Source organism: Harmonia axyridis, chromosome 2, assembly GCF_914767665.1.
Source record: "Harmonia axyridis chromosome 2, icHarAxyr1.1, whole genome shotgun sequence".
In the NCBI taxonomy this organism is placed as follows: domain Eukaryota; kingdom Metazoa; phylum Arthropoda; class Insecta; order Coleoptera; family Coccinellidae; genus Harmonia; species Harmonia axyridis.
The window spans coordinates 43,032,776-43,104,864 of NC_059502.1; positions in this window are offsets into that span (position 1 = coordinate 43,032,776).

The following is a 72,089-nucleotide window of genomic DNA, read 5'->3' on the forward strand; positions in this document are numbered from 1 at the left end:
AAATGCACGACTGACTTCTGTTGTTGATTTGATTTGTTTGTTATTTCCTTCAATGTTTCTCATTCTAACACTTCTCATCGTATTGCACAGGGACGAAAGCTTGACACACGTGTCTATGGAAACCACATTGGTATAAGGGACTGTTCTTATTCCCTTCTTTCTGTATAATGATCAATTATCCAAGTAAGCCATTCCACATTGTTGATTTTCTTGGACTCGGATGACACGCAGGTAGCTATAATCTTTTACGTGGTAAGGTCAATTGCTGCTGTAACCACAAATGCACGACTGACTTCTGTTGTTGATTTCATTCGTTTGTTATTTTCTTCAATGTTTCTCATTCTAACACTTTTCATCGTATTGCACAGGGACGAAAGCTTGACACACGTGTCTATGGAAACCACATTGGTATAAGGGACTGTTCTTACTTCATTCTTTCTGTATAATGATCAATTATCCAAGTAAGCCATTCCACATTGTTGATTTTCTTGGACTCGGATGTTACGCAGGTAGCTATAATCTCCCACGTGGTAAGGTCAATTGCTGCTGTAACCACAAATGCACGACTGACTTCTGTTGTTGATTTCATTTGTTTGTAATTTCATCAATGTTTCTCATTCTAACACTTCTCATCGTATTGCACAGGGACGAAAGCTTGACACACGTGTCTATGTAAACCACATTGGTATAAGGGACTGTTCTTATTCCCTTCTTTCTGTATGATGATCAATTATCCAAGTAAGCCATTCCACATTGTTGATTTTCTTGGACTCGGATGACACGCAGGTAGCTATAATCTTTTACGTGGTTAGGTAAATTGCTGCTGTATCCACAAATGCACGACTGACTTCTGTTGTTGATTTCATTTGTTTGTTATTTCCTTCTATGTTTCTCATTCTAACACTTTTCATCGTATTGCACAGGGACGAAAGCTTGACACGCGTGTCTAAGGAAACCACTTTGGTATAAGGGACTGTTCTTATTCCCTTCGTTTTGTTTAATGAACAATTATCCAAGTAAGCCATTCCACATTGTTGATTTTCTTGGAATCGGATGACACGCGGGTAGCTATAATCTCCCACGTGGTAAGGTCAATTGCTGCTGTAACCACAATTGGACGGCTGACTTCTGTAGTTGATTTCATTTGTTTGTAATTTCCTTCAATGTTTCTCATTCTAACACTTCTCATCGTATTGCACAGGGACGAAAGCTTGACCACACGTGTCTATGTAAACCACATTGGTATAAGGGACTGTTCTTATTCCCTTCTTTCTGTTTGATGATCAATTATCAAAGTAAGCCATTCCACATTGTTGATTTTCTTGGACTCGGATGACACGCAGGTAGCTATAATCTGTAACGTGGTAAGGTCAATTGCTGCTGTAACCACAAATGCACGACTGACTTCTGTTGTTGATTTCATTTGTTTGTTATTTCCTTCAATGTTTCTCATTCTAACACTTTTCATCGTATTGCACAGGGACGAAAGCTTGACACACGTGTCTATGGAAACCACATTGGTATAAGGGACTGTTCTTACTTCATTCTTTCTGTATAATGATCAATTATCCAAGTAAGCCATTCCACATTGTTGATTTTCTTGGAATCGGATGACACGCGGGTAGCTATAATCTCCCACGTGGTAAGGTAAATTGCTGCTGTAACCACAATTGGACGGCTGACTTCTGTTGTTGATTTCATTTGTTTGTAATTTCCTTCAATGTTTCTCATTCTAACACTTCTCATCGTATTGCACAGGGACGAAAGCTTGACACACGTGTCTATGTAAACCACATTGGTATAAGGGACTGTTCTTATTCCCTTCTTTCTGTATGATGATCAATTATCCAAGTAAGCCATTCCACATTGTTGATTTTCTTGGACTCGGATGACACGCAGGTAGCTATAATCTGTAACGTGGTAAGGTCAATTGCTGCTGTAACCACAAATGCACGACTGACTTCTGTTGTTGATTTCATTTGTTTGTTATTTCCTTCAATGTTTCTCATTCTAACACTTTTCATCGTATTGCACAGGGACGAAAGCTTGACACACGTGTCTAAGGAAACCACTTTGGTATAAGGGACTGTTCTTATTCAATTCTTTTTGTTTAATGAACAATTATCCAAGTAAGCCGTTCCACATTGTTGATTTTCTTGGACTTGGATGTCACGCAGGTAGCTATAATCTCCCACGTGGTAAGGTCAATTGCTGCTGTGATCACAAATGCACGACTGACTTCTGTTGTTGATTTGATTTGTTTGTTATTTCCTTCAATGTTTCTCATTCTAACACTTCTCATCGTATTGCACAGGGACGAATGCTTGACACACGTGTCTATGGAAACCACATTGGTATAAGGGACTGTTCTTATTCCCTTCTTTCTGTATAATGATCAATTATCCAAGTAAGCCATTCCACATTGTTGATTTTCTTGGACTCGGATGACACGCAGGTAGCTATAATCTTTTACGTGGTAAGGTCAATTGCTGCTGTAACCACAAATGCACGACTGACTTCTGTTGTTGATTTCATTCGTTTGTTATTTTCTTCAATGTTTCTCATTCTAACACTTTTCATCGTATTGCACAGGGACGAAAGCTTGACACACGTGTCTATGGAAACCACATTGGTATAAGGGACTGTTCTTACTTCATTCTTTCTGTATAATGATCAATTATCCAAGTAAGCCATTCCACATTGTTGATTTTCTTGGACTCGGATGTTACGCAGGTAGCTATAATCTCCCACGTGGTAAGGTCAATTGCTGCTGTAACCACAAATGCACGACTGACTTCTGTTGTTGATTTCATTTGTTTGTAATTTCCTTCAATGTTTCTCATTCTAACACTTCTCATCGTATTGCACAGGGACGAAAGCTTGACACACGTGTCTATGTAAACCACATTGGTATAAGGGACTGTTCTTATTCCCTTCTTTCTGTATGATGATCAATTATCCAAGTAAGCCATTCCACATTGTTGATTTTCTTGGACTCGGATGACACGCAGGTAGCTATAATCTTTTACGTGGTTAGGTAAATTGCTGCTGTATCCACAAATGCACGACTGACTTCTGTTGTTGATTTCATTTGTTTGTTATTTCCTTCTATGTTTCTCATTCTAACACTTTTCATCGTATTGCACAGGGACGAAAGCTTGACACGCGTGTCTAAGGAAACCACTTTGGTATAAGGGACTGTTCTTATTCCCTTCGTTTTGTTTAATGAACAATTATCCAAGTAAGCCATTCCACATTGTTGATTTTCTTGGAATCGGATGACACGCGGGTAGCTATAATCTCCCACGTGGTAAGGTCAATTGCTGCTGTAACCACAATTGGACGGCTGACTTCTGTAGTTGATTTCATTTGTTTGTAATTTCCTTCAATGTTTCTCATTCTAACACTTCTCATCGTATTGCACAGGGACGAAAGCTTGACCACACGTGTCTATGTAAACCACATTGGTATAAGGGACTGTTCTTATTCCCTTCTTTCTGTTTGATGATCAATTATCAAAGTAAGCCATTCCACATTGTTGATTTTCTTGGACTCGGATGACACGCAGGTAGCTATAATCTGTAACGTGGTAAGGTCAATTGCTGCTGTAACCACAAATGCACGACTGACTTCTGTTGTTGATTTCATTTGTTTGTTATTTCCTTCAATGTTTCTCATTCTAACACTTTTCATCGTATTGCACAGGGACGACAGCTTGACACACGTGTCTATGGAAACCACATTGGTATAAGGGTTTGTTCTTACTTCATTCTTTCTGTATAATGATCAATTATCCAAGTAAGCCATTCCACATTGTTGATTTTCTTGGACTCGGATGTCACGCAGCTAGCTATAATCTCCCACGTGGTAAGGTCAATTGCTGCTGTAATCACAAATGCACGACTGACTTCTGTTGTTGATTTCATTTGTTTGTTATTTCCTTCAATGTTTCTCATTCTAACACTTCTCATCGTATTGCACAGGGACGAAAGCTTGACACACGTGTCTATGGAAACCACATTGGTATAAGGGACTGTTCTTATTCCCTTCTTTCTGTATAATGATCAATTATCCAAGTAAGCCATTCCACATTGTTGATTTTCTTGGACTCGGATGACACGCAGGTAGCTATAATCTTTTACGTGGTAAGGTCAATTGCTGCTGTAAACACAAATGCACGACTGACTTCTGTTGTTGATTTCATTCGTTTGTTATTTTCTTCAATGTTTCTCATTCTAACACTTTTCATCGTATTGCACAGGGACGAAAGCTTGACACACGTGTCTATGGAAACCACATTGGTATAAGGGACTGTTCTTACTTCATGTACATGTTATTCGTCGCAGACCCCTCAAATAAAAACTTTCGTGATCTTCGTGAACAGATCAATAGAAAAAGAGGTATTTCATTACCAAGAAAGATCTTTTAATTTTTTACAATTTTTCGAAGTCCGGGGTAAGGAAAATTCGGGAAAATTCAAACTCTCTATAAAAATCGTTATATCTCCTAAACTATTCGTCGCAGACTCCTCAAATAAAAACTTTCGTGATCTACATGACCAGATCAAAAGAAAAAGAGGTATATTATTACCAAGAAGGAATTTTTAATTTTTTACAATTTTTTAAGGTCCGGGGTAAGGAAAATTCGAGAAAATTTTTCGACTCAAATATTGTCAGGCGAGAGTGGGATTCGAATAACCATGAACTGCCAATACCAACTCTGCTTACCGATTTTCCGTAGTCCCCATAGTTTAGGAGAAATTTGAATTCGAAATTTTTGGAAAAAACCGTAAAAATTCAATCTCTCTACAAAAATCGTTATATCTCCTAAACTATTCGTCGCAAACACCTCAAATAAAAACTTTCGTGATCTACGTGACCAGATCAATAGAAAAAGAGGTATATTATTACCAAGAAGGAACTTTTAATTTTTTACAATTTTTTAAGGTCCGGGGTAAGGAAAATTCGAGAAAATTCTTCGACTCAAATATTGTCATTCGTGAGTGGAATTCGAATAATCATGAACTGCCAATACCAACTCTGCTTACCTATTTTCCGTAGTCCCCATAGTTAAGGAGAAATTTGAAGTCGAAATTTTTGGAAAAAACCGTAAAAATTCAATCTCTCTATAAAAATCGTTATATCTCCTAAACTATTCGTCGCAGACCCCTCATATAAAAACTTTCGTGATCTACGTGAACAGATCAATAGAAAAAGAGGTATATTATCACCAAGAAGGAACTTTTAATTTTTTACAATTTTTTAAGGTCCGGGGTAAGGAAAATTCGAGAAAATTCAATCTCTCTACAAAAATCGTTATATCTCCTAAACTATTCGTCGCAGACCCCTCATATAAAAACTTTCGTGATCTACGTGAACAGATCAATAGAAAAAGAGGTATATTATCACCAAGAAGGAACTTTTAATTTTTTACAATTTTTCAAGGTCCGGGGTAAGGAAAATTCGAGAAAATTCAATCTCTCTATAAAAATCGTTATATCTCCTAAACTATTCGTCGCAGACTCCTCAAATAAAAACTTTCGTGATCTACATGACCAGATCAATAGAAAAAGAGGTATATTATTACCAAGAAGGAACTTTTAATTTTTTACAATTTTTTAAGGTCCGGGGTAAGGAAAATTCGAGAAAATTCGAGAAAATTTTTCGACTCAAATATTGTCAGGCGAGAGTGGGATTCGAATAACCATGAACTGCCTATACCAACTCTGCTTACCGATTTTCCGTAGTCCCCATAGTTTAGGAGAAATTTGAATTCGAAATTTTTGGAAAAAACCGTAAAAATTCAATCTCTCTACAAAAAACGTTATATCTCCTAAACTATTCGTCGCAAACCCCTCAAATAAAAACTTTCGTGATCTACGTGACCAGATCAATAGAAAAAGAGGTATATTATTACCAAGAAGGAACTTTTAATTTTTTTCAATTTTTTAAGGTCCGGGGTAAGGAAAATTCGAGAAAATTCTTCGACTCAAATATTGTCATTCGTGAGTGGAATTCGAATAATCATGAACTGCCAATACCAACTCTGCTTACCTATTTTCCGTAGTCCCCATAGTTTAGGAGAAATTTGAAGTCGAAATTTTTGGAAAAAACCGTAAAAATTCAATCTCTCTATAAAAATCGTTATATCTCCTAAACTATTCGTCGCAGACCCCTCATATAAAAACTTTCGTGATCTACGTGAACAGATCAATAGAAAAAGAGGTATATTATCACCAAGAAGGAACTTTTAATTTTTTACAATATTTTAAGGTCCGGGGTAAGGAAAATTCGAGAAAATTCGAGAAAATTTTTCGACTCAAATATTGTCAGGCGAGAGTGGGATTCGAATAACCATGAACTGCCAATACCAACTCTGCTTACCGATTTTCCGTAGTCCCCATAGTTTAGGAGAAATTTGAAGTCGAAATTTTTGGAAAAAACCGTAAAAATTCAATCTCTCTATAAAAATCGTTATATCTCCTAAACTATTCGTCGCAGACACCTCATATAAAAACTTTCGTGATCTACGTGAACAGATCAATAGAAAAAGAGGTATATTATCACCAAGAAGGAACTTTTAATTTTTTACAATTTTTTAAGGTCCGGGGTAAGGAAAATTCGAGAAAATTCAATCTCTCTACAAAAATCGTTATATCTCCTAAACTATTCGTCGCAGACCCCTCAAATAAAAACTTTCGTGATCTTCGTGAACTACGTGAACAGATCAATAGAAAAAGAGTTATATTATCACCAAGAAGAAACTTTTAATTTTTCACAATTTTTTAAGGTCCGGGGTGAGGAAAATTCGAGAAAATTCAATCTCTCTACAAAAATCGTTATATCTCCTAAACTATTCGTCGCAGACCCCTCAAATAAAAACTTTCGTGATCTACGTGAACAGATCAATAGAAAAAGAGGTATTTTATTACCAAGAAAGATCTTTTGATTTTTTACAATTTTTCAAGGTCCGGGGTAAGGAAAATTCGAGAAAATTCAATCTCTCTATAAAAATCGTTATATCTCCTAAACTATTCGTCGCAGACTGCTCAAATAAAAACTTTCGTGATCTACATGACCAGATCAATAGAAAAAGAGGTATATTATTACCAAGAAGGAACTTTCAATTTTTTACAATTTTTTAAGGTCCGGGGTAAGAAAAATTCGAGAAAATTCGAGAAAATTTTTCGACTCAAATATTGTCAGGCGAGAGTGGGATTCGAATAACCATGAACTGCCAATACCAACTCTGCTCACCGATTTTCCGTAGTCCCCATAGTTTAGGAGAAATTTGAAGTCGAAATTTTTGGAAAAAACCGTAAAAATTCAATCTCTCTATAAAAATCGTTACATCTCCTAAACTATTCGTTGCAGACCCCTCATATAAAAACTTTCGTGATCTACGTGAACACATCAATAGAAAAAGAGGTATATTATCACCAAGAAGGAACTTTTAATTTTTTACAATTTTTTATGGTCCGGGGTAAGGAAAATTCGAGAAAATTCAATCTCTATACAAAAATCGTTATATCTCCTAAACTATTCGTCGCAGACCCCTCAAATAAAAACTTTCGTGATCTTCGTGAACTACGTGAACAGATCAATAGAAAAAGAGGTATATTATCACCAAGAAGGAACTTTTAATTTTTTACAATTTTTTAAGGTCCGGGGTAAGGAAAATTCGAGAAAACTCAATCTCTCAACAAAAATCGTTATATCTCCTAAACTATTCGTCGCAGACCCCTCAAATAAAAACTTTCGTGATCTACGTGAACAGATCAATAGAAAAAGAGGTATTTTATTACCAAGAAAGATCTTTTGATTTTTTACAATTTTTTAAGGTCCGGGGTAAGGAAAATTCGAGAAAATTCAATCTCTCTATAAAAATCGTTATATCTCCTAAACTATTCGTCGCGGACTGCTCAAATAAAAACCTTCGTGATCTACATGACCAGATCAATAGAAAAAGAGGTATATTATTACCAAGAAGGAACTTTTAATTTTTTACCATTTTTTAAGGTCCGGGGTAAGGAAAATTCGAGAAAATTCAATCTCTCTACAAAAATCGTTATATCTCCTAAACTATTCGTCGCAGACCCCTCAAATAAAAACTTTCGTGATCTTCGTGAACTACGTGAACAGATCAATAGAAAAAGAGGTATATTATCACCAAGAAGGAACTTTTAATTTTTTACAATTTTTTAAGGTCCGGGGTAAGGAAAATTCGAGAAAATTCAATCTCTCTACAAAAATCGTTATATCTCCTAAACTATTCGTCGCAGACCCCTCATATAAAAACTTTCGTGATCTACGTGAACAGATCAATAGAAAAAGAGGTATATTATCACCAAGAAGGAACTTTTAATTTTTTACAATTTTTCAAGGTCCGGGGTAAGGAAAATTCGAGAAAATTCAATCTCTCTATAAAAATCGTTATATCTCCTAAACTATTCGTCGCAGACTCCTCAAATAAAAACTTTCGTGATCTACATGACCAGATCAATAGAAAAAGAGGTATATTATTACCAAGAAGGAACTTTTAATTTTTTACAATTTTTTAAGGTCCGGGGTAAGGAAAATTCGAGAAAATTCGAGAAAATTTTTCGACTCAAATATTGTCAGGCGAGAGTGGGATTCGAATAACCATGAACTGCCTATACCAACTCTGCTTACCGATTTTCCGTAGTCCCCATAGTTTAGGAGAAATTTGAATTCGAAATTTTTGGAAAAAACCGTAAAAATTCAATCTCTCTACAAAAAACGTTATATCTCCTAAACTATTCGTCGCAAACCCCTCAAATAAAAACTTTCGTGATCTACGTGACCAGATCAATAGAAAAAGAGGTATATTATTACCAAGAAGGAACTTTTAATTTTTTTCAATTTTTTAAGGTCCGGGGTAAGGAAAATTCGAGAAAATTCTTCGACTCAAATATTGTCATTCGTGAGTGGAATTCGAATAATCATGAACTGCCAATACCAACTCTGCTTACCTATTTTCCGTAGTCCCCATAGTTTTGGAGAAATTTGAAGTCGAAATTTTTGGAAAAAACCGTAAAAATTCAATCTCTCTATAAAAATCGTTATATCTCCTAAACTATTCGTCGCAGACCCCTCATATAAAAACTTTCGTGATCTACGTGAACAGATCAATAGAAAAAGAGGTATATTATCACCAAGAAGGAACTTTTGATTTTTTACAATATTTTAAGGTCCGGGGTAAGGAAAATTCGAGAAAATTCGAGAAAATTTTTCGACTCAAATATTGTCAGGCGAGAGTGGGATTCGAATAACCATGAACTGCCAATACCAACTCTGCTTACCGATTTTCCGTAGTCCCCATAGTTTAGGAGAAATTTGAAGTCGAAATTTTTGGAAAAAACCGTAAAAATTCAATCTCTCTATAAAAATCGTTATATCTCCTAAACTATTCGTCGCAGACACCTCATATAAAAACTTTCGTGATCTACGTGAACAGATCAATAGAAAAAGAGGTATATTATCACCAAGAAGGAACTTTTAATTTTTTACAATTTTTTAAGGTCCGGGGTAAGGAAAATTCGAGAAAATTCAATCTCTCTACAAAAATCGTTATATCTCCTAAACTATTCGTCGCAGACCCCTCAAATAAAAACTTTCGTGATCTTCGTGAACTACGTGAACAGATCAATAGAAAAAGAGTTATATTATCACCAAGAAGAAACTTTTAATTTTTCACAATTTTTTAAGGTCCGGGGTGAGGAAAATTCGAGAAAATTCAATCTCTCTACAAAAATCGTTATATCTCCTAAACTATTCGTCGCAGACCCCTCAAATAAAAACTTTCGTGATCTACGTGAACAGATCAATAGAAAAAGAGGTATTTTATTACCAAGAAAGATCTTTTGATTTTTTACAATTTTTCAAGGTCCGGGGTAAGGAAAATTCGAGAAAATTCAATCTCTCTATAAAAATCGTTATATCTCCTAAACTATTCGTCGCAGACTGCTCAAATAAAAACTTTCGTGATCTACATGACCAGATCAATAGAAAAAGAGGTATATTATTACCAAGAAGGAACTTTCAATTTTTTACAATTTTTTAAGGTCCGGGGTAAGAAAAATTCGAGAAAATTCGAGAAAATTTTTCGACTCAAATATTGTCAGGCGAGAGTGGGATTCGAATAACCATGAACTGCCAATACCAACTCTGCTCACCGATTTTCCGTAGTCCCCATAGTTTAGGAGAAATTTGAAGTCGAAATTTTTGGAAAAAACCGTAAAAATTCAATCTCTCTATAAAAATCGTTACATCTCCTAAACTATTCGATGCAGACCCCTCATATAAAAACTTTCGTGATCTACGTGAACACATCAATAGAAAAAGAGGTATATTATCACCAAGAAGGAACTTTTAATTTTTTACAATTTTTTATGGTCCGGGGTAAGGAAAATTCGAGAAAATTCAATCTCTATACAAAAATCGTTATATCTCCTAAACTATTCGTCGCAGACCCCTCAAATAAAAACTTTCGTGATCTTCGTGAACTACGTGAACAGATCAATAGAAAAAGAGGTATATTATCACCAAGAAGGAACTTTTAATTTTTTACAATTTTTTAAGGTCCGGGGTAAGGAAAATTCGAGAAAACTCAATCTCTCAACAAAAATCGTTATATCTCCTAAACTATTCGTCGCAGACCCCTCAAATAAAAACTTTCGTGATCTACGTGAACAGATCAATAGAAAAAGAGGTATTTTATTACCAAGAAAGATCTTTTGATTTTTTACAATTTTTTAAGGTCCGGGGTAAGGAAAATTCGAGAAAATTCAATCTCTCTATAAAAATCGTTATATCTCCTAAACTATTCGTCGCGGACTGCTCAAATAAAAACTTTCGTGATCTACATGACCAGATCAATAGAAAAAGAGGTATATTATTACCAAGAAGGAACTTTTAATTTTTTACCATTTTTTAAGGTCCGGGGTAAGGAAAATTCGAGAAAATTCAATCTCTCTACAAAAATCGTTATATCTCCTAAACTATTCGTCGCAGACCCCTCAAATAAAAACTTTCGTGATCTTCGTGAACTACGTGAACAGATCAATAGAAAAAGAGGTATATTATCACCAAGAAGGAACTTTTAATTTTTTACAATTTTTTGAGGTCCGGGGTAAGGAAAATTCGAGAAAATTCAATCTCTCTATAAAAATCGTTATATCTCCTAAACTATTCGTCGCAGACCCCTCAAATAAAAACTTTCGTGATCTACGTGAACAGATCAATAGAAAAAGAGGTATTTTATTACCAAGAAAGATCTTTTGATTTTTTACAATTTTTCAAGGTCCGGGGTAAGGAAAATTCGAGAAAATTCAATCTCTCTATAAAAATCGTTATATCTCCTAAACTATTCGTCGCAGATTGCTCAAATGAAAACTTTCGTGATCTACATGACCAGATCAATAGAAAAAGAGGTATATTATTACCAAGAAGGAACTTTCAATTTTTTACAATTTTTTAAGGTCCGGGGTAAAAAAAATTCGAGAAAATTCGAGAAAAATTTTCGACTCAAATATTGTCAGGCGAGAGTGGGATTCGAATAACCATGAACTGCCAATACCAACTCTGCTCACCGATTTTCCGTAGTCCCCATAGTTTAGGAGAAATTTGAAGTCGAAATTTTCGGAAAAAACCGTAAAAATTCAATCTCTCTATAAAAATCGTTATATCTCCTAAACTATTCGTCGCAGACCCCTCAAATAAAAACTTTCGTGATCTACGTGAACAGATCAATAGAAAAAGAGGTATTTTATTACCAAGAAAGATCTTTTGATTTTTTACAATTTTTCAAGGTCCGGGGTAAGGAAAATTCGAGAAAATTCAATCTCTCTACAAAAATCGTTATATCTCCTAAACTATTCGTCGCAGACCCCTCAAATAAAAACTTTCGTGATCTTCGTGAACTACGTGAACAGATCAATAGAAAAAGAGGTATATTATCACCAAGAAGGAACTTTTAATTTTTCACAATTTTTTAAGGTCCGGGGTAAGGAAAATTCGAGGAAATTCAATCTCTCTACAAAAATCGTTATATCTCCTAAACTATTCGTCGCAGACCCCTCAAATAAAAACTTTCGTGATCTACGTGAACAGATCAATAGAAAAAGAGGTATATTATTACCAAGAAGGAACTTTCAATTTTTTACAATTTTTTAAGGTCCGGGGTAAAAAAAATTCGAGAAAATTCGAGAAAAATTTTCGACTCAAATATTGTCAGGCGAGAGTGGGATTCGAATAACCATGAACTGCCAATACCAACTCTGCTCACCGATTTTCCGTAGTCCCCATAGTTTAGGAGAAATTTGAAGTCGAAATTTTTGGAAAAAACCGTAAAAATTCAATCTCTCTATGAAAATCGTTATATCTCCTAAACTATTCGTCGCAGACACCTCATATAAAAACTTTCGTGATCTACATGAACAGATCAATAGAAAAAGAGGTATGTTATCACCAAGAAGGAACTTTTAATTTTTTACAATTTTTCAAGGTCCGGGGTAAGGAAAATTCGAGAAAATTCAATCTCTCTACAAAAATCGTTATATCTCCTAAACTATTCGTCGCAGACCCCTCAAATAAAAACTTTCGTGATCTTCGTGAACTACGTGAACAGATCAATAGAAAAAGAGGTATATTATCACCAAGAAGGAACTTTTAATTTTTCACAATTTTTTAAGGTCCGGGGTAAGGAAAATTCGAGAAAATTCAATCTCTCTACAAAAATCGTTATATCTCCTAAACTATTCGTCGCAGACCCCTCAAATAAAAACTTTCGTGATCTACGTGAACAGATCAATAGAAAAAGAGGTATTTTATTACCAAGAAAGATCTTTTGATTTTTTACAATTTTTCAAGGTCCGGGGTAAGGAAAATTCGAGAAAATTCAATCTCTCTATAAAAATCGTTATATCTCCTAAACTATTCGTCGCAGACTGCTCAAATAAAAACTTTCGTGATCTACATGACCAGATCAATAGAAAAAGAGGTATATTATTACCAAGAAGGAACTTTCAATTTTTTACAATTTTTTAAGGTCCGGGGTAAGAAAAATTCGAGAAAATTCGAGAAAATTTTTCGACTCAAATATTGTCAGGCGAGAGTGGGATTCGAATAATAATAATTGGTATTTATTTCAAAGACATGTTACATCATTTTCAAGAAACAGTAACACAATAACCATGAACTGCCAATACCAACTCTGCTCACCGATTTTCCGTAGTCCCCATAGTTTAGGAGAAATTTGAAGTCGAAATTTTCGGAAAAAACCGTAAAAATTCAATCTCTCTATAAAAATCGTTACATCTCCTAAACTATTCGTCGCAGACCCCTCGTATAAAAACTTTCGTGATCTACGTGAACACATCAATACAAAAAGAGGTATATTATCACCAAGAAGGAACTTTTAATTTTTTACAATTTATGTTTAATTTATGTTGTTACTTATGTTAATAATATTTCTGAAAAGATTGCTAAATACTTGAAAACAAAATTCAATTACACAATATCCTTCAAAACAAGTAACAACTTAGAGATGTTCATTAAAAACAATAAAGACAAAACAGATAAAGAAACTAAATCTGGTGTCTACAAGTTAACCTGTAATGATTGCCCTATGGTTTATATTGGACAAACAGGAAGATCGTTCAATAAAAGGATAAAGGAACACCAAAAGAGTTATACATCTGATAGTTCGTTTTCAACCTACGCGAATCACTTAAAAGAATGGGACCATACCTTCAATAATAACTTTAAAATTCTTCATTTAGAAAACAAGAGCTTAAGACTAACACTCTTAGAATCCCTGGAAATAAACAGGTATAATACCCAAAATATTCTGTTGAACGAACAAACGGATGTAAACTCATCCCCTTTATTGAATTTCTTCCGATAGTTTGGAAATCCCAGGCTGTAAATGGTCCAATATAACTTTGTAATTTATACCCTTTCGAATATTTTTGTGTCAATTTTGTTCCTATATAAGATTCCGAAAACCTTTGTACTCTTATCAGTTCAGAAATGTAGCCTGATGAAGCCACAGTGTGGCGAAACAATTGTTGCTAACAATTAAATAACATAGTGGAAATTACTTCGTTTTATTTTATTTATAATGAATTTCCACCAAGTAAGGACCGAATCCATTAAATGTGGAATGGCTCACTTGGATAATTGATCATAATACAGAAAGAAGGGAATAAGAACAGTCCCTTATACCAATGTGGTTTCCTTAGACACGCGTGTCAAGCTTTCGTCCCTGTGCAATACGACGAAAAGTGTAAGAATGAGAAACATTGAAGGAAATAACAAACAAATGAAATCAACATTAGAAGTCAGTCGTGCATTTGTGGTTACAGCAGCAATTGACCTTACCACGTGGGAGATTATAGCTACCTGCGTGACATCCGAGTCCAAGAAAATCAACAATGTGGAATGGCTTACTTGGATAATTGATCATTATACAGAAAGAAGGGAATAAGAACAGTCCCTTATACCAATGTGGTTTCCATAGACACGTGTGTCAAGCTTTCGTCCCTGTGCAATACGATGAGAAGTGTTAAAATGAGAAACATTGAAGGAAATAACAAACAAATCAAATCAACAACAGAAGTCAGTCGTGCATTTGTGATTACAGCAGCAATTGACCTTACCACGTAAAAGATAATAGCTACCTGCGTGTCATCCGAGTCCAAGAAAATCAACAATGTGGAATGGCTCACTTGGATAATTGATCATTATACAGAAAGAAGGGAATAAGAACAGTCCCTTATACCAATGTGGTTTCCTTAGACACGCGTGTCAAGCTTTCGTCCCTGTGCAATACGATGAAAAGTGTAAGAATGAGAAACATAGAAGGAAATAACAAACAAATGAAATCAACAACAGAAGTCAGTCGTGCATTTGTGGTTACAGCAGCAATTGACCTTACCACGTAAAAGATAATAGCTACCTGCGTGTCATCCGAGTCCAAGAAAATCAACAATGTGGAATGGCTTACTTGGATAATTGATCATTATACAGAAAGAAGGGAATAAGAACAGTCCCTTATACCGATGTGGTTTCCATAGACACGTGTGTCAAGCTTTCGTCCCTGTGCAATACGATGAGAAGTGTTAGAATGAGAAACATTGAAGGAAATAACAAACAAATCAAATCAACAACAGAAGTCAGTCGTGCATTTGTGATTACAGCAGCAATTGACCTTACCACGTGGGAGATTATAGCTACCTGCGTGACATCCGAGTCCAAGAAAATCAACAATGTGGAATGGCTTACTTGGATAATTGATCATTATACAGAAAGAATGAAGTAAGAACAGTCCATTATACCAATGTGGTTTCCATAGACACGTCTGTCAAGCTTTCGTCCCTGTGCATTACGATGAAAAGTGTTAGAATGAGAAACATTGAAGAAAATAACAAACGAATGAAATCAACAACAGAAGTCAGTCGTGCATTTGTGGTTACAGCAGCAATTGACCTTACCACGTGGGAGATTATAGCTACCTGCGTGACATCCGAGTCCAAGAAAATCAACAATGTGGAACGGCTTACTTGGATAATTGATCATCATACAGAAAGAAGGGAATAAGAACAGTCCCTTATACCGATGTGGTTTCCATAGACACGTGTGTCAAGCTTTCGTCCCTGTGCAATACGATGAAAAGTGTTAGAATGAGAAACATTGAAGGAAAAACAAACAAATGAAATCAACATTAGAAGTCAGTCGTGCATTTGTGGTTAAAGCAGCAATTGACCTTACCACGTGGGAGATTATAGCTACCTGCGTGACATCCGAGTCCAAGAAAATCAACAATGTGGAATGGCTTACTTGGATAATTGATCATTATACAGAAAGAATGAAGTAAGAACAGTTCCTTATACCAAAGTGGTTTCCTTAGACACGTGTGTCAAGCTTTCGTCCCTGTGCAATACGATGAAAAGTGTTAGAATGAGAAACATCGAAGAAAATAAACGAATGAAATCAACAACAGAAGTCAGTCGTGCATTTGTGGTTACAGCAGCAATTGACCTTACCACGTGGGAGATTATAGCTACCTGCGTGACATCCGAGTCCAAGAAAATCAACAATGTGGAATGGCTTACTTGGATAATTGATCATTATACAGAAAGAATGAAGTAAGAACAGTCCCTTATACCAATGTGGTTTCCATAGACACGTGTGTCAAGCTTTCGTCCCTGTGCATTACGATGAAAAGTGTTAGAATGAGAAACATTGAAGAAAATAACAAACGAATGAAATCAACAACAGAAGTCAGTCGTGCATTTGTGGTTACAGCAGCAATTGACCTTACCACGTGGGAGATTATAGCTACCTGCGTGACATCCGAGTCCAAGAAAATCAACAATGTGGAACGGCTTACTTGGATAATTGTTCATTAAACAAAAAGAATTGAATAAGAACAGTCCCTTATACCAAAGTCGTGTCCTTAGAAACGTGTGTCAAGCTTTCGTCCCTGTGCAATACGATGAAAAGTGTTAGAATGAGAAACATTGAAGGAAATAACAAACAAATGAAATCAACAACAGAAGTCAGTCGTGCATTTGTGGTTACAGCAGCAATTGACCTCACCACGTTACAGATTATAGCTACCTGCGTGTCATCCGAGTCCAAGAAAATCAACAATGTGGAATGGCTTACTTGGATAATTGATCATCATACAGAAAGAAGGGAATAAGAACAGTCCCTTATACCGATGTGGTTTCCATAGACACGTGTGTCAAGCTTTCGTCCCTGTGCAATACGATGAAAAGTGTTAGAATGAGAAACATCGAAGGAAATAACAAACAAATGAAATCAACATTAGAAGTCAGTCGTGCATTTGTGGTTAAAGCAGCAATTGACCTTACCACGTGGGAGATTATAGCTACCTGCGTGACATCCGAGTCCAAGAAAATCAACAATGTGGAATGGCTTACTTGGATAATTGATCATTATACAGAAAGAATGAAGTAAGAACAGTTCCTTATACCAAAGTGGTTTCCTTAGACACGTGTGTCAAGCTTTCGTCCCTGTGCAATACGATGAAAAGTGTTAGAATGAGAAACATTGAAGAAAATAACAAACGAATGAAATCAACAACAGAAGTCAGTCGTGCATTTGTGGTTACAGCAGCAATTGACCTTACCACGTGGGAGATTATAGCTACCTGCGTGACATCCGAGTCCAAGAAAATCAACAATGTGGAATGGCTTATTTGGATAATTGTTCATTAAACAAAAAGAAGGGAATAAGAACAGTCCCTTATACCAAAGTGGTTTCCTTAGACACGCGTGTCAAGCTTTCGTCTCTGTGCAATACGATGAAAAGTGTTAGAATGAGAAACATTGAAGAAAATAACAAACGAATGAAATCAACAACAGAAGTCAGTCGTGCATTTGTGGTTACAGCAGCGATTGACCTTACCACGTGGGAGATTACAGCTACCTGCGTGACATCCGAGTCCAAGAAAATGAACAATGTGGAACGGCTTACTTGGATAATTGTTCATTAAACAAAAAGAAGGGAATAAGTACAGTCCCTTATACCAAAGTGGTTTCCTCAGACACGTGTGTCAAGCTTTCGTCCCTGTGCAATACGATGAAAAATGTTAGAATGAAAAACATAAGGGGAAATAAGCAACAAATGAAATCAACAACAGATGTCAGTCGTGCATTTGTGGTTACAGCAGCAATTGACCTTACCACGTAAAAGATAATAGCTACCTGCGTGTCATCCGAGTCCAAGAAAATCAACAATGTGGAATGGCTCACTTGGATAATTGATCATTATACAGAAAGAAGGGAATAAGAACAGTCCCTTATACCAATGTGGTTTCCTTAGACACGCGTGTCAAGCTTTCGTTACTGTGCAATACGATGAGAAGTGTTAAAATGAGAAACATTGAAGGAAATAACAAACAAATCAAATCAACAACAGAAGTCAGTCGTGCATTTGTGATTACAGCAGCAATTGACCTTACCACGTAAAAGATAATAGCTACCTGCGTGTCATCCGAGTCCAAGAAAATCAACAATGTGGAATGGCTCACTTGGATAATTGATCATTATACAGAAAGAAGGGAATAAGAACAGTCCCTTATACCAATGTGGTTTCCTTAGACACGCGTGTCAAGCTTTCGTCCCTGTGCAATACGATGAAAAGTGTAAGAATGAGAAACATAGAAGGAAATAACAAACAAATGAAATCAACAACAGAAGTCAGTCGTGCATTTGTGGTTACAGCAGCAATTGACCTTACCACGTAAAAGATAATAGCTACCTGCGTGTCATCCGAGTCCAAGAAAATCAACAATGTGGAATGGCTCACTTGGATAATTGATCATTATACAGAAAGAAGGGAATAAGAACAGTCCCTTATACCAATGTGGTTTCCTTAGACACGCGTGTCAAGCTTTCGTCCCTGTGCAATACGATGAAAAGTGTAAGAATGAGAAACATAGAAGGAAATAACAAACAAATGAAATCAACAACAGAAGTCAGTCGTGCATTTGTGGTTACAGCACCATTGACCTTACCACGTAAAAGATAATAGCTACCTGCGTGTCATCCGAGTCCAAGAAAATCAACAATGTGGAATGGCTCACTTGGATAATTGATCATTATACAGAAAGAAGGGAATAAGAACAGTCCCTTATACCAATGTGGTTTCCTTAGACACGCGTGTCAAGCTTTCGTCCCTGTGCAATACGATGAGAAGTGTTAGAATGAGAAACATTGAAGGAAATAACAAACAAATCAAATCAACAACAGAAGTCAGTCGTGCATTTGTGATTACAGCAGCAATTGACCTTACCACGTGGGAGATTATAGCTACCTGCGTGACATCCGAGTCCAAGAAAATCAACAATGTGGAATGGCTTACTTGGATAATTGATCATTATACAGAAAGAATGAAGTAAGAACAGTCCATTATACCAATGTGGTTTCCATAGACACGTCTGTCAAGCTTTCGTCCCTGTGCATTACGATGAAAAGTGTTAGAATGAGAAACATTGAAGAAAATAACAAACGAATGAAATCAACAACAGAAGTCAGTCGTGCATTTGTGGTTACAGCAGCAATTGACCTTACCACGTGGGAGATTATAGCTACCTGCGTGACATCCGAGTCCAAGAAAATCAACAATGTGGAACGGCTTACTTGGATAATTGATCATCATACAGAAAGAAGGGAATAAGAACAGTCCCTTATACCGATGTGGTTTCCATAGACACGTGTGTCAAGCTTTCGTCCCTGTGCAATACGATGAAAAGTGTTAGAATGAGAAACATTGAATGAAAAACAAACAAATGAAATCAACATTAGAAGTCAGTCGTGCATTTGTGGTTAAAGCAGCAATTGACCTTACCACGTGGGAGATTATAGCTAACTGCGTGACATCCGAGTCCAAGAAAATCAACAATGTGGAATGGCTTACTTGGATAATTGATCATTATACAGAAAGAATGAAGTAAGAACAGTTCCTTATACCAAAGTGGTTTCCTTAGACACGTGTGTCAAGCTTTCGTCCCTGTGCAATACGATGAAAAGTGTTAGAATGAGAAACATCGAAGAAAATAACAAACGAATGAAATCAACAACAGAAGTCAGTCGTGCATTTGTGGTTACAGCAGCAATTGACCTTACCACGTGGGAGATTATAGCTACCTGCGTGACATCCGAGTCCAAGAAAATCAACAATGTGGAATGGCTTACTTGGATAATTGTTCATTAAACAAAAAGAATTGAATAAGAACAGTCCCTTATACCAAAGTCGTATCCTTAGACACGTGTGTCAAGTTTTCGTCCCTGTGCAATACGATGAAAAGTGTTAGAATGAGAAACATTGAAGGAAATAACAAACAAATGAAATCAACAACAGAAGTCAGTCGTGCATTTGTGGTTACAGCAGCAATTGACCTAACCACGTTACAGATTATAGCTACCTGCGTGTCATCCGAGTCCAAGAAAATCAACAATGTGGAATGGCTTACTTGGATAATTGATCATCATACAGAAAGAAGGGAATAAGAACAGTCCCTTATACCGATGTGGTTTCCATAGACACGTGTGTCAAGCTTTCGTCTCTGTGCAATACGATGAAAAGTGTTAGAATGAGAAACATTGAAGGAAATAACAAACAAATGAAATCAACATTAGAAGTCAGTCGTGCATTTGTGGTTAAAGCAGCAATTGACCTTACCACGTGGGAGATTATAGCTACCTGCGTGACATCCGAGTCCAAGAAAATCAACAATGTGGAATGGCTTACTTGGATAATTGATCATTATACAGAAAGAAGGGAATAAGAACAGTCCCTTATACCAATGTGGTTTCCTTAGACACGCGTGTCAAGCTTTCGTCCCTGTGCAATACGATGAGAAGTGTTAGAATGAGAAACATTGAAGGAAATAACAAACAAATCAAATCAACAACAGAAGTCAGTCGTGCATTTGTGATTACAGCAGCAATTGACCTTACCACGTAAAAGATAATGGCTACCTGCGTGTCATCCGAGTCCAAGAAAATCAACAATGTGGAATGGCTCACTTGGATAATTGATCATTATACAGAAAGAAGGGAATAAGAACAGTCCCTTATACCAATGTGGTTTCCTTAGACACGCGTGTCAAGCTTTCGTTCCTGTGCAATACGATGAAAAGTGTTAGAATGAGAAACATAGAAGGAAATAACAAACAAATGAAATCAACAACAGAAGTCAGTCGTGCATTTGTGGTTACAGCAGCAATTGACCTTACCACGTGGGAGATTATAGCTACCTGCGTGACATCCGAGTCCAAGAAAATCAACAATGTGGAATGGCTTACTTGGATAATTGTTCATTAAACAAAACGAAGGGAATAAGAACAGTCCCTTATACCAAAGTGGTTTCCTTAGACACGCGTGTCAAGCTTTCGTCCCTGTGCAATACGATGAATAGTGTAAGAATGAGAAACATACAGGGAAATAACAAACAAATGAAATCAACTACAGAAGTCAGTCGTGCATTTGTGGTAACAGCAGCAATTGACCTTACCACGTGGGAGATTAAAGCTACCTGCGTGACATTCGAGTCCAAGAAAATCAACAATGTGGAATGGCTTACTTGGATAATTGTTGATTGAGCAAAACGAAGGGAATGAGAACAGTCCCTTATACCAATGTGGTTTCCATAGACACGTGTGTCAAGCTTTCGTCCCTGTGCAATACGATGAGAAGTGTTAGAATGAGAAACATTGAAGGAAATAACAAACAAATCAAATCAACAACAGAAGTCAGTCGTGCATTTGTGATTACAGCAGCAATTGACCTTACCACGTGGGAGATTATAGCTACCTGCGTGACATCCGAGTCCAAGAAAATCAACAATGTGGAATGGCTTACTTGGATAATTGATCATTATACAGAAAGAATGAAGTAAGAACAGTCCCTTATACCAATGTGGTTTCCATAGACACGTGTGTCAAGCTTTCGTCCCTGTGAATTACGATGAAAAGTGTTAGAATGAGAAACATTGAAGAAAATAACAAACGAATGAAATCAACAACAGAAGTCAGTCGTGCATTTGTGGTTACAGCAGCAATTGACCTTACCACGTGGGAGATTATAGCTACCTGCGTGACATCCGTGTCCAAGAAAATCAACAATGTGGAACGGCTTACTTGGATAATTGTTCATTAAACAAAAAGAATTGAATAAGAACAGTCCCTTATACCAAAGTCGTATCCTTAGACACGTGTGTCAAGCTTTCGTCCCTGTGCAATACGATGAAAAGTGTTAGAATGAGAAATATTGAAGGAAATAACAAACAAATGAAATCAACAACAGAAGTCAGTCGTGCATTTGTGGTTACAGCAGCAATTGACCTCACCACGTTACAGATTATAGCTACCTGCGTGTCATCCGAGTCCAAGAAAATCAACAATGTGGAATGGCTTACTTGGATAATTGATCATCATACAGAAAGAAGGGAATAAGAACAGTCCCTTATACCGATGTGGTTTCCATAGACACGTGTGTCAAGCTTTCGTCCCTGTGCAATACGATGAAAAGTGTTAGAATGAGAAACATTGAAGGAAATAACAAACAAATGAAATCAACATTAGAAGTCAGTCGTGCATTTGTGGTTAAAGCAGCAATTGACCTTACCACGTGGGAGATTATAGCTACCTGCGTGACATCCGAGTCCAAGAAAATCAACAATGTGGAATGGCTTACTTGGATAATTGATCATTATACAGAAAGAATGAAGTAAGAACAGTTCCTTATACCAAAGTGGTTTCCTTAGACACGTGTGTCAAGCTTTCGTCCCTGTGCAATACGATGAAAAGTGTTAGAATGAGAAACATTGAAGAAAATAACAAACGAATGAAATCAACAACAGAAGTCAGTCGTGCATTTGTGGTTACAGCAGCAATTGACCTTACCACGTGGGAGATTATAGCTACCTGCGTGACATCCGAGTCCAAGAAAATCAACAATGTGGAATGGCTTATTTGGATAATTGTTCATTAAACAAAAAGAAGGGAATAAGAACAGTCCCTTATACCAAAGTGGTTTCCTTAGACACGCGTGTCAAGCTTTCGTCTCTGTGCAATACGATGAAAAGTGTAAGAATGAGAAACATTGAAGAGAATAACAAACGAATGAAATCAACAACAGAAGTCAGTCGTGCATTTGTGGTTACAGCAGCGATTGACCTTACCACGTGGGAGATTACAGCTACCTGCGTGATATCCGAGTCCAAGAAAATGAACAATGTGGAACGGCTTACTTGGATAATTGTTCATTAAACAAAAAGAAGGGAATAAGTACAGTCCCTTATACCAAAGTGGTTTCCTCAGACACGTGTGTCAAGCTTTCGTCCCTGTGCAATACGATGAGAAATGTTAGAATGAGAAACATAAGGGGAAATAACAAACAAATGAAATCAACAACAGAAGTCAGTCGTGCATTTGTGGTTACAGCAGCAATTGACCTTACCACGTAAAAGATAATAGCTACCTGCGTGTCATCCGAGTCCAAGAAAATCAACAATGTGGAATGGCTCACTTGGATAATTGATCATTATACAGAAAGAAGGGAATAAGAACAGTCCCTTATACCAAAGTGGTTTCCTTAAACACGCGTGTCAAGCTTTCGTCTCTGTGCAATACGATGAAAAGTGTTAGAATGAGAAACATTGAAGAAAATAACAAACGAATGAAATCAACAACAGAAGTCAGTCGTGCATTTGTGGTTACAGCAGCAATTGACCTTACCACGTGGGAGATTAAAGCTACCTGCGTGACATTCGAGTCCAAGAAAATCAACAATGTGGAATGGCTTACTTGGAGAATTGTTGATTGAACAAAACGAAGGGAATGAGAACAGTCCCTTATACCAAAGTGGTTTCCTTAGACACGCGTGTCAAGCTTTCGTCCCTGTGCAATACGATGAAAAGTGTAAGAATGAGAAACATAGAAGGAAATAACAAACAAATGAAATCAACAACAGAAGTCAGTCGTGCATTTGTGGTTACAGCAGCAATTGACCTTACCACGTAAAAGATAATAGCTACCTGCGTGTCATCCGAGTCCAAGAAAATCAACAATGTGGAATGGCTTACTTGGATAATTGATCATTATACAGAAAGAAGGGAATAAGAACAGTCCCTTATACCAATGTGGTTTCCATAGACACGTGTTTCAAGCTCTCGTCCCTGTGCAATACGATGAGAAGTGTTAGAATGAGAAACATTGAAGGAAATAACAAACAAATCAAATCAACAACAGAAGTCAGTCGTGCATTTGTGATTACAGCAGCAATTGACCTTACCACGTGGGAGATTATAGCTACCTGCGTGACATCCGAGTCCAAGAAAATCAACAATGTGGAATGGCTCACTTGGATAATTGATCATTATACAGAAAGAATGAAGTAAGAACAGTCCCTTATACCAATGTGGTTTCCATAGACACGTGTGTCAAGCTTTCGTCCCTGTGCAATACGATGAAAAGTGTTAGAATGAGAAACATTGAAGGAAATAACAAACAAATGAAATCAACAACAGAAGTCAGTCGTGCATTTGTGGTTACAGCAGCAATTGACCTTACCACGTAAAAGATAATAGCTACCTGCGTGTCATCCGAGTCCAAGAAAATCAACAATGTGGAATGGCTTACTTGGATAATTGATCATTATACAGAAAGAAGGGAATAAGAACAGTCCCTTATACCAATGTGGTTTCCATAGACACGTGTGTCAAGCTTTCGTCCGTGTGCATTACGATGAAAAGTGTTAGAATGAGAAACATTGAAGAAAATAACAAACGAATGAAATCAACAACAGAAGTCAGTCGTGCATTTGTGGTTACAGCAGCAATTGACCTTACCACGTGGGAGATTATAGCTACCTGCGTGACATCCGAGTCCAAGAAAATCAACAATGTGGAACGGCTTACTTGGATAATTGTTCATTAAACAAAAAGAATTGAATAAGAACAGTCCCTTATACCAAAGTCGTATCCTTAGACACGTGTGTCAAGCTTTCGTCCCTGTGCAATACGATGAAAAGTGTTAGAATGAGAAACATTGAAGAAAATAACAAACGAATGAAATCAACAACAGAAGTCAGTCGTGCATTTGTGATTACAGCAGCAATTGACCTTACCACGTAAAAGATAATAGCTACCTGCGTGTCATCCGAGTCCAAGAAAATCTACAATGTGGAATGGCTCACTTGGATAATTGATCATTATACAGAAAGAAGGGAATAAGAACAGTCCCTTATACCAAAGTGGTTTCCTTAGACATGCGTGTCAAGCTTTCGTCTCTGTGCAATACGATGAAAAGTGTTAGAATGAGAAACATTGAAGAAAATAACAAACGAATGAAATCAACAACAGAAGTCAGTCGTGCATTTGTGGTTACAGCAGCAATTGACCTTACCACGTGGGAGATTAGAGCTACCTGCGTGACATTCGAGTCCAAGAAAATCAACAATGTGGAATGGCTTACTTGGAGAATTGTTGATTGAACAAAACGAAGGGAATGAGAGAAGACCACGAAAGTTTTTATTTGAGGGGTCTGCCACGAATAGTTTAGGAGATATAACGATTTTTGTAGAGAGATTGAATTTTCTCGAATTTTCCTTACCCCGGACCTTGAAAAATTGTAAAAAATTAAAAGTTCCTTCTTGGTAATAATATACCTCTTTTTCTATTGATCTGGTCACGTAGATCACGAAAGTTTTTATTTGAGGGGTATGCGACGAATAGTTTAGGAGATATAACGATTTTTGTAGAGAGATTGAATTTTTACGGTTTTTTCCAAAAATTTCGAATTCAAATTCCTCCTGAACTATGGGGACTACGGAAAATCGGTGAGCAGAGTTGGTATTGGCAGTTCATGGTTATTCGAATCCCACTCTCGCCTGACAATATATGAGTCGAAAAATTTTCTCGAATTTTCTCGAATTTTTCTTACCCTGGACCTTAAAAAATTGTAAAAAATTGAAAGTTCCTTCTTGGTAATAATATACCTCTTTTTCTATTGATCTGGTCATGTAGATCACGAAAGTTTTTATTTGAGCAGTCCGCGACGAATAGTTTAGGAGATATAACGATTTTTATAGAGAGATTGAATTTTCTCGAATTTTCCTTACCCCGGACCTTGAAAAATTGTAAAAAATCAAAAGATCTTTCTTGGTAATAAAATACCTCTTTTTCTATTGATCTGTTCACGTAGATCACGAAAGTTTTTATATGAGGTGTCTGCGACGAATAGTTTAGGAGATATAACGATTTTCATAGAGAGATTGAATTTTCTCGAATTTTCCTTACCCCCGACTTTAAAAAATTGTAAAAAATTAAAAGTTCCTTCTTGGTGATAATATACCTCTTTTTGTATTGATGTGTTCACGTAGATCACGAAAGTTTTTATACGAGGGGTCTGCGACGAATAGTTTAGGAGATGTAACGATTTTTATAGAGAGATTGAATTTTTACGGTTTTTTCCGAAAATTTCGACTTCAAATTTCTCCTAAACTATGGGGACTACGGAAAATCGGTGAGCAGAGTTGGTATTGGCAGTTCATGGTTATTGTGTTACTGTTTCTTGAAAATGATGTAACATGTCTTTGAAATAAATACCAATTATTATTATTCGAATCCCACTCTCGCCTGACAATATTTGAGTCGAAAAATTTTCTCGAATTTTCTCGAATTTTTCTTACCCCGGACCTTAAAAAATTGTAAAAAATTGAAAGTTCCTTCTTGGTAATAATATACCTCTTTTTCTATTGATCTGGTCATGTAGATCACGAAAGTTTTTATTTGAGCAGTCTGCGACGAATAGTTTAGGAGATATAACGATTTTTATAGAGAGATTGAATTTTCTCGAATTTTCCTTACCCCGGACCTTGAAAAATTGTAAAAAATCAAAAGATCTTTCTTGGTAATAAAATACCTCTTTTTCTATTGATCTGTTCACGTAGATCACGAAAGTTTTTATTTGAGGGGTCTGCGACGAATAGTTTAGGAGATATAACGATTTTTGTAGAGAGATTGAATTTTCTCGAATTTTCCTTACCCCGGACCTTAAAAAATTGTGAAAAATTAAAAGTTCCTTCTTGGTGATAATATACCTCTTTTTCTATTGATCTGTTCACGTAGTTCACGAAGATCACGAAAGTTTTTATTTGAGGGGTCTGCGACGAATAGTTTAGGAGATATAACGATTTTTGTAGAGAGATTGAATTTTCTCGAATTTTCCTTACCCCGGACCTTAAAAAATTGTAAAAAATTAAAAGTTCCTTCTTGGTGATAATATACCTCTTTTTCTATTGATCTGTTCACGTAGATCACGAAAGTTTTTATATGAGGTGTCTGCGACGAATAGTTTAGGAGATATAACGATTTTTATAGAGAGATTGAATTTTTACGGTTTTTTCCAAAAATTTCGACTTCAAATTTCTCCTAAACTATGGGGACTACGGAAAATCGGTGAGCAGAGTTGGTATTGGCAGTTCATGGTTATTCGAATCCCACTCTCGCCTGACAATATTTGAGTCGAAAATTTTTCTCGAATTTTCTCGAATTTTTTTTACCCCGGACCTTAAAAAATTGTAAAAAATTGAAAGTTCCTTCTTGGTAATAATATACCTCTTTTTCTATTGATCTGTTCACGTAGATCACGAAAGTTTTTATTTGAGGGGTCTGCGACGAATAGTTTAGGAGATATAACGATTTTTGTAGAGAGATTGAATTTTCTCGAATTTTCCTTACCCCGGACCTTAAAAAATTGTGAAAAATTAAAAGTTCCTTCTTGGTGATAATATACCTCTTTTTCTATTGATCTGTTCACGTAGTTCACGAAGATCACGAAAGTTTTTATTTGAGGGGTCTGCGACGAATAGTTTAGGAGATATAACGATTTTTGTAGAGAGATTGAATTTTCTCGAATTTTCCTTACCCCGGACCTTGAAAAATTGTAAAAAATCAAAAGATCTTTCTTGGTAATAAAATACCTCTTTTTCTATTGATCTGTTCACGTAGATCACGAAAGTTTTTATTTGAGGGGTCTGCGACGAATAGTTTAGGAGATATAACGATTTTTATAGAGAGATTGAATTTTTACGGTTTTTTCCGAAAATTTCGACTTCAAATTTCTCCTAAACTATGGGGACTACGGAAAATCGGTGAGCAGAGTTGGTATTGGCAGTTCATGGTTATTCGAATCCCACTCTCGCCTGACAATATTTGAGTCGAAAAATTTTCTCGAATTTTCTCGAATTTTTTTTACCCCGGACCTTAAAAAATTGTAAAAAATTGAAAGTTCCTTCTTGGTAATAATATACCTCTTTTTCTATTGATCTGGTCATGTAGATCACGAAAGTTTTCATTTGAGCAATCTGCGACGAATAGTTTAGGAGATATAACGATTTTTATAGAGAGATTGAATTTTCTCGAATTTTCCTTACCCCGGACCTTGAAAAATTGTAAAAAATCAAAAGATCTTTCTTGGTAATAAAATACCTCTTTTTCTATTGATCTGTTCACGTAGATCACGAAAGTTTTTATTTGAGGGGTCTGCGACGAATAGTTTAGGAGATATAACGATTTTTATAGAGAGATTGAATTTTCTCGAATTTTCCTTACCCCGGACCTCAAAAAATTGTAAAAAATTAAAAGTTCCTTCTTGGTGATAATATACCTCTTTTTCTATTGATCTGTTCACGTAGTTCACGAAGATCACGAAAGTTTTTATTTGAGGGGTCTGCGACGAATAGTTTAGGAGATATAACGATTTTTGTAGAGAGATTGAATTTTCTCGAATTTTCCTTACCCCGGACCTTAAAAAATGGTAAAAAATTAAAAGTTCCTTCTTGGTAATAATATACCTCTTTTTCTATTGATCTGGTCATGTAGATCACGAAAGTTTTTATTTGAGCAGTCCGCGACGAATAGTTTAGGAGATATAACGATTTTTATAGAGAGATTGAATTTTCTCGAATTTTCCTTACCCCGGACCTTAAAAAATTGTAAAAAATCAAAAGATCTTTCTTGGTAATAAAATACCTCTTTTTCTATTGATCTGTTCACGTAGATCACGAAAGTTTTTATTTGAGGGGTCTGCGACGAATAGTTTAGGAGATATAACGATTTTTGTTGAGAGATTGAGTTTTCTCGAATTTTCCTTACCCCGGACCTTAAAAAATTGTAAAAAATTAAAAGTTCCTTCTTGGTGATAATATACCTCTTTTTCTATTGATCTGTTCACGTAGTTCACGAAGATCACGAAAGTTTTTATTTGAGGGGTCTGCGACGAATAGTTTAGGAGATATAACGATTTTTGTATAGAGATTGAATTTTCTCGAATTTTCCTTACCCCGGACCATAAAAAATTGTAAAAAATTAAAAGTTCCTTCTTGGTGATAATATACCTCTTTTTCTATTGATGTGTTCACGTAGATCACGAAAGTTTTTATATGAGGGGTCTGCAACGAATAGTTTAGGAGATGTAACGATTTTTATAGAGAGATTGAATTTTTACGGTTTTTTCCAAAAATTTCGACTTCAAATTTCTCCTAAACTATGGGGACTACGGAAAATCGGTGAGCAGAGTTGGTATTGGCAGTTCATGGTTATTCGAATCCCACTCTCGCCTGACAATATTTGAGTCGAAAAATTTTCTCGAATTTTCTCGAATTTTTCTTACCCCGGACCTTAAAAAATTGTAAAAAATTGAAAGTTCCTTCTTGGTAATAATATACCTCTTTTTCTATTGATCTGGTCATGTAGATCACGAAAGTTTTTATTTGAGCAGTCTGCGACGAATAGTTTAGGAGATATAACGATTTTTATAGAGAGATTGAATTTTCTCGAATTTTCCTTACCCCGGACCTTGAAAAATTGTAAAAAATCAAAAGATCTTTCTTGGTAATAAAATACCTCTTTTTCTATTGATCTGTTCACGTAGATCACGAAAGTTTTTATTTGAGGGGTCTGCGACGAATAGTTTAGGAGATATAACGATTTTTGTAGAGAGATTGAATTTTCTCGAATTTTCCTCACCCCGGACCTTAAAAAATTGTGAAAAATTAAAAGTTTCTTCTTGGTGATAATATACCTCTTTTTCTATTGATCTGTTCACGTAGTTCACGAAGATCACGAAAGTTTTTATTTGAGGGGTCTGCGACGAATAGTTTAGGAGATATAACGATTTTTGTAGAGAGATTGAATTTTCTCGAATTTTCCTTACCCCGGACCTTAAAAAATTGTAAAAAATTAAAAGTTCCTTCTTGGTGATAATATACCTCTTTTTCTATTGATCTGTTCACGTAGATCACGAAAGTTTTTATATGAGGTGTCTGCGACGAATAGTTTAGGAGATATAACGATTTTTATAGAGAGATTGAATTTTTACGGTTTTTTCCAAAAATTTCGACTTCAAATTTCTCCTAAACTATGGGGACTACGGAAAATCGGTAAGCAGAGTTGGTATTGGCAGTTCATGGTTATTCGAATCCCACTCTCGCCTGACAATATTTGAGTCGAAAAATTTTCTCGAATTTTCTCGAATTTTCCTTACCCCGGACCTTAAAAAATTGTAAAAAATTAAAAGTTCCTTCTTGGTAATAATATACCTCTTTTTCTATTGATCTGTTCACGTAGATCACGAAAGTTTTTATATGAGGGGTCTGCGACGAATAGTTTAGGAGATATAACGATTTTTATAGAGAGATTGAATTTTTACGGTTTTTTCCAAAAATTTCGACTTCAAATTTCTCCTAAACTATGGGGACTACGGAAAATAGGTAAGCAGAGTTGGTATTGGCAGTTCATGATTATTCGAATTCCACTCACGAATGACAATATTTGAGTCGAAGAATTTTCTCGAATTTTCCTTACCCCGGACCTTAAAAAATTGAAAAAAATTAAAAGTTCCTTCTTGGTAATAATATACCTCTTTTTCTATTGATCTGGTCACGTAGATCACGAAAGTTTTTATTTGAGGGGTTTGCGACGAATAGTTTAGGAGATATAACGTTTTTTGTAGAGAGATTGAATTTTTACGGTTTTTTCCAAAAATTTCGAATTCAAATTTCTCCTAAACTATGGGGACTACGGAAAATCGGTAAGCAGAGTTGGTATAGGCAGTTCATGGTTATTCGAATCCCACTCTCGCCTGACAATATTTGAGTCGAAAAATTTTCTCGAATTTTCTCGAATTTTCCTTACCCCGGACCTTAAAAAATTATCCAATTATCCAAGTAAGCCATTCCACATTGTTGATTTTCTTGGACTCGGATGTCACGCAGGTAGCTATAATCTCCCACGTGGTAAGGTCAATTGCTGCTGTAACCACAAATGCACGACTGACTTCTAATGTTGATTTCATTTGTTTGTTATTTCCTTCGATGTTTCTCATTCTAACACTTTTCATCGTATTGCACAGGGACGAAAGCTTGACACACGTGTCTATGGAAACCACATCGGTATAAGGGACTGTTCTTATTCCCTTCTATCTGTATGATGATCAATTATCCAAGTAAGCCATTCCACATTGTTGATTTTCTTGGACTCGGATGACACGCAGGTAGCTATAATCTGTAACGTGGTGAGGTCAATTGCTGCTGTAACCACAAATGCACGACTGACTTCTGTTGTTGATTTCATTTGTTTGTTATTTCCTTCAATGTTTCTCATTCTAACACTTTTCATCGTATTGCACAGGGACGAAAGCTTGACACACGTTTCTAAGGACACGACTTTGGTATAAGGGACTGTTCTTATTCAATTCTTTTTGTTTAATGAACAATTATCCAAGTAAGCCGTTCCACATTGTTGATTTTCTTGGACTCGGATGTCACGCAGGTAGCTATAATCTCCCACGTGGTAAGGTCAATTGCTGCTGTAACCACAAATGCACGACTGACTTCTGTTGTTGATTTCATTCGTTTGTTATTTTCTTCAATGTTTCTCATTCTGACATCTGTTGTTGATTTCATTTGTTTGTTATTTCCCCTTATGTTTCTCATTCTAACATTTTTCATCGTATTGCACAGGGACGAAAGCTTGACACACGTGTCTGAGGAAACCACTTTGGTATAAGGGACTGTACTTATTCCCTTCTTTTTGTTTAATGAACAATTATCCAAGTAAGCCGTTCCACATTGTTCATTTTCTTGGACTCGGATGTCACGCAGGTAGCTGTAATCTCCCACGTGGTAAGGTCAATCGCTGCTGTAACCACAAATGCACGACTGACTTCTGTTGTTGATTTCATTCGTTTGTTATTTTCTTCAATGTTTCTCATTCTAACACTTTTCATCGTATTGCACAGAGACGAAAGCTTGACACGCGTGTCTAAGGAAACCACTTTGGTATAAGGGACTGTTCTTATTCCCTTCTTTTTGTTTAATGAACAATTATCCAAATAAGCCATTCCACATTGTTGATTTTCTTGGACTCGGATGTCACGCAGGTAGCTATAATCTCCCACGTGGTAAGGTCAATTGCTGCTTTAACCACAAATGCACGACTGACTTCTAATGTTGATTTCATTTGTTTGTTATTTCCTTCGATGTTTCTCATTCTAACACTTTTCATCGTATTGCACAGGGACGAAAGCTTGACACACGTGTCTATGGAAACCACATCGGTATAAGGGACTGTTCTTATTCCCTTCTTTCTGTATGATGATCAATTATCCAAGTAAGCCATTCCACATTGTTGATTTTCTTGGACTCGGATGACACGCAGGTAGCTATAATCTGTAACGTGGTGAGGTCAATTGCTGCTGTAACCACAAATGCACGACTGACTTCTGTTGTTGATTTCATTTGTTTGTTATTTCCTTCAATGTTTCTCATTCTAACACTTTTCATCGTATTGCACAGGGACGAAAGCTTGACACACGTTTCTAAGGACACGACTTTGGTATAAGGGACTGTTCTTATTCAATTCTTTTTGTTTAATGAACAATTATCCAAGTAAGCCGTTCCACATTGTTGATTTTCTTGGACTCGGATGTCACGCAGGTAGCTATAATCTCCCACGTGGTAAGGTCAATTGCTGCTGTAACCACAAATGCACGACTGACTTCTGTTGTTGATTTCATTCGTTTGTTATTTTCTTCAATGTTTCTCATTCTGACATCTGTTGTTGATTTCATTTGTTTGTTATTTCCCCTTATGTTTCTCATTCTAACATTTTTCATCGTATTGCACAGGGACGAAAGCTTGACACACGTGTCTGAGGAAACCACTTTGGTATAAGGGACTGTACTTATTCCCTTCTTTTTGTTTAATGAACAATTATCCAAGTAAGCCGTTCCACATTGTTCATTTTCTTGGACTCGGATGTCACGCAGGTAGCTGTAATCTCCCACGTGGTAAGGTCAATCGCTGCTGTAACCACAAATGCACGACTGACTTCTGTTGTTGATTTCATTCGTTTGTTATTTTCTTCAATGTTTCTCATTCTAACACTTTTCATCGTATTGCACAGAAACGAAAGCTTGACACGCGTGTCTAAGGAAACCACTTTGGTATAAGGGACTGTTCTTATTCCCTTCTTTTTGTTTAATGAACAATTATCCAAATAAGCCATTCCACATTGTTGATTTTCTTGGACTCGGATGTCACGCAGGTAGCTATAATCTCCCACGTGGTAAGGTCAATTGCTGCTGTAACCACAAATGCACGACTGACTTCTGTTGTTGATTTCATTCGTTTGTTATTTTCTTCAATGTTTCTCATTCTAACACTTTTCATCGTATTGCACAGGGACGAAAGCTTGACACACGTGTCTAAGGAAACCACTTTGGTATAAGGAACTGTTCTTACTTCATTCTTTCTGTATAATGATCAATTATCCAAGTAAGCCATTCCACATTGTTGATTTTCTTGGACTCGGATGTCACGCAGGTAGCTATAATCTCCCACGTGGTAAGGTCAATTGCTGCTTTAACCACAAATGCACGACTGACTTCTAATGTTGATTTCATTTGTTTGTTATTTCCTTCAATGTTTCTCATTCTAACACTTTTCATCGTATTGCACAGGGACGAAAGCTTGACACACGTGTCTATGGAAACCACATCGGTATAAGGGACTGTTCTTATTCCCTTCTTTCTGTATGATGATCAATTATCCAAGTAAGCCATTCCACATTGTTGATTTTCTTGGACTCGGATGACACGCAGGTAGCTATAATCTGTAACGTGGTGAGGTCAATTGCTGCTGTAACCACAAATGCACGACTGACTTCTGTTGTTGATTTCATTTGTTTGTTATTTCCTTCAATGTTTCTCATTCTAACACTTTTCATCGTATTGCACAGGGACGAAAGCTTGACACACGTTTCTAAGGACACGACTTTGGTATAAGGGACTGTTCTTATTCAATTCTTTTTGTTTAATGAACAATTATCCAAGTAAGCCGTTCCACATTGTTGATTTTCTTGGACTCGGATGTCACGCAGGTAGCTATAATCTCCCACGTGGTAAGGTCAATTGCTGCTGTAACCACAAATGCACGACTGACTTCTGTTGTTGATTTCATTCGTTTATTATTTTCTTCAATGTTTCTCATTCTAACACTTTTCATCGTATTGCACAGGGACGAAAGCTTGACACACGTGTCTAAGGAAACCACTTTGGTATAAGGAACTGTCCTTACTTCATTCTTTCTGTATAATGATCAATTATCCAAGTAAGCCATTCCACATTGTTGATTTTCTTGGACTCGGATGTCACGCAGGTAGCTATAATCTCCCACGTGGTAAGGTCAATTGCTGCTTTAACCACAAATGCACGACTGACTTCTAATGTTGATTTCATTTGTTTGTTATTTCCTTCAATGTTTCTCATTCTAACACTTTTCATCGTATTGCACAGGGACGAAAGCTTGACACACGTGTCTATGGAAACCACATCGGTATAAGGGACTGTTCTTATTCCCTTCTTTCTGTATGATGATCAATTATCCAAGTAAGCCATTCCACATTGTTGATTTTCTTGGACTCGGATGACACGCAGGTAGCTATAATCTGTAACGTGATGAGGTCAATTGCTGCTGTAACCACAAATGCACGACTGACTTCTGTTGTTGATTTCATTTGTTTGTTATTTCCTTCAATGTTTCTCATTCTAACACTTTTCATCGTATTGCACAGGGACGAAAGCTTGACACACGTGTCTAAGGATACGACTTTGGTATAAGGGACTGTTCTTATTCAATTCTTTTTGTTTAATGAACAATTATCCAAGTAAGCCGTTCCACATTGTTGATTTTCTTGGACTCGGATGTCACGCAGGTAGCTATAATCTCCCACGTGGTAAGGTCAATTGCTGCTGTAACCACAAATGCACGACGGACTTCTGTTGTTGATTTCATTCGTTTGTTATTTTCTTCAATGTTTCTCATTCTAACACTTTTCATCGTAATGCACAGGGACGAAAGCTTGACACACGTGTCTATGGAAACCACATTGGTATAAGGGACTGTTCTTACTTCATTCTTTCTGTATAATGATCAATTATCCAAGTAAGCCATTCCACATTGTTGATTTTCTTGGACTCGGATGTCACGCAGGTAGCTATAATCTCCCACGTGGTAAGGTCAATTGCTGCTGTAATCACAAATGCACGACTGACTTCTGTTGTTGATTTGATTTGTTTGTTATTTCCTTCAATGTTTCTCATTCTAATACTTCTCATCGTATTGCACAGGGACGAAAGCTTGACACACGTGTCTATGGAAACCACATTGGTATAAGGGACTGTTCTCATTCCCTTCTTTCTGTATAATGATCAATTATCCAAGTGAGCCATTCCACATTGTTGATTTTCTTGGACTCGGATGACACGCAGGTAGCTATCATCTTTTACGTGGTAAGGTCAATTGCTGCTGTAACCACAAATGCACGACTGACATCTGTTGTTGATTTCATTTGTTTGTTATTTCCTTCAATGTTTCTCATTCTAACACTTCTCATCGTATTGCACAGGGACGAAATTGTACATTCATAATGATCAATTATCCAAGTAAGCCATTCCACATTGTTGATTTTCTTGGACTCGGATGTCACGCAGGTAGCTATAATCTCCCACGTGGTAAGGTCAATTGCTGCTTTAACCACAAATGCACGACTGACTTCTAATGTTGATTTCATTTGTTTGTTTTTCCTTCAATGTTTCTCATTCTAACACTTTTCATCGTATTGCACAGGGACGAAAGCTTGACACACGTGTCTATGGAAACCACATCGGTATAAGGGACTGTTCTTATTCCCTTCTTTCTGTATGATGATCAATTATCCAAGTAAGCCGTTCCACATTGTTGATTTTCTTGGACTCGGATGTCACGCAGGTAGCTATAATCTCCCACGTGGTAAGGTCAATTGCTGCTGTAACCACAAATGCACGACTGACTTCTGTTGTTGATTTCATTCGTTTGTTATTTTCTTCAATGTTTCTCATTCTAACACTTTTCATCGTAATGCACAGGGACGAAAGCTTGACAGACGTGTCTATGGAAACCACATTGGTATAATGGACTGTTCTTACTTCATTCTTTCTGTATAATGATCAATTATCCAGGTAAGCCATTCCACATTGTTGATTTTCTTGGACTCGGATGTCACGCAGGTAGCTATAATCTCCCACGTGGTAAGGTCAATTGCTGCTGTAATCACAAATGCACGACTGACTTCTGTTGTTGATTTGATTTGTTTGTTATTTCCTTCAATGTTTCTCATTCTAACACTTCTCATCGTATTGCACAGGGACGAAAGCTTGACACACGTGTCTATGGAAACCACATTGGTATAAGGGACTGTTCTTATTCCCTTCTTTCTGTATAATGATCAATTATCCAAGTAAGCCATTCCACATTGTTGATTTTCTTGGACTCGGATGACACGCAGGTAGCTATTATCTTTTACGTGGTAAGGTCAATTGCTGCTGTAACCACAAATGCACGACTGACTTCTGTTGTTGATTTCATTTGTTTGTTATTTCCTTCTATGTTTCTCATTCTTACACTTTTCATCGTATTGCACAGGGACGAAAGCTTGACACGCGTGTCTAAGGAAACCACATTGGTATAAGGGACTGTTCTTATTCCCTTCTTTCTGTATAATGATCAATTATCCAAGTAAGCCATTCCACATTGTTGATTTTCTTGGACTCGGATGACACGCAGGTAGCTATTATCTTTTACGTGGTAAGGTCAATTGCTGCTGTAATCACAAATGCACGACTGACTTCTGTTGTTGATTTGATTTGTTTGTTATTTCCTTCAATGTTTCTCATTTTAACACTTCTCATCGTATTGCACAGGGACGAAAGCTTGACACACGTGTCTATGGAAACCACATTGGTATAAGGGACTGTTCTTATTCCCTTCTTTCTGTATAATGATCAATTATCCAAGTAAGCCATTCCACATTGTTGATTTTCTTGGACTCGGATGTCACGCAGGTAGCTATAATCTCCCACGTGGTAAGGTCAATTGCTGCTGTAACCACAAATGCACGACTGACTTCTAATGTTGATTTCATTTGTTTGTTATTTCCTTCAATGTTTCTCATTCTTACACTTTTCGTCGTATTGCACAGGGACGAAAGCTCGACACGCGTGTCTAAGGAAACCACATTGGTATAAGGGACTGTTCTTATTCCCTTCTTTCTGTATAATGATCAATTATCCAAGTGAGCCATTCCACATTGTTGATTTTCTTGGACTCGGATGACACGCAGGTAGCTATTATCTTTCACGTGGTAAGGTCAATTGCTGCTGTAACCACAAATGCACGACTGACATCTGTTGTTGATTTCATTTGTTTGTTATTTCCCCTTATGGTTCTCATTCTAACATTTTTCATCGTATTGCACAGGGACGAAAGCTTGACACACGTGTCTGAGGAAACCACTTTGGTATAAGGGACTGTTCTTATTCCCTTCTATCTGTATGATGATCAATTATCCAAGTAAGCCATTCCACATTGTTGATTTTCTTGGACTCGGATGACACGCAGGTAGCTATAATCTGTAACGTGGTGAGGTCAATTGCTGCTGTAACCACAAATGCACGACTGACTTCTGTTGTTGATTTCATTTGTTTGTTATTTCCTTCAATGTTTCTCATTCTAACACTTTTCATCGTATTGCACAGGGACGAAAGCTTGACACACGTTTCTAAGGACACGACTTTGGTATAAGGGACTGTTCTTATTCAATTCTTTTTGTTTAATGAACAATTATCCAAGTAAGCCGTTCCACATTGTTGATTTTCTTGGACTCGGATGTCACGCAGGTAGCTATAATCTCCCACGTGGTAAGGTCAATTGCTGCTGTAACCACAAATGCACGACTGACTTCTGTTGTTGATTTCATTCGTTTGTTATTTTCTTCAATGTTTCTCATTCTGACATCTGTTGTTGATTTCATTTGTTTGTTATTTCCCCTTATGTTTCTCATTCTAACATTTTTCATCGTATTGCACAGGGACGAAAGCTTGACACACGTGTCTGAGGAAACCACTTTGGTATAAGGGACTGTACTTATTCCCTTCTTTTTGTTTAATGAACAATTATCCAAGTAAGCCGTTCCACATTGTTCATTTTCTTGGACTCGGATGTCACGCAGGTAGCTGTAATCTCCCACGTGGTAAGGTCAATCGCTGCTGTAACCACAAATGCACGACTGACTTCTGTTGTTGATTTCATTCGTTTGTTATTTTCTTCAATGTTTCTCATTCTAACACTTTTCATCGTATTGCACAGAGACGAAAGCTTGACACGCGTGTCTAAGGAAACCACTTTGGTATAAGGGACTGTTCTTATTCCCTTCTTTTTGTTTAATGAACAATTATCCAAATAAGCCATTCCACATGGTTGATTTTCTTGGACTCGGATGTCACGCAGGTAGCTATAATCTCCCACGTGGTAAGGTCAATTGCTGCTTTAACCACAAATGCACGACTGACTTCTAATGTTGATTTCATTTGTTTGTTATTTCCTTCGATGTTTCTCATTCTAACACTTTTCATCGTATTGCACAGGGACGAAAGCTTGACACACGTGTCTATGGAAACCACATCGGTATAAGGGACTGTTCTTATTCCCTTCTTTCTGTATGATGATCAATTATCCAAGTAAGCCATTCCACATTGTTGATTTTCTTGGACTCGGATGACACGCAGGTAGCTATAATCTGTAACGTGGTGAGGTCAATTGCTGCTGTAACCACAAATGCACGACTGACTTCTGTTGTTGATTTCATTTGTTTGTTATTTCCTTCAATGTTTCTCATTCTAACACTTTTCATCGTATTGCACAGGGACGAAAGCTTGACACACGTTTCTAAGGACACGACTTTGGTATAAGGGACTGTTCTTATTCAATTCTTTTTGTTTAATGAACAATTATCCAAGTAAGCCGTTCCACATTGTTGATTTTCTTGGACTCGGATGTCACGCAGGTAGCTATAATCTCCCACGTGGTAAGGTCAATTGCTGCTGTAACCACAAATGCACGACTGACTTCTGTTGTTGATTTCATTCGTTTGTTATTTTCTTCAATGTTTCTCATTCTGACATCTGTTGTTGATTTCATTTGTTTGTTATTTCCCCTTATGTTTCTCATTCTAACATTTTTCATCGTATTGCACAGGGACGAAAGCTTGACACACGTGTCTGAGGAAACCACTTTGGTATAAGGGACTGTACTTATTCCCTTCTTTTTGTTTAATGAACAATTATCCAAGTAAGCCGTTCCACATTGTTCATTTTCTTGGACTCGGATGTCACGCAGGTAGCTGTAATCTCCCACGTGGTAAGGTCAATCGCTGCTGTAACCACAAATGCACGACTGACTTCTGTTGTTGATTTCATTCGTTTGTTATTTTCTTCAATGTTTCTCATTCTAACACTTTTCATCGTATTGCACAGAAACGAAAGCTTGACACGCGTGTCTAAGGAAACCACTTTGGTATAAGGGACTGTTCTTATTCCCTTCTTTTTGTTTAATGAACAATTATCCAAATAAGCCATTCCACATTGTTGATTTTCTTGGACTCGGATGTCACGCAGGTAGCTATAATCTCCCACGTGGTAAGGTCAATTGCTGCTGTAACCACAAATGCACGACTGACTTCTGTTGTTGATTTCATTCGTTTGTTATTTTCTTCAATGTTTCTCATTCTAACACTTTTCATCGTATTGCACAAGGACGAAAGCTTGACACACGTGTCTAAGGAAACCACTTTGGTATAAGGAACTGTTCTTACTTCATTCTTTCTGTATAATGATCAATTATCCAAGTAAGCCATTCCACATTGTTGATTTTCTTGGACTCGGATGTCACGCAGGTAGCTATAATCTCCCACGTGGTAAGGTCAATTGCTGCTTTAACCACAAATGCACGACTGACTTCTAATGTTGATTTCATTTGTTTGTTATTTCCTTCGATGTTTCTCATTCTAACACTTTTCATCGTATTGCACAGGGACGAAAGCTTGACACACGTGTCTATGGAAACCACATCGGTATAAGGGACTGTTCTTATTCCCTTCTTTCTGTATGATGATCAATTATCCAAGTAAGCCATTCCACATTGTTGATTTTCTTGGACTCGGATGACACGCAGGTAGCTATAATCTGTAACGTGGTGAGGTCAATTGCTGCTGTAACCACAAATGCACGACTGACTTCTGTTGTTGATTTCATTTGTTTGTTATTTCCTTCAATGTTTCTCATTCTAACACTTTTCATCGTATTGCACAGGGACGAAAGCTTGACACACGTTTCTAAGGACACGACTTTGGTATAAGGGACTGTTCTTATTCAATTCTTTTTGTTTAATGAACAATTATCCAAGTAAGCCGTTCCACATTGTTGATTTTCTTGGACTCGGATGTCACGCAGGTAGCTATAATCTCCCACGTGGTAAGGTCAATTGCTGCTGTAACCACAAATGCACGACTGACTTCTGTTGTTGATTTCATTCGTTTGTTATTTTCTTCAATGTTTCTCATTCTAACACTTTTCATCGTAATGCACAGGGACGAAAGCTTGACACACGTGTCTATGGAAACCACATTGGTATAAGGGACTGTTCTTACTTCATTCTTTCTGTATAATGATCAATTATCCAAGTAAGCCATTCCACATTGTTGATTTTCTTGGACTCGGATGTCACGCAGGTAGCTATAATCTCCCACGTGGTAAGGTCAATTGCTGCTGTAACCACAAATGCACGACTGACTTCTGTTGTTGATTTCATTCGTTTGTTATTTTCTTCAATGTTTCTCATTCTAACACTTTTCATCGTATTGCACAGGGACGAAAGCTTGACACACGTGTCTAAGGAAACCACTTTGGTATAAGGAACTGTTCTTACTTCATTCTTTCTGTATAATGATCAATTATCCAAGTGAGCCATTCCACATTGTTGATTTTCTTGGACTCGGATGTCACGCAGGTAGCTATAATCTCCCACGTGGTAAGGTCAATTGCTGCTTTAACCACAAATGCACGACTGACTTCTAATGTTGATTTCATTTGTTTGTTATTTCCTTCAATGTTTCTCATTCTAACACTTTTCATCGTATTGCACAGGGACGAAAGCTTGACACACGTGTCTATGGAAACCACATCGGTATAAGGGACTGTTCTTATTCCCTTCTTTCTGTATGATGATCAATTATCCAAGTAAGCCATTCCACATTGTTGATTTTCTTGGACTCGGATGACACGCAGGTAGCTATAATCTGTAACGTGGTGAGGTCAATTGCTGCTGTAACCACAAATGCACGACTGACTTCTGTTGTTGATTTCATTTGTTTGTTATTTCCTTCAATGTTTCTCATTCTAACACTTTTCATCGTATTGCACAGGGACGAAAGCTTGACACACGTGTCTAAGGATACGACTTTGGTATAAGGGACTGTTCTCATTCAATTCTTTTTGTTTAATGCACAATTATCCAAGTAAGCCGTTCCACATTGTTGATTTTCTTGGACTCGGATGTCACGCAGGTAGCTATAATCTCCCACGTGGTAAGGTCAATTGCTGCTGTAACCACAAATGCACGACTGACTTCTGTTGTTGATTTCATTCGTTTGTTATTTTCTTCAATGTTTCTCATTCTAACACTTTTCATCGTAATGCACAGGGACGAAAGCTTGACACACGTGTCTATGGAAACCACATTGGTATAAGGGACTGTTCTTACTTCATTCTTTCTGTATAATGATCAATTATCCAAGTAAGCCATTCCACATTGTTGATTTTCTTGGACTCGGATGTCACGCAGGTAGCTATAATCTCCCACGTGGTAAGGTCAATTGCTGCTGTAATCACAAATGCACGACTGACTTCTGTTGTTGATTTGATTTGTTTGTTATTTCCTTCAATGTTTCTCATTCTAACACTTCTCATCGTATTGCACAGGGACGAAAGCTTGACACACGTGTCTATGGAAACCACATTGGTATAAGGGACTGTTCTCATTCCCTTCGTTTTGCTCAATCAACAATTATCCAAGTAAGCCATTCCACATTGTTGATTTTCTTGGACTCGAATGTCACGCAGGTAGCTTTAATCTCCCACGTGGTAAGGTCAATTGCTGCTGTTACCACAAATGCACGACTGACTTCTGTAGTTGATTTCATTTGTTTGTTATTTCCCTGTATGTTTCTCATTCTTACACTTTTCATCGTATTGCACAGGGACGAAAGCTTGACACGCGTGTCTAAGGAAACCACTTTGGTATAAGGGACTGTTCTTATTCCCTTCGTTTTGTTTAATGAACAATTATCCAAGTAAGCCATTCCACATTGTTGATTTTCTTGGACTCGGATGTCACGCAGGTAGCTATAATCTCCCACGTGGTAAGGTCAATTGCTGCTGTAACCACAAATGCACGACTGACTTCTGTTGTTGATTTCATTTGTTTGTTATTTCCTTCTATGTTTCTCATTCTAACACTTTTCATCGTATTGCACAGGAACGAAAGCTTGACACGCGTGTCTAAGGAAACCACATTGGTATAAGGGACTGTTCTTATTCCCTTCTTTCTGTATAATGATCAATTATCCAAGTGAGCCATTCCACATTGTTGATTTTCTTGGACTCGGATGACACGCAGGTAGCCATTATCTTTTACGTGGTAAGGTCAATTGCTGCTGTAATCACAAATGCACGACTGACTTCTGTTGTTGATTTGATTTGTTTGTTATTTCCTTCAATGTTTCTCATTCTAACACTTCTCATCGTATTGCACAGGGACGAAAGCTTGACACGCGTGTCTAAGGAAACCACATTGGTATAAGGGACTGTTCTTATTCCCTTCTTTCTGTATAATGATCAATTATCCAAGTAAGCCATTCCACATTGTTGATTTTCTTGGACTCGGATGACACGCAGGTAGCTATTATCTTTTACGTGGTAAGGTCAATTGCTGCTGTAACCACAAATGCACGACTGACATCTGTTGTTGATTTCATTTGTTTGTTATTTCCCCTTATGTTTCTCATTCTAACATTTTTCATCGTATTGCACAGGGACGAAAGCTTGACACACGTGTCTGAGGAAACCACTTTGGTATAAGGGACTGTACTTATTCCCTTCTTTTTGTTTAATGAACAATTATCCAAGTAAGCCGTTCCACATTGTTCATTTTCTTGGACTCGGATGTCACGCAGGTAGCTGTAATCTCCCACGTGGTAAGGTCAATCGCTGCTGTAACCACAAATGCACGACTGACTTCTGTTGTTGATTTCATTCGTTTGTTATTTTCTTCAATGTTTCTCATTCTAACACTTTTCATCGTATTGCACAGAGACGAAAGCTTGACACGCGTGTCTAAGGAAACCACTTTGGTATAAGGGACTGTTCTTATTCCCTTCTTTTTGTTTAATGAACAATTATCCAAATAAGCCATTCCACATTGTTGATTTTCTTGGACTCGGATGTCACGCAGGTAGCTATAATCTCCCACGTGGTAAGGTCAATTGCTGCTGTAACCACAAATGCACGACTGACTTCTGTTGTTGATTTCATTCGTTTGTTATTTTCTTCAATGTTTCTCATTCTTACACTTTTCGTCGTATTGCACAGGGACGAAAGCTTGACACGCGTGTCTAAGGAAACCACATTGGTATAAGGGACTGTTCTTATTCCCTTCTTTCTGTATAATGATCAATTATCCAAGTGAGCCATTCCACATTGTTGATTTTCTTGGACTCGGATGACACGCAGGTAGCTATTATCTTTTACGTGGTAAGGTCAATTGCTGCTGTAACCACAAATGCACGACTGACATCTGTTGTTGATTTCATTTGTTTGTTATTTCCCCTTATGTTTCTCATTCTAACATTTTTCATCGTATTGCACAGGGACGAAAGCTTGACACACGTGTCTGAGGAAACCACTTTGGTATAAGGGACTGTACTTATTCCCTTCTTTTTGTTTAATGAACAATTATCCAAGTAAGCCGTTCCACATTGTTCATTTTCTTGGACTCGGATGTCACGCAGGTAGCTGTAATCTCCCACGTGGTAAGGTCAATCGCTGCTGTAACCACAAATGCACGACTGACTTCTGTTGTTGATTTCATTCGTTTGTTATTTTCTTCAATGTTTCTCATTCTAACACTTTTCATCGTATTGCACAGAGACGAAAGCTTGACACGCGTGTCTAAGGAAACCACTTTGGTATAAGGGACTGTTCTTATTCCCTTCTTTTTGTTTAATGAACAATTATCCAAATAAGCCATTCCACATTGTTGATTTTCTTGGACTCGGATGTCACGCAGGTAGCTATAATCTCCCACGTGGTAAGGTCAATTGCTGCTGTAACCACAAATGCACGACTGACTTCTGTTGTTGATTTCATTCGTTTGTTATTTTCTTCAATGTTTCTCATTCTAACACTTTTCATCGTATTGCACAGAGACGAAAGCTTGACACGCGTGTCTAAGGAAACCACTTTGGTATAAGGGACTGTTCTTATTCCCTTCTTTCTGTATAATGATCAATTATCCAAGTGAGCCATTCCACATTGTTGATTTTCTTGGACTCGGATGACACGCAGGTAGCTATTATCTTTTACGTGGTAAGGTCAATTGCTGCTGTAACCACAAATGCACGACTGACTTCTGTTGTTGATTTCATTTGTTTGTTATTTCACCTTATGTTTCTCATTCTAACATTTTTCATCGTATTGGACAGGGACGAAAGCTTGACACACGTGTCTGAGGAAACCACTTTGGTATAAGGGACTGTACTTATTCCCTTCTTTTTGTTTAATGAACAATTATCCAAGTAAGCCGTTCCACATTGTTCATTTTCTTGGACTCGGATGTCACGCAGGTAGCTGTAATCTCCCACGTGGTAAGGTCAATCGCTGCTGTAACCACAAATGCACGACTGTCTTCTGTTGTTGATTTCATTCGTTTGTTATTCTCTTCAATGTTTCTCATTCTAACACTTTTCATCGTATTGCACAGAGACGAAAGCTTGACACGCGTCTCTAAGGAAACCACTTTGGTATAAGGGACTGTTCTTATTCCCTTCTTTTTGTTTAATGAACAATTATCCAAATAAGCCATTCCACATTGTTGATTTTCTTGGACTCGGATGTCACGCAGGTAGCTATAATCTCCCACGTGGTAAGGTCAATTGCTGCTGTAACCACAAATGCACGACTGACTTCTGTTGTTGATTTCATTCGTTTGTTATTTTCTTCAATGTTTCTCATTCTAACACTTTTCATCGTATTGCACAGGGACGAAAGCTTGACACACGTGTCTAAGGAAACCACTTTGGTATAAGGAACTGTTCTTACTTCATTCTTTCTGTATAATGATCAATTATCCAAGTAAGCCATTCCACATTGTTGATTTTCTTGGACTCGGATGTCACGCAGGTAGCTATAATCTCCCACGTGGTAAGGTCAATTGCTGCTTTAACCACAAATGCACGACTGACTTCTAATGTTGATTTCATTTGTTTGTTATTTCCTTCAATGTTTCTCATTCTAACACTTTTCATCGTATTGCACAGGGACGAAAGCTTGACACACGTGTCTATGGAAACCACATCGATATAAGGGACTGTTCTTATTCCCTTCTTTCTGTATGATGATCAATTATCCAAGTAAGCCATTCCACATTGTTGATTTTTTTGGACTGGGATGACACGCAGGTAGCTATAATCTGTAACGTGGTGAGGTCAATTGCTGCTGTAACCACAAATGCACGACTGACTTCTGTTGTTGATTTCATTTGTTTGTTATTTCCTTCAATGTTTCTCATTCTAACACTTTTCATCGTATTGCACAGGGACGAAAGCTTGACACACGTGTCTAAGGATACGACTTTGGTATAAGGGACTGTTCTTATTCAATTCTTTTTGTTTAATGAACAATTATCCAAGTAAGCCGTTCCACATTGTTGATTTTCTTGGACTCGGATGTCACGCAGGTAGCTATAATCTCCCACGTGGTAAGGTCAATTGCTGCTGTAACCACAAATGCACGACTGACTTCTGTTGTTGATTTCATTCGTTTGTTATTTTCTTCAATGTTTCTCATTCTAACACTTTTCATCGTAATGCACAGGGACGAAAGCTTGACACACGTGTCTATGGAAACCACATTGGTATAAGGGACTGTTCTTACTTCATTCTTTCTGTATAATGATCAATTATCCAAGTAAGCCATTCCACATTGTTGATTTTCTTGGACTCGGATGTCACGCAGGTAGCTATAATCTCCCACGTGGTAAGGTCAATTGCTGCTGTAATCACAAATGCACGACTGACTTCTGTTGTTGATTTGATTTGTTTGTTATTTCCTTCAATGTTTCTCATTCTAACACTTCTCATCGTATTGCACAGGGACGAAAGCTTGACACACGTGTCTATGGAAACCACATTGGTATAAGGGACTGTTCTTATTCCCTTCTTTCTGTATAATGATCAATTATCCAAGTAAGCCATTCCACATTGTTGATTTTCTTGGACTCGGATGACACGCAGGTAGCTATTATCTTTTACGTGGTAAGGTCAATTGCTGCTGTAACCACAAATGCACGACTGACTTCTGTTGTTGATTTCATTTGTTTGTTATTTCCTTCTATGTTTCTCATTCTTACACTTTTCATCGTATTGCACAGGGACGAAAGCTTGACACGCGTGTCTAAGGAAACCACATTGGTATAAGGGACTGTTCTTATTCCCTTCTTTCTGTATAATGATCAATTATCCAAGTGAGCCATTCCACATTGTTGATTTTCTTGGACTCGGATGACACGCAGGTAGCTATTATCTTTTACGTGGTAAGGTCAAATGCTGCTGTAATCACAAATGCACGACTGACTTCTGTTGTTGATTTGATTTGTTTGTTATTTCCTTCAATGTTTCTCATTCTAACACTTCTCATCGTATTGCACAGGGACGAAAGCTTGACACACGTGTCTATGGAAACCACATTGGTATAAGGGACTGTTCTTATTCCCTTCTTTCTGTATAATGATCAATTATCCAAGTAAGCCATTCCACATTGTTGATTTTCTTGGACTCGGATGTCACGCAGGTAGCTATAATCTCCCACGTGGTAAGGTCAATTGCTGCTGTAACCACAAATGCACGACTGACTTCTAATGTTGATTTCATTTGTTTGTTATTTCCTTCAATGTTTCTCATTCTTACACTTTTCGTCGTATTGCACAGGGACGAAAGCTTGACACGCGTGTCTAAGGAAACCACATTGGTATAAGGGACTGTTCTTATTCCCTTCTTTCTGTATAATGATCAATTATCCAAGTGAGCCATTCCACATTGTTGATTTTCTTGGACTCGGATGACACGCAGGTAGCTATTATCTTTTACGTGGTAAGGTCAATTGCTGCTGTAACCACAAATGCACGACTGACTTCTGTTGTTGATTTCATTTGTTTGTTATTTCCCCTTATGTTTCTCATTCTAACATTTTTCATCGTATTGGACAGGGACGAAAGCTTGACACACGTGTCTGAGGAAACCACTTTGGTATAAGGGACTGTACTTATTCCCTTCTTTTTGTTTAATGAACAATTATCCAAGTAAGCCGTTCCACATTGTTCATTTTCTTGGACTCGGATGTCACGCAGGTAGCTGTAATCTCCCACGTGGTAAGGTCAATCGCTGCTGTAACCACAAATGCACGACTGACTTCTGTTGTTGATTTCATTCGTTTGTTATTCTCTTCAATGTTTCTCATTCTAACACTTTTCATCGTATTGCACAGAGACGAAAGCTTGACACGCGTGTCTAAGGAAACCACTTTGGTATAAGGAACTGTTCTTACTTCATTCTTTCTGTATAATGATCAATTATCCAAGTAAGCCATTCCACATTGTTGATTTTCTTGGACTCGGATGTCACGCAGGTAGCTATAATCTCCCACGTGGTAAGGTCAATTGCTGCTTTAACCACAAATGCACGACTGACTTCTAATGTTGATTTCATTTGTTTGTTATTTCCTTCAATGTTTCTCATTCTAACACTTTTCATCGTATTGCACAGGGACGAAAGCTTGACACACGTGTCTATGGAAACCACATCGGTATAAGGGACTGTTCTTATTCCCTTCTTTCTGTATGATGATCAATTATCCAAGTAAGCCATTCCACATTGTTGATTTTCTTGGACTCGGATGACACGCAGGTAGCTATAATCTGTAACGTGGTGAGGTCAATTGCTGCTGTAACCACAAATGCACGACTGACTTCTGTTGTTGATTTCATTTGTTTGTTATTTCCTTCAATGTTTCTCATTCTAACACTTTTCATCCTATTGCACAGGGACGAAAGCTTGACACACGTGTCTAAGGATACGACTTTGGTATAAGGGACTGTTCTTATTCAATTCTTTTTGTTTAATGAACAATTATCCAAGTAAGCCGTTCCACATTGTTGATTTTCTTGGACTCGGATGTCATGCAGGTAGCTATAATCTCCCACGTGGTAAGGTCAATTGCTGCTGTAACCACAAATGCACGACTGACTTCTGTTGTTGATTTCATTCGTTTGTTATTTTCTTCAATGTTTCTCATTCTAACACTTTTCATCGTAATGCACAGGGACGAAAGCTTGACACACGTGTCTATGGAAACCACATTGGTATAAGGGACTGTTCTTACTTCATTCTTTCTGTATAATGATCAATTATCCAAGTGAGCCATTCCACATTGTTGATTTTCTTGGACTCGGATGACACGCAGGTAGCTATTATCTTTTACGTGGTAAGGTCAATTGCTGCTGTAATCACAAATGCACGACTGACTTCTGTTGTTGATTTGATTTGTTTGTTATTTCCTTCAATGTTTCTCATTCTAACACTTCTCATCGTATTGCACAGGGACGAAAGCTTGACACACGTGTCTATGGAAACCACATTGGTATAAGGGACTGTTCTTATTCCCTTCTTTCTGTATAATGATCAATTATCCAAGTAAGCCATTCCACATTGTTGATTTTCTTGGACTCGGATGACACGCAGGTAGCTATTATCTTTTACGTGGTAAGGTCAATTGCTGCTGTAACCACAAATGCACGACTGACTTCTGTTGTTGATTTCATTTGTTTGTTATTTCCTTCTATGTTTCTCATTCTTACACTTTTCATCGTATTGCACAGGGACGAAAGCTTGACACGCGTGTCTAAGGAAACCACATTGGTATAAGGGACTGTTCTTATTCCCTTCTTTCTGTATAATGATCAATTATCCAAGTGAGCCATTCCACATTGTTGATTTTCTTGGACTCGGATGACACGCAGGTAGCTATTATCTTTTTCGTGGTAAGGTCAATTGCTGCTGTAATCACAAATGCACGACTGACTTCTGTTGTTGATTTGATTTGTTTGTTATTTCCTTCAATGTTTCTCATTCTAACACTTCTCATCGTATTGCACAGGGACGAAAGCTTGACACACGTGTCTATGGAAACCACATTGGTATAAGGGACTGTTCTTATTCCCTTCTTTCTGTATAATGATCAATTATCCAAGTAAGCCATTCCACATTGTTGATTTTCTTGGACTCGGATATCACGCAGGTAGCTATAATCTCCCACGTGGTAAGGTCAATTGCTGCTGTAACCACAAATGCACGACTGACTTCTAATGTTGATTTCATTTGTTTGTTATTTCCTTCAATGTTTCTCATTCTTACACTTTTCGTCGTATTGCACAGGGACGAAAGCTTGACACGCGTGTCTAAGGAAACCACATTGGTATAAGGGACTGTTCTTATTCCCTTCTTTCTGTATAATGATCAATTATTCAAGTGAGCCATTCCACATTGTTGATTTTCTTGGACTCGGATGACACGCAGGTAGCTATTATCTTTTACGTGGTAAGGTCAATTGCTGCTGTAACCACAAATGCACGACTGACTTCTGTTGTTGATTTCATTTGTTTGTTATTTCCCCTTATGTTTCTCATTCTAACATTTTTCATCGTATTGGACAGGGACGAAAGCTTGACACACGTGTCTGAGGAAACCACTTTGGTATAAGGGACTGTACTTATTCCCTTCTTTCTGTATGATGATCAATTATCCAAGTAAGCCATTCCACATTGTTGATTTTCTTGGACTCGGATGACACGCAGGTAGCTATAATCTGTAACGTGGTGAGGTCAATTGGTGCTGTAACCACAAATGCACGACTGACTTCTGTTGTTGATTTCATTTGTTTGTTATTTCCTTCAATGTTTCTCATTCTAACACTTTTCATCGTATTGCACAGGGACGAAAGCTTGACACACGTGTCTAAGGATACGACTTTGGTATAAGGGACTGTTCTTATTCAATTCTTTTTGTTTAATGAACAATTATCCAAGTAAGCCATTCCACATTGTTGATTTTCTTGGACTCGGATGTCACGCAGGTAGCTATAATCTCCCACGTGGTAAGGTCAATTGCTGCTGTAACCACAAATGCACGACTGACTTCTGTTGTTGATTTCATTCGTTTGTTATTTTCTTCGATGTTTCTCATTCTAACACTTTTCATCGTATTGCACAGGGACGAAAGCTTGACACACGTGTCTAAGGAAACCACTTTGGTATAAGGAACTGTTCTTACTTCATTCTTTCTGTATAATGATCAATTATCCAGGTAAGCCATTCCACATTGTTGATTTTCTTGGACTCGGATGTCACGCAGGTTGCTATAATCTCCCACGTGGTAAGGTCAATTGCTGCTTTAACCACAAATGCACGACTGACTTCTAATGTTGATTTCATTTGTTTGTTATTTCCTTCAATGTTTCTCATTCTAACACTTTTCATCGTATTGCACAGGGACGAAAGCTTGACACACGTGTCTATGGAAACCACATTGGTATAAGGGACTGTTCTTATTCCCTTCTTTCTGTATGATGATCAATTATCCAAGTAAGCCGTTCCACATTGTTGATTTTCTTGGACTCGGATGTCACGCAGGTAGCTATAATCTCCCACGTGGTAAGGTCAATTGCTGCTGTAACCACAAATGCACGACTGACTTCTGTTGTTGATTTCATTCGTTTGTTATTTTCTTCAATGTTTCTCATTCTAACACTTTTCATCGTAATGCACAGGGACGAAAGCTTGACACACGTGTCTATGGAAACCACATTGGTATAAGGGACTGTTCTTACTTCATTCTTTCTGTATAATGATCAATTATCCAAGTGAGCCATTCCACATTGTTGATTTTCTTGGACTCGGATGACACGCAGGTAGCTATTATCTTTTACGTGGTAAGGTCAATTGCTGCTGTAATCACAAATGCACGACTGACTTCTGTTGTTGATTTGATTTGTTTGTTATTTCCTTCAATGTTTCTCATTCTAACACTTCTCATCGTATTGCACAGGGACGAAAGCTTGACACACGTGTCTAAGGATACGACTTTGGTATAAGGGACTGTTCTTATTCAATTCTTTTTGTTTAATGAACAATTATCCAAGTAAGCCGTTCCACATTGTTGATTTTCTTGGACTCGGATGTCACGCAGGTAGCTATAATCTCCCACGTGGTAAGGTCAATTGCTGCTGTAACCACAAATGCACGACTGACTTCTGTTGTTGATTTCATTCGTTTGTTATTTTCTTCGATGTTTCTCATTCTAACACTTTTCATCGTATTGCACAGGGACGAAAGCTTGACACACGTGTCTAAGGAAACCACTTTGGTATAAGGAACTGTTCTTACTTCATTCTTTCTGTATAATGATCAATTATCCAGGTAAGCCATTCCACATTGTTGATTTTCTTGGACTCGGATGTCACGCAGGTTGCTATAATCTCCCACGTGGTAAGGTCAATTGCTGCTTTAACCACAAATGCACGACTGACTTCTAATGTTGATTTCATTTGTTTGTTATTTCCTTCAATGTTTCTCATTCTAACACTTTTCATCGTATTGCACAGGGACGAAAGCTTGACACACGTGTCTATGGAAACCACATCGGTATAAGGGACTGTTCTTATTCCCTTCTTTCTGTATGATGATCAATTATCCAAGTAAGCCGTTCCACATTGTTGATTTTCTTGGACTCGGATGTCACGCAGGTAGCTATAATCTCCCACGTGGTAAGGTCAATTGCTGCTGTAACCACAAATGCACGACTGACTTCTGTTGTTGATTTCATTCGTTTGTTATTTTCTTCAATGTTTCTCATTCTAACACTTTTCATCGTATTGCACAGGGACGAAAGCTTGACACACGTGTCTATGGAAACCACATTGGTATAAGGGACTGTTCTTACTTCATTCTTTCTGTATAATGATCAATTATCCAAGTGAGCCATTCCACATTGTTGATTTTCTTGGACTCGGATGACACGCAGGTAGCTATTATCTTTTACGTGGTAAGGTCAATTGCTGCTGTAATCACAAATGCACGACTGACTTCTGTTGTTGATTTGATTTGTTTGTTATTTCCTTCAATGTTTCTCATTCTAACACTTCTCATCGTATTGCACAGGGACGAAAGCTTGACACACGTGTCTAAGGATACGACTTTGGTATAAGGGACTGTTCTTATTCAATTCTTTTTGTTTAATGAACAATTATCCAAGTAAGCCATTCCACATTGTTGATTTTCTTGGACTCGGATGTCACGCAGGTAGCTATAATCTCCCACGTGGTAAGGTCAATTGCTGCTGTAACCACAAATGCACGACTGACTTCTGTTGTTGATTTCATTCGTTTGTTATTTTCTTCGATGTTTCTCATTCTAACACTTTTCATCGTATTGCACAGGGACGAAAGCTTGACACACGTGTCTAAGGAAACCACTTTGGTATAAGGAACTGTTCTTACTTCATTCTTTCTGTATAATGATCAATTATCCAGGTAAGCCATTCCACATTGTTGATTTTCTTGGACTCGGATGTCACGCAGGTTGCTATAATCTCCCACGTGGTAAGGTCAATTGCTGCTTTAACCACAAATGCACGACTGACTTCTAATGTTGATTTCATTTGTTTGTTATTTCCTTCAATGTTTCTCATTCTAACACTTTTCATCGTATTGCACAGGGACGAAAGCTTGACACACGTGTCTATGGAAACCACATCGGTATAAGGGACTGTTCTTATTCCCTTCTTTCTGTATGATGATCAATTATCCAAGTAAGCCGTTCCACATTGTTGATTTTCTTGGACTCGGATGTCACGCAGGTAGCTATAATCTCCCACGTGGTAAGGTCAATTGCTGCTGTAACCACAAATGCACGACTGACTTCTGTTGTTGATTTCATTCGTTTGTTATTTTCTTCAATGTTTCTCATTCTAACACTTTTCATCGTAATGCACAGGGACGAAAGCTTGACACACGTGTCTATGGAAACCACATTGGTATAAGGGACTGTTCTTACTTCATTCTTTCTGTATAATGATCAATTATCCAAGTGAGCCATTCCACATTGTTGATTTTCTTGGACTCGGATGACACGCAGGTAGCTATTATCTTTTACGTGGTAAGGTCAATTGCTGCTGTAATCACAAATGCACGACTGACTTCTGTTGTTGATTTGATTTGTTTGTTATTTCCTTCAATGTTTCTCATTCTAACACTTCTCATCGTATTGCACAGGGACGAAAGCTTGACACACGTGTCTATGGAAACCACATTGGTATAAGGGACTGTTCTTATTCCCTTCTTTCTGTATAATGATCAATTATCCAAGTAAGCCATTCCACATTGTTGATTTTCTTGGACTCGGATGACACGCAGGTAGCTATTATCTTTTACGTGGTAAGGTCAATTGCTGCTGTAACCACAAATGCACGACTGACTTCTGTTGTTGATTTCATTTGTTTGTTATTTCCTTCTATGTTTCTCATTCTTACACTTTTCATCGTATTGCACAGGGACGAAAGCTTGACACGCGTGTCTAAGGAAACCACATTGGTATAAGGGACTGTTCTTATTCCCTTCTTTCTGTATAATGATCAATTATCCAAGTGAGCCATTCCACATTGTTGATTTTCTTGGACTCGGATGACACGCAGGTAGCTATTATCTTTTTCGTGGTAAGGTCAATTGCTGCTGTAATCACAAATGCACGACTGACTTCTGTTGTTGATTTGATTTGTTTGTTATTTCCTTCAATGTTTCTCATTCTAACACTTCTCATCGTATTGCACAGGGACGAAAGCTTGACACACGTGTCTATGGAAACCACATTGGTATAAGGGACTGTTCTTATTCCCTTCTTTCTGTATAATGATCAATTATCCAAGTAAGCCATTCCACATTGTTGATTTTCTTGGACTCGGATATCACGCAGGTAGCTATAATCTCCCACGTGGTAAGGTCAATTGCTGCTGTAACCACAAATGCACGACTGACTTCTAATGTTGATTTCATTTGTTTGTTATTTCCTTCAATGTTTCTCATTCTTACACTTTTCGTCGTATTGCACAGGGACGAAAGCTTGACACGCGTGTCTAAGGAAACCACATTGGTATAAGGGACTGTTCTTATTCCCTTCTTTCTGTATAATGATCAATTATTCAAGTGAGCCATTCCACATTGTTGATTTTCTTGGACTCGGATGACACGCAGGTAGCTATTATCTTTTACGTGGTAAGGTCAATTGCTGCTGTAACCACAAATGCACGACTGACTTCTGTTGTTGATTTCATTTGTTTGTTATTTCCCCTTATGTTTCTCATTCTAACATTTTTCATCGTATTGGACAGGGACGAAAGCTTGACACACGTGTCTGAGGAAACCACTTTGGTATAAGGGACTGTACTTATTCCCTTCTTTCTGTATGATGATCAATTATCCAAGTAAGCCATTCCACATTGTTGATTTTCTTGGACTCGGATGACACGCAGGTAGCTATAATCTGTAACGTGGTGAGGTCAATTGGTGCTGTAACCACAAATGCACGACTGACTTCTGTTGTTGATTTCATTTGTTTGTTATTTCCTTCAATGTTTCTCATTCTAACACTTTTCATCGTATTGCACAGGGACGAAAGCTTGACACACGTGTCTAAGGATACGACTTTGGTATAAGGGACTGTTCTTATTCAATTCTTTTTGTTTAATGAACAATTATCCAAGTAAGCCATTCCACATTGTTGATTTTCTTGGACTCGGATGTCACGCAGGTAGCTATAATCTCCCACGTGGTAAGGTCAATTGCTGCTGTAACCACAAATGCACGACTGACTTCTGTTGTTGATTTCATTCGTTTGTTATTTTCTTCGATGTTTCTCATTCTAACACTTTTCATCGTATTGCACAGGGACGAAAGCTTGACACACGTGTCTAAGGAAACCACTTTGGTATAAGGAACTGTTCTTACTTCATTCTTTCTGTATAATGATCAATTATCCAGGTAAGCCATTCCACATTGTTGATTTTCTTGGACTCGGATGTCACGCAGGTTGCTATAATCTCCCACGTGGTAAGGTCAATTGCTGCTTTAACCACAAATGCACGACTGACTTCTAATGTTGATTTCATTTGTTTGTTATTTCCTTCAATGTTTCTCATTCTAACACTTTTCATCGTATTGCACAGGGACGAAAGCTTGACACACGTGTCTATGGAAACCACATCGGTATAAGGGACTGTTCTTATTCCCTTCTTTCTGTATGATGATCAATTATCCAAGTAAGCCGTTCCACATTGTTGATTTTCTTGGACTCGGATGTCACGCAGGTAGCTATAATCTCCCACGTGGTAAGGTCAATTGCTGCTGTAACCACAAATGCACGACTGACTTCTGTTGTTGATTTCATTCGTTTGTTATTTTCTTCAATGTTTCTCATTCTAACACTTTTCATCGTAATGCACAGGGACGAAAGCTTGACACACGTGTCTAAGGAAACCACTTTGGTATAAGGGACTGTTCTTATTTTTTTTTTTGTTTAATCAACACTTATCCAAGTAGGCCATTCCACATTGTTGATTTTCTTGGACTCGGATGTCACGCAGGTAGCTGTAATCTCCCACGTGGTAAGGTCAATCGCTGCTGTAACCACAAATGCACGACTGACTTTTAATGTTGATTTCATTTGTTTGTTATTTCCTTCAATGTTTCTCATTCTAACACTTCTCATGTTATTGCACAGGGACGAAAGCTTGACACACGTGTCTAAGGAAACCACTTTGGTATAAGGGACTGTTCTTATTTTTTTTTTTGTTTAATCAACACTTATCCAAGTAGGCCATTCCACATTGTTGATTTTCTTGGACTCGGATGTCACGCAGGTAGCTGTAATCTCCCACGTGGTAAGGTCAATCGCTGCTGTAACCACAAATGCACGACTGACTTCTGTTGTTGATTTCATTCGTTTGTTATTCTCTTCAATGTTTCTCATTCTAACACTTTTCATCGTATTGCACAGAGACGAAAGCTTGACACGCGTGTCTAAGGAAACCACGTTGGTATAAGGGACTGTTCTTATTCCCTTCTTTTTGTTTAATGAACAATTATCCAAATAAGCCATTCCACATTGTTGATTTTCTTGGACTCGGATGTCACGCAGGTAGCTATAATCTCCCACGTGGTAAGGTCAATTGCTGCTGTAACCACAAATGCACGACTGACTTCTGTTGTTGATTTCATTCGTTTGTTATTTTCTTCAATGTTTCTCATTCTAACACTTTTCATCGTATTGCACAGGGACGAAAGCTTGACACACGTGTCTAAGGAAACCACTTTGGTATAAGGAACTGTTCTTACTTCATTCTTTCTGTATAATGATCAATTATCCAAGTAAGCCATTCCACATTGTTGATTTTCTTGGACTCGGATGTCACGCAGGTAGCTATAATCTCCCACGTGGTAAGGTCAATTGCTGCTTTAACCACAAATGCACGACTGACTTCTAATGTTGATTTCATTTGTTTGTTATTTCCTTTAATGTTTCTCATTCTAACACTTTTCATCGTATTGCACAGGGACGAAAGCTTGACACACGTGTCTATGGAAACCACATCGGTATAAGGGACTGTTCTTATTCCCTTCTTTCTGTATGATGATCAATTATCCAAGTAAGCCATTCCACATTGTTGATTTTCTTGGACTCGGATGACACGCAGGTAGCTATAATCTGTAACGTGGTGAGGTCAATTGCTGCTGTAACCACAAATGCACGACTGACTTCTGTTGTTGATTTCATTTGTTTGTTATTTCCTTCAATGTTTCTCATTCTAACACTTTTCATCGTATTGCACAGGGACGAAAGCTTGACACACGTGTCTAAGGATACGACTTTGGTATAAGGGACTGTTCTTATTCAATTCTTTTTGTTTAATGAACAATTATCCAAGTAAGCCATTCCACATTGTTGATTTTCTTGGACTCGGATGTCACGCAGGTAGCTATAATCTCCCACGTGGTAAGGTCAATTGCTGCTGTAACCACAAATGCACGACTGACTTCTGTTGTTGATTTCATTCGTTTGTTATTTTCTTCGATGTTTCTCATTCTAACACTTTTCATCGTATTGCACAGGGACGAAAGCTTGAAACACGTGTCTAAGGAAACCACTTTGGTATAAGGAACTGTTCTTACTTCATTCTTTCTGTATAATGATCAATTATCCAAGTAAGCCATTCCACATTGTTGATTTTCTTGGACTCGGATGTCACGCAGGTAGCTATAATCTCCCACGTGGTAAGGTCAATTGCTGCTTTAACCACAAATGCACGACTGACTTCTAATGTTGATTTCATTTGTTTGTTATTTCCTTCAATGTTTCTCATTCTGACACTTTTCATCGTATTGCACAGGGACGAAAGCTTGACACACGTGTCTATGGAAACCACATCGGTATAAGGGACTGTTCTTATTCCCTTCTTTCTGTATGATGATCAATTATCCAAGTAAGCCGTTCCACATTGTTGATTTTCTTGGACTCGGATGTCACGCAGGTAGCTATAATCTCCCACGTGGTAAGGTCAATTGCTGCTGTAACCACAAATGCACGACTGACTTCTGTTGTTGATTTCATTCGTTTGTTATTTTCTTCAATGTTTCTCATTCTAACACTTTTCATCGTAATGCACAGGGACGAAAGCTTGACAGACGTGTCTATGGAAACCACATTGGTATAATGGACTGTTCTTACTTCATTCTTTCTGTATAATGATCAATTATCCAAGTAAGCCATTCCACATTGTTGATTTTCTTGGACTCGGATGTCACGCAGGTAGCTATAATCTCCCACGTGGTAAGGTCAATTGCTGCTGTAATCACAAATGCACGACTGACTTCTGTTGTTGATTTGATTTGTTTGTTATTTCCTTCAATGTTTCTCATTCTAACACTTCTCATCGTATTGCACAGGGACGAAAGCTTGACACACGTGTCTATGGAAACCACATTGGTATAAGGGACTGTTCTTATTCCCTTCTTTCTGTATAATGATCAATTATCCAAGTAAGCCATTCCACATTGTTGATTTTCTTGGACTCGGATGACACGCAGGTAGCTATTATCTTTTACGTGGTAAGGTCAATTGCTGCTGTAACCACAAATGCACGACTGACTTCTGTTGTTGATTTCATTTGTTTGTTATTTCCTTCTATGTTTCTCATTCTTACACTTTTCATCGTATTGCACAGGGACGAAAGCTTGACACGCGTGTCTAAGGAAACCACATTGGTATAAGGGACTGTTCTTATTCCCTTCTTTCTGTATAATGATCAATTATCCAAGTGAGCCATTCCACATTGTTGATTTTCTTGGACTCGGATGACACGCAGGTAGCTATTATCTTTTACGTGGTAAGGTCAATTGCTGCTGTAATCACAAATGCACGACTGACTTCTGTTGTTGATTTGATTTGTTTGTTATTTCCTTCAATGTTTCTCATTTTAACACTTCTCATCGTATTGCACAGGGACGAAAGCTTGACACACGTGTCTATGGAAACCACATTGGTATAAGGGACTGTTCTTATTCCCTTCTTTCTGTATAATGATCAATTATCCAAGTAAGCCATTCCACATTGTTGATTTTCTTGGACTCGGATGTCACGCAGGTAGCTATAATCTCCCACGTGGTAAGGTCAATTGCTGCTGTAACCACAAATGCACGACTGACTTCTAATGTTGATTTCATTTGTTTGTTATTTCCTTCAATGTTTCTCATTCTTACACTTTTCGTCGTATTGCACAGGGACGAAAGCTTGACACGCGTGTCTAAGGAAACCACATTGGTATAAGGGACTGTTCTTATTCCCTTCTTTCTGTATAATGATCAATTATCCAAGTGAGCCATTCCACATTGTTGATTTTCTTGGACTCGGATGACACGCAGGTAGCTATTATCTTTTACGTGGTAAGGTCAATTGCTGCTGTAACCACAAATGCACGACTGACATCTGTTGTTGATTTCATTTGTTTGTTATTTCCCCTTATGTTTCTCATTCTAACATTTTTCATCGTATTGCACAGGGACGAAAGCTTGACACACGTGTCTGAGGAAACCACTTTGGTATAAGGGACTGTACTTATTCCCTTCTTTTTGTTTAATGAACAATTATCCAAGTAAGCCGTTCCACATTGTTCATTTTCTTGGACTCGGATGTCACGCAGGTAGCTGTAATCTCCCACGTGGTAAGGTCAATCGCTGCTGTAACCACAAATGCACGACTGACTTCTGTTGTTGATTTCATTCGTTTGTTATTTTCTTCAATGTTTCTCATTCTAACACTTTTCATCGTATTGCACAGAGACGAAAGCTTGACACGCGTGTCTAAGGAAACCACTTTGGTATAAGGGACTGTTCTTATTCCCTTCTTTTTGTTTAATGAACAATTATCCAAATAAGCCATTCCACATTGTTGATTTTCTTGGACTCGGATGTCACGCAGGTAGCTATAATCTCCCACGTGGTAAGGTCAATTGCTGCTGTAACCACAAATGCACGACTGACTTCTGTTGTTGATTTCATTCGTTTGTTATTTTCTTCAATGTTTCTCATTCTAACACTTTTCATCGTATTGCACAGGGACGAAAGCTTGACACACGTGTCTAAGGAAACCACTTTGGTATAAGGAACTGTTCTTACTTCATTCTTTCTGTATAATGATCAATTATCCAAGTAAGCCATTCCACATTGTTGATTTTCTTGGACTCGGATGTCACGCAGGTAGCTATAATCTCCCACGTGGTAAGGTCAATTGCTGCTTTAACCACAAATGCACGACTGACTTCTAATGTTGATTTCATTTGTTTGTTATTTCCTTCGATGTTTCTCATTCTAACACTTTTCATCGTATTGCACAGGGACGAAAGCTTGACACACGTGTCTATGGAAACCACATCGGTATAAGGGACTGTTCTTATTCCCTTCTTTCTGTATGATGATCAATTATCCAAGTAAGCCATTCCACATTGTTGATTTTCTTGGACTCGGATGACACGCAGGTAGCTATAATCTGTAACGTGGTGAGGTCAATTGCTGCTGTAACCACAAATGCACGACTGACTTCTGTTGTTGATTTCATTTGTTTGTTATTTCCTTCTATGTTTCTCATTCTAACATTTTTCATCGTATTGCACAGGGACGAAAGCTTGACACACGTGTCTGAGGAAACCACTTTGGTATAAGGGACTGTACTTATTCCCTTCTTTTTGTTTAATGAACAATTATCCAAGTAAGCCGTTCCACATTGTTCATTTTCTTGGACTCGGATGTCACGCAGGTAGCTGTAATCTCCCACGTGGTAAGGTCAATCGCTGCTGTAACCACAAATGCACGACTGACTTCTGTTGTTGATTTCATTCGTTTGTTATTTTCTTCAATGTTTCTCATTCTAACACTTTTCATCGTATTGCACAGAGACGAAAGCTTGACACGCGTGTCTAAGGAAACCACTTTGGTATAAGGGACTGTTCTTATTCCCTTCTTTTTGTTTAATGAACAATTATCCAAATAAGCCATTCCACATTGTTGATTTTCTTGGACTCGGATGTCACGCAGGTAGCTATAATCTCCCACGTGGTAAGGTCAATTGCTGCTGTAACCACAAATGCACGACTGACTTCTGTTGTTGATTTCATTCGTTTGTTATTTTCTTCAATGTTTCTCATTCTTACACTTTTCGTCGTATTGCACAGGGACGAAAGCTTGACACGCGTGTCTAAGGAAACCACATTGGTATAAGGGACTGTTCTTATTCCCTTCTTTCTGTATAATGATCAATTATCCAAGTGAGCCATTCCACATTGTTGATTTTCTTGGACTCGGATGACACGCAGGTAGCTATTATCTTTTACGTGGTAAGGTCAATTGCTGCTGTAATCACAAATGCACGACTGACTTCTGTTGTTGATTTGATTTGTTTGTTATTTCCTTCAATGTTTCTCATTCTAACACTTTTCATCGTATTGCACAGAGACGAAAGCTTGACACGCGTGTCTAAGGAAACCACTTTGGTATAAGGGACTGTTCTTATTCCCTTCTTTTTGTTTAATGAACAATTATCCAAATAAGCCATTCCACATTGTTGATTTTCTTGGACTCGGATGTCACGCAGGTAGCTATAATCTCCCACGTGGTAAGGTCAATTGCTGCTGTAACCACAAATGCACGACTGACTTCTAATGTTGATTTCATTTGTTTGTTATTTCCTTCAATGTTTCTCATTCTTACACTTTTCGTCGTATTGCACAGGGACGAAAGCTTGACACGCGTGTCTAAGGAAACCACATTGGTATAAGGGACTGTTCTTATTCCCTTCTTTCTGTATAATGATCAATTATCCAAGTGAGCCATTCCACATTGTTGATTTTCTTGGACTCGGATGACACGCAGGTAGCTATCATCTTTTACGTGGTAAGGTCAATTGCTGCTGTAACCACAAATGCACGACTGACATCTGTTGTTGATTTCATTTGTTTGTTATTTCCCCTTATGTTTCTCATTCTAACATTTTTCATCGTATTGCACAGGGACGAAAGCTTGACACACGTGTCTGAGGAAACCACTTTGGTATAAGGGACTGTACTTATTCCCTTCTTTTTGTTTAATGAACAATTATCCAAGTAAGCCGTTCCACATTGTTCATTTTCTTGGACTCGGATGTCACGCAGGTAGCTGTAATCTCCCACGTGGTAAGGTCAATCGCTGCTGTAACCACAAATGCACGACTAACTTCTGTTGTTGATTTCATTCGTTTGTTATTTTCTTCAATGTTTCTCATTCTAACACTTTTCATCGTATTGCACAGAGACGAAAGCTTGACACGCGTGTCTAAGGAAACCACTTTGGTATAAGGGACTGTTCTTATTCCCTTCTTTTTGTTTAATGAACAATTATCCAAATAAGCCATTCCACATTGTTGATTTTCTTGGACTCGGATGTCACGCAGGTAGCTATAATCTCCCACGTGGTAAGGTCAATTGCTGCTGTAACCACAAATGCACGACTGACTTCTGTTGTTGATTTCATTCGTTTGTTATTTTCTTCAATGTTTCTCATTCTAACACTTTTCATCGTATTGCACAGGGACGAAAGCTTGACACACGTGTCTAAGGAAACCACTTTGGTATAAGGAACTGTCCTTACTTCATTCTTTCTGTATAATGATCAATTATCCAAGTAAGCCATTCCACATTGTTGATTTTCTTGGACTCGGATGTCACGCAGGTAGCTATAATCTCCCACGTGGTAAGGTCAATTGCTGCTTTAACCACAAATGCACGACTGACTTCTAATGTTGATTTCATTTGTTTGTTATTTCCTTCAATGTTTCTCATTCTAACACTTTTCATCGTATTGCACAGGGACGAAAGCTTGACACACGTGTCTATGGAAACCACATCGGTATAAGGGACTGTTCTTATTCCCTTCTTTCTGTATGATGATCAATTATCCAAGTAAGCCATTCCACATTGTTGATTTTCTTGGACTCGGATGACACGCAGGTAGCTATAATCTGTAACGTGGTGAGGTCAATTGCTGCTGTAACCACAAATGCACGACTGACTTCTGTTGTTGATTTCATTTGTTTGTTATTTCCTTCAATGTTTCTCATTCTAACACTTTTCATCGTATTGCACAGGGACGAAAGCTTGACACACGTGTCTAAGGATACGACTTTGGTATAAGGGACTGTTCTTATTCAATTCTTTTTGTTTAATGAACAATTATCCAAGTAAGCCGTTCCACATTGTTGATTTTCTTGGACTCGGATGTCACGCAGGTAGCTATAATCTCCCACGTGGTAAGGTCAATTGCTGCTGTAACCACAAATGCACGACGGACTTCTGTTGTTGATTTCATTCGTTTGTTATTTTCTTCAATGTTTCTCATTCTAACACTTTTCATCGTAATGCACAGGGACGAAAGCTTGACACACGTGTCTATGGAAACCACATTGGTATAAGGGACTGTTCTTACTTCATTCTTTCTGTATAATGATCAATTATCCAAGTAAGCCATTCCACATTGTTGATTTTCTTGGACTCGGATGTCACGCAGGTAGCTATAATCTCCCACGTGGTAAGGTCAATTGCTGCTGTAATCACAAATGCACGACTGACTTCTGTTGTTGATTTGATTTGTTTGTTATTTCCTTCAATGTTTCTCATTCTAACACTTCTCATCGTATTGCACAGGGACGAAAGCTTGACACACGTGTCTATGGAAACCACATTGGTATAAGGGACTGTTCTCATTCCCTTCTTTCTGTATAATGATCAATTATCCAAGTAAGCCATTCCACATTGTTGATTTTCTTGGACTCGGATGACACGCAGGTAGCTATTATCTTTTACGTGGTAAGGTCAATTGCTGCTGTAACCACAAATGCACGACTGACATCTGTTGTTGATTTCATTTGTTTGTTATTTCCCCTTATGTTTCTCATTCTAACATTTTTCATCGTATTGCACAGGGACGAAAGCTTGACACACGTGTCTGAGGAAACCACTTTGGTATAAGGGACTGTACTTATTCCCTTCTTTTTGTTTAATGAACAATTATCCAAGTAAGCCGTTCCACATTGTTCATTTTCTTGGACTCGGATGTCACGCAGGTAGCTGTAATCTCCCACGTGGTAAGGTCAATCGCTGCTGTAACCACAAATGCACGACTGACTTCTGTTGTTGATTTCATTCGTTTGTTATTTTCTTCAATGTTTCTCATTCTAACACTTTTCATCGTATTGCACAGAGACGAAAGCTTGACACGCGTGTCTAAGGAAACCACTTTGGTATAAGGGACTGTTCTTATTCCCTTCTTTTTGTTAAATGAACAATTATCCAAATAAGCCATTCCACATTGTTGATTTTCTTGGACTCGGATTTCACGCAGGTAGCTATAATCTCCCACGTGGTAGGGTCAATTGCTGCTGTAACCACAAATGCACGACTGACTTCTGTTGTTGATTTCATTCGTTTGTTATTTTCTTCAATGTTTCTCATTCTTACACTTTTCGTCGTATTGCACAGGGACGAAAGCTTGACACGCGTGTCTAAGGAAACCACATTGGTATAAGGGACTGTTCTTATTCCCTTCTTTCTGTATAATGATCAATTATCCAAGTGAGCCATTCCACATTGTTGATTTTCTTGGACTCGGATGACACGCAGGTAGCTATTATCTTTTACGTGGTAAGGTCAATTGCTGCTGTAATCACAAATGCACGACTGACTTCTGTTGTTGATTTGATTTGTTTGTTATTTCCTTCAATGTTTCTCATTCTAACACTTCTCATCGTATTGCACAGGGACGAAAGCTTGACACACGTGTCTATGGAAACCACATTGGTATAAGGGACTGTTCTTATTCCCTTCTTTCTGTATAATGATCAATTATCCAAGTAAGCCATTCCACATTGTTGATTTTCTTGGACTCGGATGTCACGCAGGTAGCTATAATCTCCCACGTGGTAAGGTCAATTGCTGCTGTAACCACAAATGCACGACTGACTTCTAATGTTGATTTCATTTGTTTGTTATTTCCTTCAATGTTTCTCATTCTTACACTTTTCGTCGTATTGCACAGGGACGAAAGCTTGACACGCGTGTCTAAGGAAACCACATTGGTATAAGGGACTGTTCTTATTCCCTTCTTTCTGTATAATGATCAATTATCCAAGTGAGCCATTCCACATTGTTGATTTTCTTGGACTCGGATGACACGCAGGTAGCTATCATCTTTTACGTGGTAAGGTCAATTGCTGCTGTAACCACAAATGCACGACTGACATCTGTTGTTGATTTCATTTGTTTGTTATTTCCCCTTATGTTTCTCATTCTAACATTTTTCATCGTATTGCACAGGGACGAAAGCTTGACACACGTGTCTGAGGAAACCACTTTGGTATAAGGGACTGTACTTATTCCCTTCTTTTTGTTTAATGAACAATTATCCAAGTAAGCCGTTCCACATTGTTCATTTTCTTGGACTCGGATGTCACGCAGGTAGCTGTAATCTCCCACCTGGTAAGGTCAATCGCTGCTGTAACCACAAATGCACGACTGACTTCTGTTGTTGATTTCATTCGTTTGTTATTTTCTTCAATGTTTCTCATTCTAACACTTTTCATCGTATTGCACAGAGACGAAAGCTTGACACGCGTGTCTAAGGAAACCACTTTGGTATAAGGGACTGTTCTTATTCCCTTCTTTTTGTTTAATGAACAATTATCCAAATAAGCCATTCCACATTGTTGATTTTCTTGGACACGGATGTCACGCAGGTAGCTATAATCTCCCACGTGGTAAGGTCAATTGCTGCTGTAACCACAAATGCACGACTGACTTCTGTTGTTGATTTCATTCGTTTGTTATTTTCTTCAATGTTTCTCATTCTAACACTTTTCATCGTATTGCACAGGGACGAAAGCTTGACACACGTGTCTAAGGAAACCACTTTGGTATAAGGAACTGTCCTTACTTCATTCTTTCTGTATAATGATCAATTATCCAAGTAAGCCATTCCACATTGTTGATTTTCTTGGACTCGGATGTCACGCAGGTAGCTATAATCTCCCACGTGGTAAGGTCAATTGCTGCTTTAACCACAAATGCACGACTGACTTCTAATGTTGATTTCATTTGTTTGTTATTTCCTTCAATGTTTCTCATTCTAACACTTTTCATCGTATTGCACAGGGACGAAAGCTTGACACACGTGTCTATGGAAACCACATCGGTATAAGGGACTGTTCTTATTCCCTTCTTTCTGTATGATGATCAATTATCCAAGTAAGCCATTCCACATTGTTGATTTTCTTGGACTCGGATGACACGCAGGTAGCTATAATCTGTAACGTGATGAGGTCAATTGCTGCTGTAACCACAATTGGACGGCTGACTTCTGTTGTTGATTTCATTTGTTTGTTATTTCCTTCAATGTTTCTCATTCTAACACTTTTCATCGTATTGCACAGGGACGAAAGCTTGACACACGTGTCTAAGGATACGACTTTGGTATAAGGGACTGTTCTTATTCAATTCTTTTTGTTTAATGAACAATTATCCAAGTAAGCCGTTCCACATTGTTGATTTTCTTGGACTCGGATGTCACGCAGGTAGCTATAATCTCCCACGTGGTAAGGTCAATTGCTGCTGTAACCACAAATGCACGACGGACTTCTGTTGTTGATTTCATTCGTTTGTTATTTTCTTCAATGTTTCTCATTCTAACACTTTTCATCGTAATGCACAGGGACGAAAGCTTGACACACGTGTCTATGGAAACCACATTGGTATAAGGGACTGTTCTTACTTCATTCTTTCTGTATAATGATCAATTATCCAAGTAAGCCATTCCACATTGTTGATTTTCTTGGACTCGGATGTCACGCAGGTAGCTATAATCTCCCACGTGGTAAGGTCAATTGCTGCTGTAATCACAAATGCACGACTGACTTCTGTTGTTGATTTGATTTGTTTGTTATTTCCTTCAATGTTTCTCATTCTAACACTTCTCATCGTATTGCACAGGGACGAAAGCTTGACACACGTGTCTATGGAAACCACATTGGTATAAGGGACTGTTCTCATTCCCTTCTTTCTGTATAATGATCAATTATCCAAGTGAGCCATTCCACATTGTTGATTTTCTTGGACTCGGATGACACGCAGGTAGCTATCATCTTTTACGTGGTAAGGTCAATTGCTGCTGTAACCACAAATGCACGACTGACATCTGTTGTTGATTTCATTTGTTTGTTATTTCCTTCAATGTTTCTCATTCTAACACTTCTCATCGTATTGCACAGGGACGAAAGCTTGACACACGTGTCTATGGAAACCACATTGGTATAAGGGACTGTTCTTATTCCCTTCTTTCTGTATAATGATCAATTATCCAAGTAAGCCATTCCACATTGTTGATTTTCTTGGACTCGGATGTCACGCAGGTAGCTATAATCTCCCACGTGGTAAGGTCAATTGCTGCTGTAACCACAAATGCACGACTGACTTCTAATGTTGATTTCATTTGTTTGTTATTTCCTTCAATGTTTCTCATTCTTACACTTTTCGTCGTATTGCACAGGGACGAAAGCTTGACACGCGTGTCTAAGGAAACCACATTGGTATAAGGGACTGTTCTTATTCCCTTCTTTCTGTATAATGATCAATTATCCAAGTGAGCCATTCCACATTGTTGATTTTCTTGGACTCGGATGACACGCAGGTAGCTATCATCTTTTACGTGGTAAGGTCAATTGCTGCTGTAACCACAAATGCACGACTGACATCTGTTGTTGATTTCATTTGTTTGTTATTTCCCCTTATGTTTCTCATTCTAACATTTTTCATCGTATTGCACAGGGACGAAAGCTTGACACACGTGTCTGAGGAAACCACTTTGGTATAAGGGACTGTACTTATTCCCTTCTTTTTGTTTAATTAACAATTATCCAAATAAGCCGTTCCACATTGTTCATTTTCTTGGACTCGGATGTCACGCAGGTAGCTGTAATCTCCCACGTGGTAAGGTCAATCGCTGCTGTAACCACAAATGCACGACTGACTTCTGTTGTTGATTTCATTCGTTTGTTATTTTCTTCAATGTTTCTCATTCTAACACTTTTCATCGTATTGCACAGAGACGAAAGCTTGACACGCGTGTCTAAGGAAACCACTTTGGTATAAGGGACTGTTCTTATTCCCTTCTTTTTGTTTAATGAACAATTATCCAAATAAGCCATTCCACATTGTTGATTTTCTTGGACTCGGATGTCACGCAGGTAGCTATAATCTCCCACGTGGTAAGGTCAATTGCTGCTGTAACCACAAATGCACGACTGACTTCTAATGTTGATTTCATTTGTTTGTTATTTCCTTCAATGTTTCTCATTCTTACACTTTTCATCGTATTGCACAGGGACGAAAGCTTGACACACGTGTCTAAGGAAACCACTTTGGTATAAGGAACTGTCCTTACTTCATTCTTTCTGTATAATGATCAATTATCCAAGTAAGCCATTCCACATTGTTGATTTTCTTGGACTCGGATGACACGCAGGTAGCTATAATCTGTAACGTGGTGAGGTCAATTGCTGCTGTAACCACAAATGCACGACTGACTTCTAATGTTGATTTCATTTGTTTGTTATTTCCTTCAATGTTTCTCATTCTTACACTTTTCATCGTATTGCACAGGGACGAAAGCTTGACGCGCGTGTCTATGGAAACCACATCGGTATAAGGGACTGTTCTTATTCCCTTCTTTCTGTATGATGATCAATTATCCAAGTAAGCCATTCCACATTGTTGATTTTCTTGGACTCGGATGACACGCAGGTAGCTATAATCTGTAACGTGGTGAGGTCAATTGCTGCTGTAACCACAAATGCACGACTGACTTCTGTTGTTGATTTCATTTGTTTGTTATTTCCTTCAATGTTTCTCATTCTAACACTTTTCATCGTATTGCACAGGGACGAAAGCTTGACACACGTGTCTAAGGATACGACTTTGGTATAAGGGACTGTTCTTATTCAATTCTTTTTGTTTAATGAACAATTATCCAAGTAAGCCGTTCCACATTGTTGATTTTCTTGGACTCGGATGTCACGCAGGTAGCTATAATCTCCCACGTGGTAAGGTCAATTGCTGCTGTAACCACAAATGCACGACGGACTTCTGTTGTTGATTTCATTCGTTTGTTATTTTCATCAATGTTTCTCATTCTAACACTTTTCATCGTAATGCACAGGGACGAAAGCTTGACACACGTGTCTATGGAAACCACATTGGTATAAGGGACTGTTCTTATTCCCTTCTTTCTGTATAATGATCAATTATCCAAGTAAGCCATTCCACATTGTTGATTTTCTTGGACACGGATGTCACGCAGGTAGCTATAATCTCCCACGTGGTAAGGTCAATTGCTGCTGTAACCACAAATGCACGACTGACTTCTAATGTTGATTTCATTTGTTTGTTATTTCCTTCAATGTTTCTCATTCTTACACTTTTCGTCGTATTGCACAGGGACGAAAGCTTGACACGCGTGTCTAAGGAAACCACATTGGTATAAGGGACTGTTCTTATTCCCTTCTTTCTGTATAATGATCAATTATCCAAGTGAGCCATTCCACATTGTTGATTTTCTTGGACTCGGATGACACGCAGGTAGCTATCATCTTTTACGTGGTAAGGTCAATTGCTGCTGTAACCACAAATGCACGACTGACATCTGTTGTTGATTTCATTTGTTTGTTATTTCCCCTTATGTTTCTCATTCTAACATTTTTCATCGTATTGCACAGGGACGAAAGCTTGACACACGTGTCTGAGGAAACCACTTTGGTATAAGGGACTGTACTTATTCCCTTCTTTTTGTTTAATTAACAATTATCCAAGTAAGCCGTTCCACATTGTTCATTTTCTTGGACTCGGATGTCACGCAGGTAGCTGTAATCTCCCACGTGGTAAGGTCAATCGCTGCTGTAACCACAAATGCACGACTGACTTCTGTTGTTGATTTCATTCGTTTGTTATTTTCTTCAATGTTTCTCATTCTAACACTTTTCATCGTATTGCACAGAGACGAAAGCTTGACACGCGTGTCTAAGGAAACCACTTTGGTATAAGGGACTGTTCTTATTCCCTTCTTTTTGTTTAATGAACAATTATCCAAATAAGCCATTCCACATTGTTGATTTTCTTGGACTCGGATGTCACGCAGGTAGCTATAATCTCCCACGTGGTAAGGTCAATTGCTGCTGTAACCACAAATGCACGACTGACTTCTAATGTTGATTTCATTTGTTTGTTATTTCCTTCAATGTTTCTCATTCTTACACTTTTCATCGTATTGCACAGGGACGAAAGCTTGACACACGTGTCTAAGGAAACCACTTTGGTATAAGGAACTGTCCTTACTTCATTCTTTCTGTATAATGATCAATTATCCAAGTAAGCCATTCCACATTGTTGATTTTCTTGGACTCGGATGACACGCAGGTAGCTATAATCTGTAACGTGGTGAGGTCAATTGCTGCTGTAACCACAAATGCACGACTGACTTCTAATGTTGATTTCATTTGTTTGTTATTTCCTTCAATGTTTCTCATTCTTACACTTTTCATCGTATTGCACAGGGACGAAAGCTTGACACACGTGTCTATGGAAACCACATCGGTATAAGGGACTGTTCTTATTCCCTTCTTTCTGTATGATGATCAATTATCCAAGTAAGCCATTCCACATTGTTGATTTTCTTGGACTCGGATGACACGCAGGTAGCTATAATCTGTAACGTGGTGAGGTCAATTGCTGCTGTAACCACAAATGCACGACTGACTTCTGTTGTTGATTTCATTTGTTTGTTATTTCCTTCAATGTTTCTCATTCTAACACTTTTCATCGTATTGCACAGGGACGAAAGCTTGACACACGTGTCTAAGGATACGACTTTGGTATAAGGGACTGTTCTTATTCAATTCTTTTTGTTTAATGAACAATTATCCAAGTAAGCCGTTCCACATTGTTGATTTTCTTGGACTCGGATGTCACGCAGGTAGCTATAATCTCCCACGTGGTAAGGTCAATTGCTGCTGTAACCACAAATGCACGACGGACTTCTGTTGTTGATTTCATTCGTTTGTTATTTTCATCAATGTTTCTCATTCTAACACTTTTCATCGTAATGCACAGGGACGAAAGCTTGACACACGTGTCTATGGAAACCACATTGGTATAAGGGACTGTTCTTACTTCATTCTTTCTGTATAATGATCAATTATCCAAGTAAGCCATTCCACATTGTTGATTTTCTTGGACTCGGATGTCACGCAGGTAGCTATAATCTCCCACGTGGTAAGGTCAATTGCTGCTGTAATCACAAATGCACAACTGACTTCTGTTGTTGATTTGATTTGTTTGTTATTTCCTTCAATGTTTCTCATTCTAACACTTCTCATCGTATTGCACAGGGACGAAAGCTTGACACACGTGTCTATGGAAACCACATTGGTATAAGGGACTGTTCTTATTCCCTTCTTTCTGTATAATGATCAATTATCCAAGTAAGCCATTCCACATTGTTGATTTTCTTGGACTCGGATGACACGCAGGTAGCTATTATCTTTTACGTGGTAAGGTCAATTGCTGCTGTAACCACAAATGCACGACTGACTTCTGTTGTTGATTTCATTTGTTTGTTATTTCCTTCTATGTTTCTCATTCTTACACTTTTCATCGTATTGCACAGGGACGAAAGCTTGACACGCGTGTCTAAGGAAACCACTTTGGTATAAGGGACTGTTCTCATTCCCTTCGTTTTGTTCAATCAACAATTCTCCAAGTAAGCCATTCCACATTGTTGATTTTCTTGGACTCGAATGTCACGCAGGTAGCTTTAATCTCCCACGTGGTAAGGTCAATTGCTGCTGTAACCACAAATGCACGACTGACTTCTGTTGTTGATTTCATTCGTTTGTTATTTTCTTCAATGTTTCTCATTCTAACACTTTTCATCGTATTGCACAGAGACGAAAGCTTGACACGCGTGTCTAAGGAAACCACTTTGGTATAAGGGACTGTTCTTATTCCCTTCTTTCTGTATAATGATCAATTATCCAAGTGAGC